Source organism: Scomber scombrus, chromosome 10 (assembly GCF_963691925.1).
Source record: "Scomber scombrus chromosome 10, fScoSco1.1, whole genome shotgun sequence".
Lineage (NCBI taxonomy): Eukaryota > Metazoa > Chordata > Actinopteri > Scombriformes > Scombridae > Scomber > Scomber scombrus.
The window spans coordinates 22700306-22771432 of NC_084979.1; the positions used below are offsets into that span (position 1 = coordinate 22700306).

The 71127-nt window shown below is 40.2% G+C and overlaps 4 protein-coding genes and 1 non-coding gene across 6 annotated transcripts; 2 read left to right on the top strand and 3 right to left on the bottom strand.

Annotated features, from left to right (window-relative positions):
• Positions 1-583: 583 nt before the first annotated feature.
• col2a1a (collagen, type II, alpha 1a) lies at positions 584-21857 on the top strand. The gene is made up of 55 exons (XM_062426591.1): positions 584-677; positions 801-803; positions 2413-2619; positions 3785-3801; positions 3937-3969; positions 4741-4773; positions 4972-5025; positions 5520-5621; positions 6254-6331; positions 6956-7000; positions 7116-7169; positions 7367-7420; positions 7832-7885; positions 8021-8074; positions 8204-8257; positions 8367-8411; positions 8683-8736; positions 8856-8900; positions 9004-9057; positions 9481-9579; positions 9709-9753; positions 9873-9971; positions 10075-10128; positions 10242-10349; positions 10452-10505; positions 10675-10773; positions 10912-10965; positions 11855-11953; positions 12153-12206; positions 12319-12372; positions 12536-12589; positions 12811-12864; positions 13787-13831; positions 14074-14172; positions 14611-14718; positions 14881-14934; positions 15076-15129; positions 15264-15317; positions 16049-16102; positions 16214-16321; positions 16487-16540; positions 17524-17577; positions 17693-17854; positions 17961-18068; positions 18356-18463; positions 18660-18713; positions 18832-18939; positions 19047-19100; positions 19193-19300; positions 19379-19432; positions 20019-20126; positions 20249-20537; positions 21048-21235; positions 21358-21600; positions 21711-21857. The coding sequence occupies exons 1-55, from the start codon at positions 584-586 to the stop codon at positions 21855-21857; spliced, it is 4476 nt and encodes a 1491-aa protein (XP_062282575.1).
• Positions 21858-23945: 2088 nt separating this feature from the next.
• aaas (achalasia, adrenocortical insufficiency, alacrimia) lies at positions 23946-29840 on the bottom strand. Its single transcript, XM_062427447.1, has 17 exons — positions 29716-29840; positions 29317-29458; positions 28233-28360; positions 27877-27932; positions 27679-27770; positions 27517-27563; positions 26954-27052; positions 26325-26468; positions 26109-26229; positions 25886-26010; positions 25483-25543; positions 25281-25371; positions 25065-25158; positions 24717-24784; positions 24509-24590; positions 24290-24374; positions 23946-24176 (listed from the first exon to the last, which is right to left on the bottom strand). The coding sequence occupies exons 2-17, from the start codon at positions 29425-29427 to the stop codon at positions 24021-24023; spliced, it is 1560 nt and encodes a 519-aa protein (XP_062283431.1). The 5' UTR covers positions 29428-29458; positions 29716-29840; the 3' UTR covers positions 23946-24020.
• A 3232-nt stretch (positions 29841-33072) lies between these two features.
• On the top strand, positions 33073-39410 carry map3k12 (mitogen-activated protein kinase kinase kinase 12). The gene is made up of 13 exons (XM_062427532.1): positions 33073-33535; positions 35164-35347; positions 35487-35678; positions 35797-35955; positions 36296-36454; positions 36627-36735; positions 36954-37063; positions 37350-37466; positions 37569-37703; positions 37819-38542; positions 38639-38706; positions 38857-39154; positions 39249-39410. The coding sequence occupies exons 1-13, from the start codon at positions 33073-33075 to the stop codon at positions 39408-39410; spliced, it is 2880 nt and encodes a 959-aa protein (XP_062283516.1).
• Positions 39411-41086: 1676 nt separating this feature from the next.
• On the bottom strand, positions 41087-48710 carry LOC133987559 (poly(rC)-binding protein 2-like). 2 transcript variants are annotated; one of them, XM_062426960.1, is made up of 13 exons: positions 48574-48710; positions 47636-47776; positions 47423-47446; positions 47297-47329; positions 47058-47174; positions 46835-46966; positions 46608-46736; positions 46409-46483; positions 46083-46124; positions 45644-45716; positions 45492-45547; positions 45184-45353; positions 41087-42318 (listed from the first exon to the last, which is right to left on the bottom strand). In XM_062426960.1, the coding sequence occupies exons 2-13, from the start codon at positions 47702-47704 to the stop codon at positions 42282-42284; spliced, it is 957 nt and encodes a 318-aa protein (XP_062282944.1). In that variant the 5' UTR covers positions 47705-47776; positions 48574-48710; the 3' UTR covers positions 41087-42281. The 2 variants fall into 2 exon arrangements, with proteins under 2 accessions (XP_062282944.1, XP_062282943.1); XM_062426959.1 differs by having other exon boundaries at positions 46065-46124.
• Positions 48711-56685: 7975 nt separating this feature from the next.
• Positions 56686-56758, bottom strand: trnar-ccu (transfer RNA arginine (anticodon CCU)). The gene has a single exon. It is a non-coding gene; the product is annotated as a tRNA-Arg (tRNA).
• Positions 56759-71127: the final 14369 nt, after the last annotated feature.

Consider the following 71127-nt stretch of genomic DNA (forward strand, 5'->3'; position numbering starts at 1 on the left):
GTCACATATAGGTCATTGTAACACTGAGCATGGCCCTGAAATATTTACATAATCCTTAGAAAGTTCCTTTGTGAGGTTTTCAGTCAGCTTTGAGTATCTTAATTCAATTGCACAGTAGTAAGTAGTCGAGGCAGAGACAGGCCTGTGCTTTACTGCCTGTCGTTCCATTTTTAATGTGAATGTGAAGGTGCATCTCTTGGCCAGGCAGGCCAAGCAGGTCAAGGGAGGAAGGAGGGCTTGAGTTAAAAAAATCCCTGGGAGAGTAGATGCTGCTGAATTGAGGGGAGGGAGATAAGGTTCGGGTTTCAGCTCGACTGGGGGTCTGGGGGAAGGACTGGTATTTTGGAATATACGAAGATCCATACAAGGCACAGTGGACATAAAACTGCGGTGCTTGCCCTAACGCCGTGGGTGCAGAGTGCCAGCTGGGGCCCCGCGTTGGATTCCACTTAGAATTTGGAGGGTTTGACTGCATGGTACCATTAGTCTCTGGGAACACACACTTATACACCACTGACTGAAAGCCGGGTCTACTCCATCCCTTCAATTCTCACCCAAGCTCCTGCATGTCTAATATTTAGACATGTTCAGCTTTGTGGATTCAAGGACTGTTCTGCTACTTGTAGCATCCCAAGTTGTTTTACTATCTCTGGTCAGATGTCAGGAAGAGGACGACCGTAAGTTGCACAGTTTTCTTGTTTTTTTCTTTTCTTTTTACATGCAAAAAATGTTGGATTGTTACTCTGATGATGAACTTTTGTTTTTGCTATCCCAATTTTCTCTACCTGATGTTTTAGAAGAAGGTTGCAGAATAAACCAGATGGAGAATTTTGAAGAGCACAACTCTGTTAGGCTGGGATGCAGATTTTTTACATATACAATGCAGTAGTTGTTAATTGATTCAGATGATGTGTGTGCATACTGTCAAACAGGCATTCAGTGTTCTTTCCGAGTAAGTCAGTGCATTTTTTGTAGGATTGGTGAGGCTGTCAAGGCACATCTGTGTGGGATGGAGGACCAGGTGAACAAGTGTCCATTTGTTCTCACCTGGGTCCCACCGTTCCTGCTGTTTGCTCTCATTACTGAGCCACATTTCAGCAGCAATTCTTCTTAATAGACCCTCTTCATGCCTTAAATCCCTTTAGATACACTGAAACATGTGTCTGTTGGGTTAAGATTGTAAGACACTTCAAGATTATCCAGAAAATTAGACCAGAGCAATTTATAGGCAAGTTAAAAATGAGTTTAATTGTTGTTTTTTTCAAAGCCATGGGGAATTGACTTCACACACAGGGTTTAGCTGCAGCAGAATCTTTGTTTTCATGATGTGAAGTGACAGGGTCAGACAGTGCTTGACCTCAGACTAGCAGGCTCAAAGGGTAGCAGGAAAGGAGTGGCAGTTATGAACTCAGGAGGGCACAGGACAGGGTGCACAGCAGGGAGTCAACAGATGAGGGACATATAGTTGTATTTATAGCAAGATGGACTTTTGCTTTTTTTCCTGCCTTTTAAAATTCCCTCTCTTCTTCCTTTAATTGGCTGTTGACAATGTGATCCAAAAGTTAAACAAAAAAAGGAAAGAGTGGGGGAAAGGTTTCAGTTTAATACAGCCAATCCTCATTTTTGTGTGTGCTAAGTATCACTTTCACAAATATGCTTAAAAAACAAACAGCAGCAGTTAGTAGGTCCAGCCAAACAAATCTCTCTTTCTTAATTCCCCAATGTGTTTGCACTGGTGCTTGACACAGCTATGGGATCCAGATGGAGAAATTTAGAAGGACCCCCTGTTTACTTAAGGCAGCAGCTTGTCAATTGGGCACAGTATCCCTGTAAGAGAGGTTCATTCATACGAGTAGCAGAGCAGGCCCACAGTGTTTTCCTGTCTGCTTCATGAGTTATATTTAAAACCTGTGACTTACACTTGTATACTCCACAGCTACTGATTTGTACTAAAGTCTCAGTGTATTTTTGGGTCAAACCAGCACCTGTTCATGAGCATCAAAGGAACAGGCCCTCTTTTCCCATATTCATTAAAATGATATGTTTTATTAATGTGTTTTTTAAAAACACTTTTTTGTATATTTTTCACTATGTTATAAATTGTTAAAAGCTTTCATTTGACACATGATAACTTTTATCTTTCTCCTTCTTCTACATACCTCCCCTTCACTCACCCCTCCTCCTTTCTCTCACCCCCATTTTACTCCTCCTACTTCTTGCCTTGCCCTTTGACCCCCTTACATCTCCATATTCCCACTTCTCTTTCTTAAACCATGTTTCAATAACATCTGCTATACTCACCTACAAACCAAAACCTTTTCTTATCTAACTTTCCCTTTAAACCAACCTGCCTGTCATTGCTTTCATTCCTCTTCTGTCCACCTGCCACGCACCCCCCGCTGGCCACCACAGAGGAGGCAGGTGGCTGCATCCAGGACGGCCAGCAATATAATGATAAGGATGTGTGGAAGCCAGAGCCGTGTCGTATCTGTGTGTGTGACAGCGGAGCGGTTCTGTGTGATGAGATAATCTGCGAGGAGATCAAAGAGTGTGCCAACCCTATCATCCCATCTGGAGAGTGCTGTCCCATCTGCCCTGCTGATGCCAGTGCCCCCATTGGTTGTAATTTATTTATTCACATACCCATAAATAAATTACTCTTTTAGCTTGCATTTATCTCAACACTTCTGAATGGGGAACTACCACAGGATGCAAATATTCTTCATGATCAGGGCTGCAGGAGTCACTGATTAGACTGTAGTGTCTGGGTGTGATAATCATAGTTTTGACTGCTCTTTAAACATTTTAGTTTTGTGATTATCCACTCAATGAGCACCTGATGTTCCCTATTCCAAAGTGGCCCTCTACATGCATGGTTTGGATGGCAACCAGATAAGCTACATTATCAGGATCATCTCACTCCCAATGGAAGTATTTTTTCATGTGGGATTGGATGAATCCTTAAATGTGTTGTCTGGTTTTCATCTTAACCAGTTTGAGAAGCTTCTGCTCATTTTAACTCATGACTGAGATGAAGCCTACATTCATACTGAGCTTCAACATATTGATTTATTTTACATATTTGGAGGTTTTGTACAAGGTGTCTTCAGGTGAATTAACACTGGAAAGACCAACCATTTATGTGTAAGGCCTTTGAGTGCCAGAGATTCAAGGCCATTTGAAATCACACTTAACCTGCCAAATCTACGCTAAGCTGCTGAAAAGAGAATATGTACACATGTGTTTTTCTATTTAAAAAAGTAATTTGACTAAATCATAAACACAACAAAAATATTTTGCTGAAACTGCAGTTTCTGCACAGTAAGGCCATCAGAAACACAATAAGTTAAACATGACTTGGATCTAAATTCACTCCCACAAGTTTAATATAACACTGTAAGATATACAGCTTACTGGTACTGGATGCCATGCTTAATTCAATAAGCTGAGCGTGGCCCATCAGCTTTTACCAAAGCTGTTACACATTGCTTACTTAATACTTAACTGCTTTCACAATTTGCCTTAATGATTGTATCTAAAGGTTTAATTCTCATCTCCCAGTCCATGCTTGCTTCTGCTTCATCTCTCTCATCATTAATATAACCTGGATGGGTTCTTTACCTTTGGGTTTGGTGAATGGTATTTGATCACTTTAGCATCATCAGATGCAGGTCTCCTTTCTAAGAATCACACTAGAATATATATAATCAATCAAGTGTCTAAAATGTGAACCACTTTTAATGTTGTTCTTTCTTTCCCTTCATCCATCCATCTGCAACATCAGAGACGATTGGTGCTAAGGTGAGGCAAGGGGTTGTGGGAAAATATTGATATCCATGCACACAACAAATAACAATTTGAAAACACTACACGAGTAACTTTCCTCCAGGCAGTGTTTCAGGCAGCTGATGTTACTTTTTTTCTTTTATCAATCAGGGCCAGAAAGGCGAACCAGGAGATATTGCAGATGTAAGTATTAATCCGCTGCCATAGCTAATGAGTGTAATGCTTGAAATACACTGCTATTCATTCATTGCATTGTCCAAGAATTCATTATTGGCCTAGATGTTAACTTTTCTTAGATAACTACAAGCTACCCAATCCACCCTTATAGACTCTATTCATTTTATTTGGATTTCAGTTATTCTTCTTCTTCCCTTAAACATCTAAAACTGGTGCTTATATTAATTACCAATGCAATTAACATGCAGTATTCCTTTTATTAAAATTGTTGATAGTCAGATATTTGCAAAATGGCTTAAAGTTAACCACACCCCCTGATAAGGCAGCCATTGTATCTTTAATTACTGGCTATTCCATTTCCCGTTAAGTTTTAAACATTTGCCTTAAAGAAACGTGGAATCATTAGAGATTATCCAACAATGCCTCATTGGACTTTCTATTAAATGAAAAACCCTGCATTCCTCGGACATAATGAACCCAATCAAATCCTCTTAGCTCCTCTCAGCAACTTTCCTGCAAGTGCACGTCAGGTGAACAAAGTAAGCCAAAGCAAGAGGGTTAAGAAGAGGTGATGTTTTTAGCAAAACTTGTCCTGTCAAATGAAATCCTCATCAGATTGTGTTTTTTGCTTTGACATCCGCTTCCTACAAAGTTGGAATGTTTTTCTCCACATTTAGCTGTTCAGAAACTGGCACGGCCAGACACAGCATGGCATGAAAGATTGGTCTTGTATTAATGAGTCATTAACAATGAACTTTATTTTTCACCTTTGTGCAGGTTGTAGGACCAAGAGGACCATCAGGCCCTATGGTAACTATCACACTTTTTTATTCATTTATCCAGATTACTAAAAATAAAACAAATAAAGTTCACTATTTACATTCTGCACTTATTCAAGCATGTTATGATGATGTTGTTAATTGGAGCACAATCACATGATTCTTGCTCTGAATGGGTGTTTTAGCCATACTGTGAATGTTGCTGAGACAAATGTCTTTGTTTTTGCAGGGCCCCTCAGGTGAGCAGGGACCACGTGGAGAAGCTGGCGCTAAGGGTGATAAGGTAAGAGACAATACACTGCATCCATAAATAAAACCCACCCAGCACATCATCCAGAAGAAATTGTCTCGCATTAATGTGTTTGGTTCCAATGAGCCACTAAATGTGGGGTCAGGCAACAGCAGTTCTGATCATTATTTTAATTGAAATGGGGAGAGCGTGTGTACTTAAGCGTGGGAACATCCAAATCGTAAAAGGCATTGATGAAACATCATTGTAACAGGTAATAACAAGAGAAGACAGTTCAATGTACCTGTGTGGGTTATAAGAATAATATGATGGGGAAAGACACGAGTAGAAACACATTTTATAACTTCCAGTGTAGAATTAATGCTGAAGTCTTGTTAGTTAACACAGACCAGTGCACATCAGATGGTGTTTTTTATCCTGCCAGGGTCTTAGCATCTCCTTCTTCTAACAGTTAGCATTTCTGACCTGAAACCTTCTTCAATCCTTCTGGCGACTTAGAGAAAATGTCCTTTCCTTTTTTTCCCTAGGGAAATTCTGGACCTAGAGGAAGAGATGGTGAGCCTGGAACCCCTGGAAACCCCGGACCCGCTGGCCCAGCTGGACCACCTGGACCACCAGGGCTTGGAGGGGTGAGTCTAAAGGGAATTTCTGTAACACATGGCATAAGCAACAGTTTACAAAATCTACCTTTCCTCCCTCAGATTTTAGTCCCAACACTGTAATGTTACCTTCATATTGCACAACACAGTGATTAAACATGTTTGGATAAACAAGAAGACTGTGGTATCATATATATATATACAACTGGTATACTGGTATATTATTGGCATAAATCACAATTATTATCAGTGTTTTTCCATCACTAAATCCTTAGTTTGCTCTATTTGCCAAGTAAAGTATTAATGGAACTGATGAATGCATGTTTGTGCTCTGAAACTGACTCAGCACATACATGGAAACAGCTCAAAACTAGACAACAAAGAGGAAAGAGGGCAATTTAAAGACATAAAAACGTGAACACGTGATAAAGCAGTTCAGCACACTGCAACTCTACTGACACTCATGTTGTTGTACATAAATGTTAAGGGTTAAAATGTTTTTTAGTTTTTTTTAGTAGGGATCAGGTGCATGTAAATGTACCATTCAAGTCTGTAATTCAGTTCACATTATTGACTTGCAGCGGTGTAAAATGCCCCACTTGGTACAGGCAGCTCAGGTTTGGTAACCTAGATAAACTGACTCTGACTCTGTTTGTTTACAGAACTTTGCTGCTCAGATGGCTGGAGGATTTGATGAGAAGTCCGGAGGCGCTCAGATGGGTGTGATGCAAGGACCAATGGTAAGTGCTGTTTACAGTGGATTAAGAAGAGTGTGTGTGTTTGTTTTTGGTGTGCAGAGAGTTCATCTGTCACAACAACAGAACCTCTTTTCTGAAATTTGGCTTGAGTTGCTGCTGTTAAAAATAAACCCCACATGTTCATGGAGATCTTTATAATGCTCCCCCCTTGTGGTTCAGTAGTTTCACTCTGATGCAGATGCAAAACATTTCAGCTAACTATAAACTATAATGGTTGTTGTTAAATCTGAGCTGAATTTTACATTCAATAAAACAAGTGTGTTTGAATGTAAACCACATTGAATTATGCACACAAAAATCATATTCGACAAATATACTGTGCATTTGAAATCCTTTTTTAGATTTTTAGGAGAGGTATTGGGGAGGGTTGGGGATTGGGGAACTCTATCTACTAAAGATAGTTTGTCCTGGAGGGTATCTACTTTAACCTATAAATATGTTTCCTGAAATCATCTGAACCCAAAAAGAAGCTTAGTTTATATTTTATATCACTTTTATAGCACTGGATATTGAGTTCTTCATGCATGCTACCTATTTTTGTACTGTGAGGTAAAAATGGATGACAAGTAAATGAATTTCTCTGTATGTGCTGTGTTTCTCCTGCAGGGTCCTATGGGTCCTCGTGGTCCCCCCGGACCTAGTGGATCTCCTGTAAGTATAATCTCTACATCACTAAATCATTGTGTGATTGGTCATTACAGTTGGTCAGCTGATGGGGTAATATACATGAAAATCTTACACTCTTCTTTGTCATTTGCACCTATAGGGACCACAGGGTTTCCAAGGTTCCCCTGGAGAGGCTGGAGAGCCTGGTCCAGCTGTAAGTATTAATATGAGAATCCCAGAAAATGTATTCCTGAGATTGTAGATTTCATTGCTGTTTCATGCACGCAGTGAAAATAAACCAAATTTGAAGCTGTAGCAAATTATTTAGTTCAGCAGATAGAAAACCACGAAAGCATGTGGAACAACTAGATAACTGTCTTTAATGATTTATCTTTCTTTGTTTTATAACAGGGACCAATGGGACCTCGTGGACCATCCGGACCTTCTGGAAAATCAGGAAGTGATGTAAGAGTCAAGGCTTGAAATCCACCAAACTGTCACTTCTGAAGCATAATCTCACCGAAACCCACATCTAATTAAAATACAAGCCTAATGCATCAAATCTACAGTGCAAAGATGTTCCATCCACAACAGCACTACAGCTTACTTTAACAGTGTATTTCTCAAAAAAGATACCATATTTAATCATTCCCTTACTTTCATTTCACCATATCATACCACTCTTAAAATGAGATGAATAAATCATACATACAATATAAGCCGCATGTACCACCAGGGGGCACTGTCTATCTCTTCACTACACTGCTGGAAAGTAAAAAATTCACAGAGTACAGGCTGCATGTATACAGTAGTTTTCCACCACAGTGAAGTGCAGTGCAGTAACAAATAATCCTTCCACTTTCTGCTTGATCCCAGGGTGAGGCTGGCAAACCTGGAAAGGCTGGTGAGCGTGGACCTGCTGGGCCTCAGGTGAGCAAATACTTGATCACTTCATATTCTCAATTGCTGTTAACTACAGGATGATACCACATTTTAAAGTCAAGAAAGGTAGATAGTGATTAATGAAATTGTCCTCATTAAAAATCTTTTGTGTTTTTATTTCAGGGAGCTCGTGGATTCCCTGGAACTCCTGGACTTCCTGGAATCAAAGGACACAGAGTAAGTGCTCAACAAAAGAAACAGGATAACAACTGCTCAATATGATACAAAAGACACAGTTCACAGTTGAAGTACACTGACTGACTGATGAGTGTGAGTCCTGATGAGTCCGGTTACCTTTTTCTGTAGGGTCATCCTGGTCTGGATGGAGCCAAGGGAGAGACTGGTGCTGCAGGAGCCAAGGCAAGAGACAACCATACAAATAAAAATAAATCCATATTTTCATAATTCAGTTATTGTTTCGATTGTTTCCCTCGTTCCACTTCTAATTCTAATTTGCTGCTCTTATCAGGGTGAGGGTGGTTCTTCCGGAGAGAATGGTGCCCCTGGACCCATGGTGAGTCTTCAGTGGTTTATCTGGTCTGCCTACTCAGATTATTCTGGGTTTAAATAATGATGATGATAATAATAATAATGATAACTAAAGACATGAACTGAATAATAGCTACAGTGCTGTTCGATTTCAATTCCACACGATTCTATTTTAGTTGAATTAGTTACAGTATGTGATGTAAAAATTAAGATAAGATAAATAACAGCTTTGCAAATTCAACCTATATATCTTATAATGATCAAGAAAAACTGATTAAGTTTATTTTCTTTTACAGGGTCCACGTGGTCTGCCTGGTGAGAGGGGACGTCCTGGAGCTGCTGGATCTGCAGTGAGTAACAGTTTTTATATTTGCTTCAGTCCAATATAATAACAACACATATCATAATAATTGAATGGTCTCTTCTTTGTGACTGGTGTACCTTACTATCCTGTCTTTTCACTCTTTAGGGTGCCCGTGGAAATGATGGTCTGCCTGGTCCTGCTGGTCCACCTGTATGTATCATAGTTTCAATTTTGCATCCAAATCATCCATTTGATTTTTCTGATTTTTCATCAGATATGAGCCCTAACATTAAAACTTTTTCTCTGTCTACAGGGGCCTGTTGGTCCTGCTGGAGCCCCCGGTTTCCCAGGATCCCCAGGATCCAAGGTTTGTAATAGACAACATCATCAAGAGCCAGTTCTTTTCTGTAGCAGACATTTTGATTGAAAATACAGCAGTAAGAGCCTGGTGAAGGTAACCTGAAATGTTTGTGGTAAAACAGCATCTTCAGTTTCTGCCTTACCACTTAGTAAATTCTTCCTCTAGTGTTTTCAGAAAGTTCATTCAGTTGGGCTACATGGAATAAAATCATGTCACATTCAAGTTACTAAATAAAGATGTATACTGTAATTTAGATAAAATCCTTTACAACTCCGACAGATTTTCCTATCATACATATAAAAACATGCAAAACACACTTACCTTCAGCTGTATTATATGGAGGTACAAATGTTGAATTTACCAGTTGATTAAATGTAGGATAAATCAGTTGTTCCACCTGTTACTGATATATTTATTGTGTCCTATCAGGGAGAAGCTGGTCCTACTGGAGCCCGTGGAGCAGAAGGTCAACAGGGACCCCGCGGAGAGGGTGGTACCCCAGGATCTCCCGGACCCGCCGGAGCATCGGTTTGTCATCACTCATCCTGATCATCCAGAAATTGATTTACTCACACAACACCATCCTTACGCTGTGCTTAATATTTAGCTGTTGTTGACACACTGTGATGCGTTTTTTTTAATTCACTGTCTTTGTAGGGTAACCCCGGAACTGATGGTATCCCTGGAGCTAAAGGATCTGCTGTAAGTCTGCTCTCCTTATTCATGATTTTAGAGTCCTCCATTACCTTCTCTTGTTTTATTATTCAGAATACTGCTGTTTTACTTTTACTCATATTTTACCATTTCCTTTTTTTTTGAAGGGTGGTTCTGGTATTGCTGGAGCTCCTGGATTCCCCGGCCCTCGTGGGCCCCCAGGACCACAGGGAGCAACAGGACCTCTTGGGCCCAAGGGACAGTCTGTAAGTCAGCTGGGATGAATTTCAAACTTTGTGAAACTGTGATACTTGTTCACGTTGTGATTATTTATTGTTGTGGTCATCTTCTTTTTCTTGCCATGTTTAGGGAGACCCTGGTCTTCCTGGATTCAAAGGTGAAGCTGGACCCAAAGGAGAGCTTGTGAGTTGAACAGTTAATTTCATTGACTATTGACCAATATAGGACAACCCATTGAAAGATCTTTTAGAATTAGACTAGATAAATGATTTACTAACATATCTTAATTATTCCAGGGCCCTGGTGGTCCTCAAGGTGCCCCTGGCCCTTCTGGTGAGGAAGGAAAGAGAGGAGCTAGAGGAGAGCCTGGAGCTGCTGGACCACTTGGACCTCCAGGAGAGAGAGTGAGTAATCACAATATACAATTACATTTTTTAAAGTGACATTATGGATAAGTTGTGGCTACTTCATGCACAATCTAATCAAATTTGTGTGATTCTTTTCAGGGAGCTCCCGGTAACCGTGGTTTCCCAGGTCAGGATGGTCTTGCTGGTGCTAAGGTGGGTCCTGCATAAACTGAAATATATTTAACAGTCATAACTGATTTCAGCTCAATGACACAAAAAGATGCTGTTATGATCATGAAAGTAGCTGCCATGTTTCTACCAGATTGTATGTCTGTGGTTACTCACATTTAAAGTTGGCCTCCATTCGTCTTATCTTGTTTAGGGTGCCCCTGGCGACCGTGGTGTTCCTGGTGCTTCTGGGCCTAAAGGTGGTACTGGAGACCCTGGACGCACAGGAGAGTCTGGCCTCCCTGGAGCCAGAGTGAGTCATTTTCCCTCATTACCACCCCAGAATCAGTCTGACGGTGTTACTCATTTACACTTATTAGTCTAAAAGCAGAGAACATGATTTTCCCACTTCTTCAATAATGCTGACAATCTCTAAATTTGCCTTTCTTAGGGTCTTACTGGCCGTCCCGGAGATGCTGGTGCTCAAGGCAAAGTTGGACCCTCTGTGAGTACAATGTTAATCCTTATGTCTTTCTTCATATCATTCTTATGAAGACTTTCAGTTCTAAAAAGGTTTTATAAAAAAATGTATATAATAATAATCTAGGGTCTTAGACCTGTTCAAGATAAAGTGTAAGGTCCCAAGTTTGTAATCACACACAGGCCTTGGTTGTATGTCATGTAGCCATCTCTCTCTCTCTCTCTCTCTCTCTCTCTCTCTCTCTCTCTCTCTCTCTCTCTCTCTCTCTCTCTCTCTCTCTCTCTCTCTCTCTCTCTCTCTCTCTCCACACATGTCCTGTCTGCTTCTCTACTTAATATTATCAATTAATGACAATAATTCCCAAATTCCAAAGTACTCTGTTAGGACTGCAACGATTTACAGTAGGCTCTTTTACAGATGCCGCAATTTTACTGTCAAAAATATCTGTCATTAGGCCACCTTTCATCACAATATCACAATTTGATACATTTTCATTGTAAAAAAATGTACATAAAAGTGCTTCAGAAAGTGATTTGCATATTTACTAGCTTGACTGGAGACTAAATGTGAAAAGAAAGAGCAGCTGTGGCTTATCATCAACAGTTTTAAGCAAACATATATATGCTATATATGCTATATATATTATATGCTTAAAGAAAAATTGGAAATATTATGTGAGCTCAATAAACACAACACTTGATTTAACATGTTCTCAAACAAAGGCCTTGTATTGACAAAGACTTAAGTACATATTTTGTACTTTTATTCACAGTTTTCTTGTAGAATTATCCATTATTTCATTGTAGCTCTTCTACCAGCTATGCACAACTTTAAACTCTCTCTATATATAATATATATGATATTTATTGCCTGCGCATTTCAGTGCTGATAATTAATTTTGTGCCTTCAACAGGGTGCTGCTGGTGAGGATGGTCGCCCCGGCCCACCTGGTCCTCAGGGAGCCCGTGGACAGCCTGGAGTGATGGGATTCCCTGGACCAAAGGGAGCCAATGTAAGTTTGTCAGGATGGAGTAGATTAGGAAGACTAGGGGTGTCTTCTCTATTAAACACAACATGAAAACCTGATAATCTGAAGGACAAATCAGTAACACAGTATTTAAGTAGCCAAATATCACTACTGTCATAACACTTGCAGCACACAAAAGTAAAGAAACTTCAACAGATGATTGAATGTAATTTCTCCTCAACAGGGTGAATCTGGAAAGCCAGGAGAGAAGGGTCTTTTGGGTCGCACTGGTCTGAGAGTGAGTACATTTCCTCCATAAATACTGTTCCTTCCTTTAAATCTCACAAATGGATACTTCATCTTCTGTCATTAGATTCAATTTCATAATGTAAGTATTCCTCTCTGAACAGGGTCTGCCTGGAAAAGATGGTGAGACTGGTTCTGCTGGACCTTCTGGCCCTGCTGTGAGTATTTCAGTCATGGTTTTAGAGCCTTTGATTCATACAATCTATTTTTTAAATGTTTATTTAAAGTAACTATCATCATTATATTAAATAAGATATGTCTTACATTTAGTTGTCACTTGACTCAACCCTTGATTGATCACCTGTTTTTGGGTCTCATCAGGGACCCGCTGGAGAGAGAGGAGAGCAAGGACAGCCCGGACCTTCTGGCTTCCAGGTGAGTTTATTTGCTCATGAAATGTCAGATTCAGCAGTCTGGCAAACAAAACAATAATATCTAATGTGAGAGAAACATATTTATAGATTTGGACATAACAGAGTACATGAAGGAACATCACCACAGAGTAATTTATTTAGGACAACAGAAGACTTTCAAGTAATGACCTAGTCTTCATTTATAGATTTATTATAACTAATCTGTTTGTTGTTGTTGAACAGGGTCTGCCTGGACCATCTGGTTCCCCAGGAGAGGCTGGAAAACCTGGAGATCAGGTAAACTTTTACATATTTTCACACAAATTGAGTGCTTAGGATTTAGATTAAGTTTAGAGCATGTACAGAGCCACCTACTGTACATGTCAAATGATGGTATTTCTGAGTAGCCTAACTTTTCTGGTAAAATGATGATATGGTACACATGGCTGAGATCTAAAGGGACCATGAAATTAGATACACAGTAAATGGAGTGATAGACAAGATAAAATAACCTCTGGTTCAAAATGTTAAAGATAGCTGTATTTCACTTTAAACTACTGCTTATTCAATCAAGCATCAGTCTAACTTAACTCTCAAGCTGTCATTGCCGCTGTAAGCACCAGGAAGCTAAATGATTATCCCAATACAGTGCTCATCAATCATTTTTCACATTATATTTTCAGTTAAAATGAGTAATTAACCCTGCAAACACACATTGGCAAATGTTGTAGTAGTTCAATGCTACATATTAGATAAAGTTTTTTTTATTAATTTGTCTGAAATAACTGCTGAATAAAGTACTCTATATACTCTTTATATCTATATATAAGATATATTTTAAAAGAACATCTCTTCTGTATTTCCTTTCTGCCCAGCATTTTCAACTCAGTCCATAACTAAAGTCCTCTGCTGTCACAGAGAGGAAAGCAAACTAACAGCTGAGGGTGCAATTGATTCTGTGTAGATAATAATGACCTCCCTCCAGCACAATGCTGTAAAAGTCTCATTCCTTACTGCGGAGTAGTTTTCGACACCATACAAATTACTTTTATTACAATGCAACATTCTGGATAGAGGCTATGTTTTGTTGTAAAATGAATTGTCTTGGATGTTTAAACTAAGAATAACAATGGAAACTCAGCAGAAGTTTTAAGAAATTTGTTTTAATGTGTAATTATTCCAAAAAAACTAATACACCTTGATTTCTCTCTCTGTGCAGGGTGTTCCTGGAGAGGGCGGAGTTCCTGGTGCTGTTGGACCAAGAGTGAGTTTCCATGTTCAGGATTCTCATCTTCATTCACAATTATTTCAAAGCAAATAGTACTGTACATACAGCCAATTATGACAGTTATGTATTGCCATCATACACATTTCATACATACTATTTTCATACACCATTAATTTATCATCCAAACAAGCACTTCTCATCCTCACATTACACAACCGAGCACTTACTTCCATTTCCTGTTTCTTCTACTGATCCAGCATCTTTTTGTCTCCTAACAGGGTGAGCGTGGTTTCCCTGGTGAGAGGGGTGGTGCTGGAGCTCAGGGTCTTCAGGGACCCCGTGGACTTCCTGGAACACCTGGAACTGATGGACCCAAGGTCAGTGGATGACTCTGAAACAGATTATTATTTAACTGCCTTTCTTACAGGCCAGTGAGTAACCCTCATACCCGGCTATGTAACAGTACCTCCTCCACAAGTGTTAAATTATTCACGGTGTTCCATGTACAGCTCTAAAAAAACTCAAATCTAGTCAAGCAGATTTAAGGTTGTGATTCCAGAGGAGCGTATCATCTCACATCAAGGGTTTTCTAAGCTACTTCGTCTCTATTATGAAACTAACCTCTCAGGAGTTTTAGTTTGGCTCACGAATAACAATTAAAATCATCAAGGTGGACTATAATTCAAACTATAATTCAAATTACTATATTATATATTGTAAAAAGAGGACCAGCATGTCAGGTTCAATATGCTCGTTGGAAACTAGAAGACATGACAAATTCAGACTGACAAATGATTTCCTAATCCTAATTTTAGGGAGCTATTGGACCATCTGGTGGTGCTGGATCCCAGGGACCCCCTGGCCTGCAGGGTATGCCCGGAGAGAGAGGAACTGGTGGCATCCCAGGAGCCAAGGGAGACAGAGTGAGTAACAGATTCTTGTTACAAGTAGTTACAATGGACTTACAATTGACTGTATTTTTATTAGTGAAAGTGAATCATGCAGTGTCTAGTGTAGTACATTAAAACAGAGCAAATAGTAATTTCATCTGCGATTAACATTCACCTTTCCTCTTTAACCAACAGGGTGACGGCGGCACAAAGGGGCCTGAGGGAGCTCCTGGAAAGGACGGCTCTAGAGTGAGTTCAAAATACATTTTTGGTTTCTCAGTTTTGAAGAAAGCCATTACACAGTGATGCCTTTTTGGCTGCCATCAAACAAAAAGCATTTGAATGCCCCCAAATGTTCTTCTTATTCATCTACACTCTCTTCTTTCTCAGGGTTTGACTGGCCCCATCGGTCCTCCAGGCCCATCTGGACCCAATGGAGCCAAGGTAAGAATAACAGTGTTAGCACTGTATAATTAAGAAGATTAAAAAAAAAGTTTGAAAGAACTGGAGCCTAGTTCAATTACAATAAACTGTTGGTCATTTTGGTTACACTGGCTGACTGTTTCTCTTCTATCCAGGGTGAGACTGGACCCTCTGGACCTTCTGGCGCTCCTGGTACTCGTGGTGCTCCTGTAAGTAGAGTATCTCTTTTTGTGTCATATGCTCAGTACACACCAAACAGCTGGTTTGTGTTGGGGACTGAGCTGGGGCTTGAAAAAATAATATTGTAGCCCGCAGATTGAGAGCATTACAGTAACAAATTAGGGGGGAACAAACAGCCACAAGAAAGACAAAGAGCTGAGTTTACACAGCGTAGAGACTCAAAAGGTAAAGGTAAAGTTGACGGTTTTATAAGATATGGGCAACTTTTTTACATGACAGACCTGACTATGTCGATGATATATGATCAGATAAGAATTAGTTATTTTGCTGTCATTCCACCATCAGCCAAATGCTGGTAAAATATGTTAGTTACCAGCCAAAACAAAACCTCCAATGGTAATCTATTGAGTGGCTGGTAAAATTTGAAGATTCACTTGCCATTTGGCCAGTAGACAAAAAAGTTAATTTTGCAGCCTGACTCAAAGAGTAATATAGATGTGAATATGGAGGGACAACAGGATGATAATTATCATTTCCCCCATTTTCCACTTGGCAATTACTTATCTACAGTATATTTGATGACATGTTTCTGTTTATCAAGAAAGTTGTTGTTGCTGGGAGGGAGGGTTTTTGTAAATGGTTAAAAGTGCCCCAAACAAAAACAAACATAGTGTTAGAGATGTATTTTAAATCAAGAAATAACTGATGATACAAACAGCATCTGTATCTCAACCTAACCATCTCTTCTGTGTTTTTGCAGGGTGACCGTGGTGAGGGTGGTCCTCCTGGGCCTGCTGGCTTTGCTGGACCTCCTGTAAGTAAACTCAAACCTACATTGTTTGGATGCAATAACTGAACTAAAATATATTTTTACTCCCCTTTATTGACATGCTGCTAATGTTAATGTTGTGTTTAAAATAATCAGGGTGCAGATGGTCAGCCTGGAGCCAAGGGAGAGCTCGGTGAGGGTGGACAGAAGGGAGAAGGTGGTGCTCCTGGACCTCAGGGACCATCTGGGGCTCCTGGACCTGTGGTGGGTACTTGACCTCTGCCCCAAATAAAGCCCTGAAGCCAGATGAATATACCTTAGGTCACATCTCTGGCAGTGGAATCACCTTATAAAATGATGCACAAGACTTTAAAAATGACTCTAGTGTAATATGATGATGATTAATGATTTGCTGTTCCTCTTTTTCAGGGACCCACTGGTGTAACTGGAACTAAAGGAGCACGTGGTGCTCAGGGAGCTCCTGTAAGTAACTCCTAACACATAAACAACCATTTCACAACACTTCACTTATCTTAATCTCAATAAAATATTATAAATACTATAAATAGTATAAAAAATTGCTTGCATGTAACCTACAGAGTGCACGCACACATGCATGTTTGCACACAGTATACATAATATCAGCGGTAATTGATATGGATACAAAATATGTGGTAGATCAATTTATTAGAAATCAAGTGGGTAGACAGACTAATTTATATGAAAAAACATTGACATTTTGATCAAATTAGAAATGTTGCTAGAGCTATTTCACTAACTTCAATAGAAATGAGTATTCTTATTTACTGTTGAATAGCAGACATTGTAATCAAACAAGAGATAAATGTATATATGTATGACCTGATTCAAGTCAAGCAAAGTTTATTTGTATGACTCAATTTCACACACAGTACTCTAAAATATCACAATGGGCTTTACAAACCCACATCAGCAAGCACTTCAAGACTGTCCCCCATTCCTCAGCTGACTGGGGCAACAGCCTGGTAAAATCAAATAAATACATACATACAAATACAAAGGAGAACTGTACAATCCCATCCACCCTACATAGGCAGCATATATTTGGACAATACCTTTAAGGTTCAAAGTGCTTCTTGACATTTTTTACAAAGACTTGATTCTGTACATTCAGAAAAAACATGTAGCAATGGTTGCCAATTTGTGGCTCTAGACTCAGATCCCCAATAACCATAATATCACCCCAGAATAAAATGTTGCCCTTTTATTGTGATATGTGTGTCAAACACAAAGAGGTGACAGTCACACAACATATATGCCCAAAATATATGAGTAGGTTGTTTTTTTTGTTGTTGTTTTTTTTTACAAATGACTATTAAGCTGATGTAAATCTGTTGGGCCTTCATAACTGAAAAAAATTAAATCTGCCTTCACCTATAACAGGTTGGGTATGTGTATGTTTGCTGATGTCTCTCTCTCATTGACAGGGTGCCACAGGTTTCCCTGGTGCTGCTGGCAGAGTTGGATCTCCTGGCCCCAATGTGAGTATTACATCAACAACAAATTTGAAGAAGGGAAAGTAGTAGAGTCTGAATCTGAAATCATTCGTGTTTGTGTTTTTCTTACCTACCAAAATTCTCTGTCTCTCCATCACAGGGTAACCCTGGCTCTTCTGGCCCTGCCGGTCCTGCTGGTAAAGATGGACCAAAGGGTGTACGTGGTGACGCTGGACTCCCAGGAAGACAGGGAGATGCTGGCCTTCGTGGACCTTCTGGTGCACCAGGAGAGAAGGGAGAGCCTGGAGAGGATGGACCACCTGTGAGTCTCTCTTGTGGTTTGATTTTACTTCTTACTGATATGAGGAGGTCTTTCACTTCAGGTACAGAAAAGAACATTTCACGACCCAGTCTTTTCTTTCCTGTAGGGTACTGATGGGCCTTCAGGTCCACAGGGTCTGGCTGGATCTCGTGGTATTGTTGGTCTGCCTGGTCAGCGTGGAGAGAGAGGCTTCCCTGGTCTCCCTGGACCTTCTGTAAGTGCCTTCTTGCCTGTTTTCTGTTCATCTGTGTCCATGTGAAAACTTGACAAGAGCCAGATTGTTATAATTTCCAAAATCTAGCAGTCATGTCAGATAGTCTATGTGTGCCTTATAAATGTACTCTGTTAGTTAACCTTGAATATTCTCTAATATCTTAAAGAGAAGGAAGTGATTATATTACCAATGTGACACGAAGTATAAATCCACTCAAAGTCAAATTATTCTCAAGGAGCTACTGACATTTATTAAGTTGATCACACAACTATTTCCTTTGTGTTTAGGGAGAGCCTGGCAAACAGGGATCTTCTGGAAGTAGTGGCGACCGCGGACCTCCTGGACCTGTGGGACCCCCTGGACTTACTGGACCTTCTGGAGAGACTGGAAGAGAGGTCAGAACTAAACAATAACAACAACAAAAATGACTCATTAGCAACACTTTTCTGGTTGTAGATACAATGACAATACTTACAATGGCAGAAAATGTAACGATTGCCATATTTACAATGCAATTGGGAAGTAATACTATCAAATGTGCTGTTGAATTGTTGCATGTTACATCATTAAAAATATGTTTCTGTATCTCAGGGTACCGCTGGAGCAGATGGACCTCCTGGTAGGGATGGATCTACTGGAGTCAAGGTGAGAGAAACCAGTTCGACCAATCACAGTTTGACAAAACTTTACTAGATCAGCTGGTTTGTTCTGGTGCTGGTGTCCTACTTGTTATCCTGAGTGATTACTTTGTGTCCTCCTGTAGGGAGAGCGTGGTAACACTGGTCCTGCTGGCGCCCCTGGATCTCCCGGTGCCCCTGGTTCTCCTGGACCCGTCGGACCTCTCGGCAAGCAGGGAGACAGAGGAGAGTCTGTAAGTTTCACAACATATTGTCAGGACCATAGAATAAGTTTTTAACATTGATTCTTTTTTTTTATGTTAATACGAGGAAAAACCCACACCTTTCTTTCTTTCTTTAGGGTGCTCAAGGACCTGCAGGACCTCCTGGATCTGGTGGCGCAAGAGGAATGGCTGTGGGTTTCATCTCTAACTGCAACCTCATAATTAAGTTTGTTTTAATAGAATTTGATTTAGATTTTTAATATATGTCAAACCTTTACTCCAGGGACCTCAAGGACCACGTGGAGACAAGGGAGAGGCTGGTGAGGTTGGAGAGAGGGGACAGAAGGGTCACCGTGGATTCACTGGTCTGCAGGGTCTTCCTGGACCTCCTGTAAGTAACATAATCATCATGTAAGTATCATCTCATCTGTCTGTTCGCCCACTAATCTGTTATTGTCTGTCCAAACAGGGCTCCTCTGGAGATGCTGGAGCTTCTGGACCCGCAGGACCAAACGGTGCTAAGGTGAGAAAACTGAATAAAAGCAAAGAGCGTAGAAAAAGAAAAAAGAAAAACTCAGATTACATTTCCATCCTACCACTTTAATACCCAAGATATGTGATGGTAATGAAGGGCACAGGTTAGTCTTTTTGTAATTCTCCAATCACCTGATGAGGACGGGGACATGAAAGGCCACTTGCTTTAATTACCCACCGCTGTGATAAGATGGGCAGCTGAGGCGTTTTGTAATTATTCTCTGTGAGGAAAAGAGGCAGACATACGGGGGAGAATGATGATTTGTGAAACCACTCCTGCTGAGTTTGGAAATGGACTTCAGTATCAATTTTAGATTATCACCCTGTGCGTGATAAGGAAAATTAAGAAAAATGTCATCGTACAAGTAATCTTTATGCATAATAAGACAAAAGGGTCTGGAGCTGACCGTGGTAATAGGGGGAAACTGCTTGTGCACTTCATGGTGGATCTTAAAAATAACTGATGTAGTTTTACACTTTGAACAAATTCAGTAAATTAAATAATGTTTCATATTTAAACAACCACGTTAGCATCTGTTGGCTTTTACTTTAACACTGCTGTACTGCTTCTTTAGGGACCACCTGGACCAAGTGGACCTGCTGGCAAAGATGGATCTAATGGACAACCTGGCCCACTTGGACCCCCTGGACCTCGTGGACGCTCTGGAGAGTCTGGTCCTGCTGTATGTAACATGCTTAGAAAAAGAAAATCTACACCAACAGCAAGCCTATGTTATATTTCCCTACTGTTTTGCTACACCTGATTGTCCGGCCTGATCCATTTCCTGTTTTTGCCTTCCTTCAGGGTCCTCCTGGTAACGCCGGACCCCCTGGTCCTCCTGGCCCTCCTGGTCCCGGCATCGATATGTCTGCATTTGCCGGTCTGGGTCAGACTGAGAAGTCCGGTGATCCTCTCAGGTACATGAGGGCTGATGAGGCCTCCAGCTCCCTTAGGCAGCACGACGTTGAGGTTGATTCTACACTCAAGTCCCTCAACAACCAGATTGAGAACCTGCGCAGCCCTGATGGCTCCCAGAAGAACCCTGCTCGCACCTGCAGAGACCTGAAACTGTGCCACCCTGAGTGGAAGAGTGGTAAGTAGTAGGGGAGTTGAAGAAGGATAAAGAAAGGATAAACAAAGGAAGTCTGTTTATGTCTTAACTTTTGACCTGTAAGGCTTTTTGTGTCAAAATGCTCCTAATTCTTCGGTTTAAAACTTAAAATCTAAGTTACTTCCTAAATAAAGAATATTTTCAACCAAATTATCAATCAGCAAAGTGCTAACAGAAAACTTTACTATGTTTAGTCTTCATGTCGAATCATATCAGCACTGAGAAAGTCTTTGAAGAGATTGTGCTTCAGTGACATCTCCCTGAATTTTTGTGGCACCTAAAATCTCAGACTACCTGTGGACCTGTGTTTTGGTAAAGTATGACAGATGGAGTTCCACAGGGATCAGTTATTGTCTTCCTTTAGGTCACTTGACAGGGCATCAGCATTTGGTACCACCCTGTTGTGCTGATTGAATAGATTCACTGATGTAGTGTACTTCATTTAGTTATTTGGCTTCACTCTTTGTTAACCCACTTCTCTCATCTTTCCAGGTGACTACTGGGTTGACCCCAACATTGGCAGCACAGCTGATGCCATCAAGGTCTTCTGTAACATGGAGACTGGAGAGACCTGCGTCTACCCAAGCATCGCCAGCGTACCAAAGAAGAACTGGTGGACCAGCAAGAGCAAGGACCGCAAACATGTCTGGTTCGGAGAGACCATGAATGGAGGATTCCATGTAAGTACATTATACATTACAACACTTTGTTGTAATTTCTTTCAATAAACTGAAGTAAACCTAAATGATCTTCAACATGAGAGCTGCTGATTAACTCCACAACTTGTTGTCTGGTCATACAGTTCGACTACGCTCAGGACGGCCCCGCTGCCAGCGCTGCCAGTGTCCAGCTGACCTTCTTGAGGCTTTTGTCCAATGAAGCATCCCAGAACCTCACTTACCACTGCAAGAACAGCATTGCCTACATGGATCAGGCCACAGGCAACCTGAAGAAGGCTTTGCTGCTGCAGGGCTCCAATGATGTAGAGATCCGCGCAGAGGGCAACAGCCGCTTCACATACAGCGTGTTGGAGGATGGCTGCAAGGTGAGAGCTGCAGAATAGAGCCAGAAAATAATCGTTCTCTTAAGATTTATATATGCAGTTGTCATGTTATAAGACTGTTGTTGACACAATTCTCCATTCTTAACCAACAGAAACACACAGGCCGGTGGGGCAAGACTGTCTTTGAGTACAAAACACAGAAAACCTCCCGTCTGCCAGTTGTGGACATTGCTCCTATGGATATCGGAGGAGCGGATCAGGAGTTCGGAGTGGATGTAGGCGCAGTCTGCTTCTTGTAAAGTGGAATATCACAATGGCCCCCCAAAATAACAGGAAAGAAATAAACTCAACCATGAAACACTACACACACTTCCACAATAAAGACGACTGGAAATTATAAAGAAAATTGATACTTTTTCTCTCACAACGAAGTGCTCTCCAAGTTGTACTCCCTGGATGTTAGCACTGAAGGGCACCGGCAATATCTGTACATCACACCAGCATTCTCTGTCAACCCGCTTCCTGAGATCCAGTCATGTTTCCCATGGCCCACTGTTGACGGGAATGAGTCCGAGCCAGGAGGAAGAGGGACCAAGCGAACAAGTTATGGAGAACAGAAACATGACTTGATGTCACTTATTTATTGTCTAACCTGAATGGGCAGAGTTGAGGTAGGACTGGACGGGTTTACTTTGTAAAGTATTACAAGCCCCTTTCCACTACAGAACAGCCGCACAACCTCTGTCCCAGTCCTACTCCACCTCCCTCCCTGTTTCCCTCCTGACACACTAATACGGCATTTTGAATCAGTGTAGACCAAAAAAATATTCTCAGTAAGTAAAATCAAGTGCAGGTGCTCCATGCCTGTCCATCGTGAGCAGGAGCAAAACCTTTACTGTGTATTATAAATCCTTGGTTCTATTGTTGTAAAAGTCTGTGTTTATAAGCAACCAGATGGTTTTATATATATTTCCACATTATGTGTGTACATGTGTCTATATGCACACCAACACTTTTTGGAACATGAGGTTACATTTGGGATGTGTGTTTCGATGTCCTGTACCCCTTGACTGCCCATCAGAAGAAGGCGATTTGCCCAAAATTTGTTTTGAAGAATTTGAGGGAAATTTGTTTTGCTCTTTATTGTAGTCATCCAGATTGTTTAAAGCTACCTCACGCTGAAAAACAAAGTGAAAATGTAGAGTTTAAATCTGAGCTGACCAAAAAATTTGCTTTCAGGTGGATCTGAATGGCCATCTTTGCTTTGGGTTGCTCTCTCTTCAGAAGGTGCTATGAGTTCTTTAATTTCACCATACGCCCCCCACCCTTAATTCCCACTAGCCTCACACAACACACTCACACTCCACCCTGGAGGAGGGGTGCAGTCGGGTAAGACAGGGGAGACAGGGGCTACTTGGAGGCCTCCTCTTAGAGTCCAAACCCCAAAGCTGAATGCGGGACTCAAGAGGACGGTCACTCTAAAACAACCAGGGTGGGTTGTCTCTGTGTGTGTGAGGGCGTGTACATTTTTTTAATTAATTTTATTATGATCATGATCATTTTTGTTTTTATTTTGTTACACTTCTAATTGATGTAAATTGGAAATAAAAGGAAAACCGAATTAAGAATGAAGTTGATTTTTAATTGAGTTTTGAATAAAAACAGAAATGGCGTGGGGATGTATTTCTTCTTTCAACAGAACCATTCATGTGTGCTTCAATGTTTTTTTTTGGTACACTTGTATTTCTTGAGGTCAGTTACTTCGACTGTGAGTGCGTACTGTGTGTATGAGTGAGTGTGAAAGCTTAAGACTGTGATGCATGCGTGTATTTTCACTCAAAAGAGTCTGATAACAAAAGAACAAAAGTACTGTATTGGTTCTCCGGTTTCAGGGTGGGGCTGCGCATCCTCAGCTCTTGTTTGTCTGAATTAATGGGCATAAATAAAGAACATTTTGTTGACTGGAATTCAGTATTTTATAGAGTAATGAAGCATTTAAACAGCTACATCACTACTTGTCTGTACTGTGGCACACTTCCTTTCCGGTCTGTCCTGAGTAATAAAAGCTTGACTTAAGTCTTCACAGTGACATAGTCTTATTTAAAATATAGTTTATCATCAGCTATCCAAACATACTGCTTAATATCTCACACACAGGTAGATAAAAATATCCTTTCACCCTGTCGGTCACAGTTATTCTGCTTGTGATAACACCTAAAACCTACAAAAAAATTCTTGTTTAAGACCGGAATAAATAAACTAGATCACATTTAACTTTAACTAAAAGAAGTAAGTTTAGCTCTGAAGCACCATCTCCACCTTTCAACATTACCTCACAATGTCGTCTATTTCGTACAAATGCTCAACAAATCAGAACAAACAGCAAGAACTTTCTACACATTTATTAACAATCCATAATAACAAAAAGTATTTGTGAGCGTGTGATGATGGGTGAGGGCCGGTCAAGAAATCAACTCTGTAAAGAGCGACTGATTGGCGTAGTCAGCAGGTCTTTCTTGAGGGCGCTGCAGTGATGGACTGCCATCGAGGCCAAAATGGGGGATGCCGGCACTCAGGAAGTAGAAAGGCACATGGGTAATTCTTCCATTAGACCAACACTGAGAAAGGAGAGAGACATCACTTATTATGATATGTGAGTTATCAGCACATTATCTATAAAAACAAATGAACAGAATATTTAAAAAAAACAGGAATGTATTTTCAGACTGACCACAGTGAGCAGAGCTCCGTGCTGGAAGTTTGGGTGGAACTGCATCAGTCTTGGCTCTGCGCCAGGCTCCCCTTGAACAAAACCACTAAAGAGAAAAAGATAAGAAAAGAAAAGATAATAAGTGCAGTACTATCCAGTACTATCCTGGGAATGCAGTAATTTTGCACCGAACTAAAGCACATAAATATGAAATACAACCACACATATAAAAGTACAAACCATGGCAAAAGCTCAAAGATGGGTTTGGTTCTTGTCTTGAACACGGCTATCATTGGAGGTCTGGCTGCTGCTTGTGGATCACCTAAAAAATCAGAATATAAAATATAAATATTGGACAAGATGAGATATTAAAACTTATCCTAAAAAATAAAATCAATATAATACTGATATAGTTAATGAGAGTCAATAGAAGAAAAATGAGGAAGACCTTTAAGAAGCACTGCAAGCCTCTCTCCTCTCGGGTCCCAGGCTAAAGACTGGATCTCTCCACCAACACTGGGAAACAAATTAGACAGGTCTGAGTGACACTAAAACATCCAGAGTCACATATTTTATATTTAACATTTAACATTTAAAAAAAGGAAGGATGTAAACATTTTGAAAGCACTGAGCTTAGTATAAGTAGCAGCAAAATGGAATACTGCTGATTTAAGCACAGTGCCTCAAACTGTCTTTCTGTTCCTCTGTGGGCCTTTTTAGAAGCTTTATTTATCACCGTATTTGTTGTAGTAAGACAAAATGATGGCCAATTAGCTATTCAGTCCTGAGCTCTTACATGATGTCTCCATCTGGTGTGTTAAAGGTTGTCTCTGATAGGTCGGCCACCACTGCTGCCGCCTGCGGCCCTTTTGATGTGCATGTGGTTACACCTGCCGAATAACAATGACATCAGAGAGGATGATTATTTCTCAACATGGCACTCATTTTTTACTTTTTATAGTCATCTAAAATACCTGATTGTGTTTGATACTGTAATAAATAGAGAGTTAACCTGGTGTTTCAGTGAAGGTCAGACTGTAGATAACGGGCTCCCCCTGCACAGTGAAGAGAAGTCGACTCCCATCTGGACTCCAACAGCCAGACTAACCAAAACGAATGAACAAATTCATAATTACTTCATAAATCTATGATGTAAAACATTTTTTTACTTCCTCAATGGAGGGTGACTTTGATATGTGGTGGTAAGTTTTCACCTGGCAGCGCCCTTTCAAACATGGCCAACGTTCACAGGTCCACATCCTGGTCTCCCAAACCCTGAAGAAAAAAAATAAAATGTACTTATTCACATGTAAACGCTCCACTTCCTGTCCACTTATTATCTCATAATACCTGCTAAACTCCAGACTATGCCACTAATCCCTTACATGTTCATAAATATTCATGAAAGGTGAGTGGGCCTCTATTATAATACAGCAAGTGGCTGTGACTCAGGTCCACACACTTATCATGAAAGAAAATTTCACACATATTCAACAGCAGCTTTACATATCTCTCACTTAAAATGTGCAATTGCAGCACTATAATTTAGATTACACTGATTGGAAACTCTTGTGAAGCTCTAATCTCTCAATAGCCATGCAAAGTACTGTTTCTAACCTGAACAGGGCAGATGGTGTAGAAGCCAGGAGATGGCTGCCGTCAGGGGACCAGGACAGGAAGGTGACCCCTCCACCTCCAACACGCTGAAGCTCCACGCAGCTTTCTGCAGCTACATCCCACACCTGCAAGATACATCGACGGCAAAAGGAGGAAAATATTTTAACAACAACCACAGAAATGTAGTCATTTCAGAATTTCAGATGAAGCAGCAGCCTCATACAATCATTGCTGTGTCCACAGGCGAGGCCGACACCAGGAGAGATCCATTTGGCGACCAGGCGATGGAAGCGACTGGAGAGTGACCGGGAAGGGACAGAACTTGTGCACAACCAGATGAAGGCCTGCATGGGTCGAGAAGAAGAAGAAGAATAAACATATATAATGAAGAAAACACAAGAAGCAACAGTGCAGTGCAACAGTATCAAAGTATACACACCTGGTTGACAGTGAGCAGGGGTCCACATGCCAGATCAACAGGCAGTTCTGACAAGCAACGGCCAGAGCAGACGCACACAGCGGCTTCCACTGCACTGCTACGACACTCTTCTGCAGACGGTGCTTCAGCGTGGGAGTTGTGGCGCTAAAACAAGAGTACAAGAGGAGACAGAGTGACTGAGAAGCCAAGGAATAAAACTCTCTATGAGGCTAACGTCAGAATTTGTGTGTTTGTAGCTCATCTTGAACAGGTTCACTGTGAGATTAAAGTACTTCAACAGACTGACACTGATATTTTGTTATCATGAATAGTGAAAGGTCGGTTCTCTCAAGGCTTCTTCATACAGTCTCAGAATCAAAACAGCTTAATACATTTTGTATACAGTATCCTCCAGTATACTCTCTCTCTCTTTGCAACATAATCGTGTACTGTAGTGCTTTAACATATGTCCCATTATCTTAACTTTTTTAATGGACGGTGTCTGATCTTGTGTAAAATTTGTGCTCACAGGTTAAAGTCTCATTAATGGTAGGATCATTTGCAAAGAAAGCAAAAAGCACTTTAGGATGAGCAGCATTGACTTTATCCCATAAACTGACAGCAGCTTCTTCTGAGTTTGGTCTCGGTACCTTTTGGGGTTGTAGATCTTGATGGAGTCGTCTAGTAGTGCCACAGCAAATTTATCTGTATGAGGATGCCAGGCAAATGCTCGCACCACACAGTCAGACCTGGTGAAACAGAGAAAGATCACTGATGATCAATTAATTGTTCCCTACAATTTTGTCAATTTGTATTAGAAATACAGTTTCAAGCCACTGCTTTAAAACATTAAATATATATACAAAGATCCCCCAGTTTCACTAACAGTGATTGTTGTCCTTGTAGATTACTATTCCCATCACTTTCCATAAAATTGGAAAACATAGAGCCAAAAGTGAACTTTAATACAGGACATTAAAAACAAATAGATTTTCATAATAGTTGATACTTCAACCATCAAATCTATGAAATGTGTGCTTGAAATAATATTTGCTGATTAATTTTTCCGTTAATTGACAAAACAAGATTTGCAGCTCTCTCTAAATAAGATCAGCCTGTTGTTGATATTGTTGGTTGACTGAGAGCAAACTACAATAATTAATTTAATGAATTATAAAATAAATAAACCACATAATATCAGTTTGCCACTCACCAGTTCAGCACTTGTGAAAATTCAGCAATCATGTCCTCACAACTCAACTGTGAAACAAAAGACAAACAGGTGTTACACATTTTAACAAACCACAGCAAACAAACAGCATATAATAAAGCGTATTGTCATCATCATGACATTTAACCAGCGGACAAAACTTACTGTGAGATGAGGAAACAGGGAGCCATGAAAGGATGAAAACCTTCTGAGTAACGCCAGGGTACAACCAGAACTCACTGACAGCCATTTAGGAACTGCAAGAGACACACAGAGGAGAGTTACTGCATATGAACATTACTGGATATATTAATTATATTTATATTAAATTATGTTAAAACACAACAGAAGATACTCACATACCTTCTGTATGTGAGTTGGTAATTTCGTTGAGGAGTCCTTTGAAACCACCATCACGCCTGGAACAGAGAGAAAGATTTGTTTGAAGTACTTTCAAAACAGTGTCGCCACATTGTTTGCCCACTAGAGAACATTGACAAGTTCATTTTTCAGCTGTAAAATGTCCCACTCATTAGAGATGTTGGTCACAGTTTATTAAATATTCTTTCAATGGATTCTTATCAGAAATATCAATATCAGCCATAAAATCCTGTGTTATTTGTTTAAAAGTGATATTGCATGTGTCGCTGTATGCTGAACTTCCCACACCAAGTCTCTGTGTGTGTGCGTATGTGCGTGTGTGTGTATGTGTGCGTTACCATGCTGCTGCACTCCTCATCCACAGTGTTTCAGAGTGGTCCAGGAAAGCTGCCTTGCTGCTGCTTTCTGTGCGACTGTGGAGCTTCAGGGACTCTCGGGGAAAATACAGACTCAGAGGACTCGAGTCCTGCAGAAAACACATTAACAGACACAATTAACAAGTGGTAGAGAGTAACTAAGTACATTTACTAATTTTTGACCATTTTGAGGTACTTTTACTCTACTTGAGTATTTTCATTTGATGCTAGATTATACTTCGACTCAACTACGTTTCAGAGGGAAATATGGCACTTTCTACTCCACTACATTTATTTGACAGCTTTTGTTACTTCTCAGATGAAGATTTGACACAATGGACAACATAAGTTTTTTAAATAAAACACATTGTTAAAGGCTTTGGACGTCTTACAAAAAGCAGTGTGCAGTCGGGGTCACATTTCAGATGTCTTTGAGTTGTTAACAGCTCCACCAAATAGTGATTTTTCCCTCTTAACTTCTCACATGGTGGTGCCATTTCAATAAATGTTCAAATGATCCAATATTTCAGCAAAAATCAAAGATTAGAGAAAAAGACCAAAAACTGAATACAGATTTGTATATCAAAACTGTTTTTCCCCCTTCTTCTTTCCTCTCCCATTAATCATCTCATGACCCCTCAGATTAATTTGGTGACCCTTTGGAGGGGCCCGACCCTTAGGTTGTAAACCACTGGACTAAACTATCTAACTGTATATAAAGTAATTGAAACAACAGTATCATGCTGCCCTGACACTTATACTTCTGTATTAATAATCTAATAATGTCATATATAATAATATATAAGTCAGAGAGAACAAACCACTACTTTTACTGCAATACTTTAACTACATTTTGCTGCTTATAATACGTATGTACTTTTACTTAATGTATGTACTTGTGGGAAAAAACCCATTACAGATAGAGTGTTGTCTTAATACATCTGCTACTAATGCAGTATTTGTACATTGATGTATTGGTACTTTTACTTTATTTCTTAATCTGAGCACTTCTTCCACCTCTGGATTTAACTACGACTCACTAACATACCTATCCTATGATTCTGACCTGTTTCAGTCGGTCCTCGGTGTTGAATCCTGACAGCAGCTGGTTGTTGGACTCACACAGGGTGGTCTGTCCGGAGGGCAGCGGAGGGGGAAACAGAGCCAGAGAGCACATCTTTAACCCGGTGAAGCTCTGCTACACGACCCTGAAAACACACCATCAATTAGAACCAGTGAGACACTAACACTGACGGCTAGGGATACATTTTATCCTAGGATGGCGAAGTCATGGCCTGCCCTAATGTGGCTGTTTGGCTCGTGACTTCGCCATCCTAGTGTAAAAAAAAGGCTAACAGAGGCTAACGGAAGCTAGCTGGCTCTAACTATTTGACTACTTTAATGTCGGCTCGGTTTTGCCAACAGCTGCTCTTTACTGTCGTTTTATACATGTCGTGGTAGTTACCTTGTAGTGTGTCCTGATGTAGTGTTGTCAATTATCCGGTGCTACGTGTCCACACAGCAGAGATAAAGTTGCATGCTAAGCTGTTTTGACACTTATGGTTTCCTTTTTAAAGTGAGTCCCGCCGTGTGAGCTACGGCGAGCCACAGGGACAAACTGTGCGGACTGCTTAGCACAACCTGCACAGAGCTGATGGACTGCCCTCTTCAGGTCACAGTGCGACACTGCAATCAGACTGAAACTAATAGGAATTTCAATTAACAAATCAATAAATCAAATTTTATTTATGTAGCACCTTTCATACAGGCTAGTGTAGTTCAAAGTGCTTTACAGTAGATTGACAAGCTGATAATAAGACAAGAACAAGTGACAACATAAAGAAAAGGAATATGAAGAACAAATTGAAAGACAAACATTGAAACCAATGCATGCAAAGAGAAAATAAGGATGATAAAAATGTTTAGATAACTTTAATAGAATAAGTAAGTACATAAATAAATAAATATACAAGTAAAATAAGAGAGAATAAGAGAAAATGCTTATTAAAAAGACAAAAGAAAAGTTTATCTGTAATAGAAAAGTTCAGATACCTGAAATGAAACATATATCAGAAATTGAATTATTTATTTTCATATTTTCATATTACAATATTGTGTTATTAACCACATTATAAGACTAAACAAGCATCTGAGTTGAGATAAGATAGTAGTAGTAGTAGTTTTTATCAATGCCATTTGTTTTATATGAATGATGTAAAGTGTGTATGTATATAAGTAAATATGTTTGTTTATATCTTATAATGATGTTGTCTCTCTCTTCTCATCAGGGAGGCGGAGAAGAGCGAGTACATGCTGTTCTCCTGCATCTTTGATTGATTGAATTTCTTTACTGCACTTTAATTTCCTTTTTTGCATTTGTCTTCTGTACATTCACGTAGAGTCTCCATTTAGTTGTTACAGTGGCTAATTTATCACGTCTTGTCCTTGGTGTATCATTTAATATTATCTGTTAATGTCTTAGTTACATTTATTTGTCTTAATCTGCTTTTTATTAGTTTTTTGTCTGCCTTTTCATTTATCAATATTTATTTATTTATTATTATTGTGTTATTGTATCTATCTATCTATCTATCTATCTATCTATCTATCTATCTATCTATCTATCTATCTATCTATCTATCTATCTATCTATCTATCTATCTATCTATACACGTTATTACTTCACTGCAGTTACCCTATAGCTGTAGTTCTGATCTACATTATTTTACACTATTTTTATTTCATTTTTTGAAATTTTTGTTTTTGTCTTATATCTATTTTTGATTTAAATGTTGTTTTTTTAATCGTCTATAGTTTACAGTTATTTAGGTGCAGTTGCATCATGCTTCTCTTCACCGTATGTAAAGCACTTTGAATTGCCTGTGTGTTTGATAAGTGCCACATATATAAAGCTTAGCCTTGCCATGGTCAGCTGTGCAGCAGCATTCCTGGAGCCAGTGAGGATGCAGGATGTCTTGCTCAAGGACACATCAGCAGCAGCAGCAGCGGCAGGGTGGATACTGACAGACGTGGGTTTTGATTTTGGACCGCTCAGGCTGAAATACAGCTCAAACATAGAAATCACCGGATAAGAAAGAGGCCCATAATGACACATTGTGGGAATGGACATGATGGAAAACTCATAGCCTAGTTTCGCCTGTGTGTGTCTGTGCTGTGCAGGGGGCGGAGTAGCGCCCCCTTTCGGCACACCTCGCATTTCCGTGACGTCAATTCAGCACTGGGAAGGAGACAGCTCCCTCCCCCCAAAACCCAGCGCGCCTCACGTTGTATGGGTCCCCGGTTATTGATAACACAATTTGCCCGCTGGGATCCATCCCAGTAACGTGAAACTTGTAGATTTAGGGACTGGAGGCACAAGAGACAGCACGGACCGAAGAGAAAGAACGATTTGCACTTCATCACCGACAAATAGAAAGCCGAGCCCACCCCTTCACTTGACAACGCGACATCAACCAGGCAGAAAGGTATGGGAATGTCACACTATCCGGTTAAATGCCGATTGAATAAGAAATCTGGTATCACAGGACGTTTACAGGATGATGCTCGGTGCCGTAGCGTTCACGCCGCTCACACTGCACCAACGGACTGATGCTGCCAAGAGACGATTCATCGTCGATGAATGCTAGAAAATCATATTTGTGCAGCGAGAAAGCCCACATTCCCAATTATATGTGTTGATGCCAACATTGAGTAAATGTACAGACGCTGCGGCAGTTTCACTTGGCATGGACCATAGTAGGCAACGGGCTTGCAATTCATGCACGTCGGCTATGATGCTGCTGAGTGTCATCATCACATCCTCGGTTATTTAAAGATTGATCTTCCTGCGTGTGTGTGTGTGAGTGTGTATGTGCGTGTGTGTGTTTGTGTGCGTGTGTGTGCACTGTTCCTTCGCACAGGCCCGGTGGTTGTTTATTGCCCGTTTTTTCACGCTCCCATTTCGCTCAGTCGCCGTGGCTCTTCTCATGCAGTGGTGCAGTACAAGACATGGAGCTGGTGTAGGATATGTGAATTGGGTACATGTGGTCCCTCTCTCCCTCTCTCTCTCCCTCTCTCTCTCTCTGTTTCACACACACATGCACGCACACACGCACGCACTTACGTACGTACGTACACATTCACACCAGAATGGTTATGCAATTCGTCATATTCCTCAGATGCACACACAATGCTCTTCACTTGATGCATGACGAGCCGCATATGAGAGCTGCTGTGTAGCTTTGCTCTGATCATATCAGGCGCTGATGCTCCTCAGAGGGACAGTTAAAGAACAGGTGACAGTCAGGGTTTAGGACTGACAAGCTCCTTTGGTAGATTCATTCATAAAGCCCATTTCCACTCTGGTTGATGGCTCCACTGGGCAGGCTGGTCTCCCCATTCACAGAGAGGAGGTTTCACTGCACTATTCAGACAGGATTTGGTTTTGGAGATGAGTGGTTATGCTGGAGAACTGGCAGATTGCCCAACTCACAGCACCGTTCTTCTGTTTTGGTGTTTTGCATTACTTGAATTAAAGAAAAGTTTGTCCAAACTCTGGTAATTTCTTTAAAATTCACAAGACATACTAGATGTCAAGGTTGTTGTTATTTCAGCACTGGACAGCTCCATCAGTAAAATGGAGCTGTCTAGTGCTGAAATTAATCTTGACTTGTTTTTATCTTGTTTAAGCTGATGAAGTATCTTTTTTAATGAGTTATAGATCATTCTAATGTATTTGTTATCATAAATCTTCCCCTTTAGGTTTATTTCTCATCTTTCCATCCTCCATCCACCCTAACCTGCTGTGTTGGGGAAACCCCTGATGAGTGGGACCTGTATCCATGAGCCCCGTGCCCCTTCCCCCTCCCTGTCAGGCTTCAGTACCCCCATCTCAGAGCCCCCCTATCGAAGACTCGATGGAGACACCCCTGCCTGCACCCCCGAAACGGACCTGACCCCCACACAGTGTGTCCTCCGAAACGTGCTGTCCATTGACACCGGTGGACAGGTGGCGCCAGGCGGCAGCAGCCCCACACCCAGTGATGGACCCTCAGCCCACTTTGACAACAGCGTGCTAAAACTACATGAACATGAGGCCTGCCAATGTGGCGGCGGGGCCGAGGCGGGGCACAGTCCAGAGGCTGGCGCTGTTCGGAGCCAGTCGGAGAACATTCGGCTACAATCAGGAAGTGGAGGTTTTTTGGAGGGACTGTTTGGCTGCCTAAAACCAGTCTGGACGATGATTGGAAAAGCCTACTCCACTGAACACAAACATAGCCATGAAGGTATGTGAAGATATTTCAATGACATAGAACAAAAAACTCTGAGTAGTTTGTGAGTTAAACATGAGAAATATGAGATATAGAAACCACAGAGCTGCACTGAAGCTTAAACCTCATAAGCCTTGAACAAATACAATAATGTATAAATACTACATTACAAGTAAAATCCTACATTTAAAGTACAGAAGTATTATCAGCAAAAAGTACAAAAAGCAGATGATGATAAGCAGAAAATCAAACCTGTGATTTATCATTACAGTATATCTGACATTATTATATTATGCATCAGTGCATAACCAGCATTTTACTCTGCACCTGCTCAAGGTGGAGTTACTTTAACTACTTTGTATACAGTCAGGTAGTTTAGTCCAGAGGTTCCTAACCTAGGCATCAGGCCCCCTTCAAAGGGTCACAAGATAAATCTGAGTGGCCATGAGATGATTAATGTTGTAAGGAAAAAGGAATAACAAAAATCTACTACATTGATTTGTATTCTTTTTTTGGGGCTTTCTTTGTGAAATATTGGATAATGTGACCTCTTTGGGTCCCAATTATTTAAATAAAACCATTTGAGAAGTTAAGAGAGGATGTGTCACTTTGGTGGATTTATTAATAGACATCTGAAACATGACCACAGGCCCCAACTAACCTCATCTTTGTAAGAGGTCACAAGCCAAGAAGGTAGGGAATCCTTGGTTTAATATTCAACGATATATTGTATTTTGTACATTTAATATGTTTTCTTTTATGTAAAATCTTAATCTTAATAGTAACTGTGGTTTTCAGATATATGCAGTTAGGTAAAAATTGCAATTTATCCCTCTAAAATATTGTGGAGGGGAATTAAGTGGCAGAAAATGTATAATTAACTCAAATAAACCTACAGTACTTGATTAACTTAGGTACTTCCCCCACTGGAACCTTATTTAATTTCTCTCTGACTGCCACCATGTTCTACCAGCAGTGTGACTTTGTTTATGAGTCCGTCAGGCCTGCTTATTCAGTCTTCAGCTACAGTGAGTTTTCACAGCTGGCCAGGGGAAGCGTCACGAGCATCTGCCTCCACTGCAGCAGCTCTCCAGAGAGCTCGACACTTCAGCGGACCTCATGAAGAATTGATCTGCCTGTCTCCTTTATTCTGCCCAGCTCATCTCTCTTTAGTGACCACGCTCTCTCAGTCATTTGAGTCGTGTTAGTATGACAGATGACACACTGATTAGACGATGAGCAGATTTTTGTGTTTCCCCTCAATTTTTCACTTATCTCTGTGCAGCCTGATAGAAATGTATTGGTCCAGTGGATAAGTTGTCAATATACCATTTGTTTGAACATGGAAGGCACTCTGTATGATGGAATTGTGTCCTGCCAGCTCATTCTAATGTGTAGCATTGACCTAACATTTGCTTAGTAAATCCCCTGACTCCTCCTTTTTCAAACTGGCAAGAGTGCACATTGACATTTGGAAACTTTGCAATGTGGGATGGACATAACATAAGTAATTCCTCTAAGGATGCTCTTGTTTACTTATGCTTGCTGCATAGAAGAAAAGTTTTTGTTTCAATGCCCGTGTACATTTTGAGTAACGTGTATTCATGGAGTTTTGTTTTTTCGTCTTGTTGGTCTGCGTTTAGAGTCCTGGGAGGTTCCCTTTGAGGAGATCTCGGACCTGCAGTGGGTGGGCAGCGGGGCACAGGGGGCCGTTTTCCTCGGCAAGTTCCACGGAGAAGACGTGGCTGTAAAGAAAGTTCGGGACATCAAAGAGACTGAGATCAAACACCTCCGCAAACTCAAGCACCCCAACATCATCACTTTCAAGTGAGGAGGCCATTGATAGTATATCTCACAGGGCCACGTATCAATATACCACTTATTTTATGCATAAATCTGGCTTTGATATAGCACTTTCCTTTTCTGTTCACAACTGCTGTTATCTGACCGCCTTGCTTCCTTCTAGGGGTGTGTGCACGCAGGCTCCTTGTTACTGTATCTTGATGGAATACTGTGCTCAAGGCCAGCTGTATGAGGTGTTGAGGGCGGGCCGTAAAATCACCCCCTCCCTCCTGGTTGACTGGTCCATGGGCATTGCGGGCGGCATGAACTACCTACACCTCCACAAAATCATCCACCGAGACCTCAAATCCCCCAAGTAAGTCAACGGGCTCAACACAGGTTGCCCGAATGTAGAAAGATTTATGAAGATGTTAACATGTAAAATCGACATTTTACGGATCGAGAAAATTAGGGTTTTAATCTCACTTTTGCAGCATGCTGATCACACATGATGACCTGGTAAAGATCTCTGACTTTGGCACCTCGAAGGAGCTCAGTGACAAGAGCACCAAAATGTCATTTGCTGGCACCGTAGCCTGGATGGCCCCTGAAGTCATACGCAATGAGCCAGTGTCAGAAAAGGTGGACATCTGGTAAGTCCGATAAATATTCCAATTTTCTTCTAGCAGATATATAGACATCAACACAGTTTTTTTTCTTGACTAAGTGCAGCAGTTCAGTAATTATCTTTAATGTACTGCACAACAGTAGAAGTGCAGATAATGGCTCAGTATTGTGAGTTAATGGTTGTGATTTCAATATTTCAAAGACAAAATTCCTCTGAGGGATTTAAGTATATACATAGTGAAGTGCTATGATGACAGATCTATGTGATGTTGTATGTATGTAATTTGTTCTCAAGTCTCTTGCATTAAAACAGTCTTGATCCAAATTAGACTATCTGAATAAAATGAAGCTTAACATACCTTTAAGGTCGTTTGGAGTTGTGCTGTGGGAGATGCTAACGGGAGAGATCCCTTATAAAGATGTGGACTCATCTGCCATCATCTGGGGTGTGGGGAACAACAGTCTTCAGCTGCCCATACCTGAGAGCTGCCCTGATGGATTCAAGATCCTCCTCAGACAGTGCTGGTGAGCAATTCATGGAGACGGACAGTTGGAATGAAGACAGAAAAAGACACGAGTGGCAGAAAATGAGCAGTATGAGTGGCATGCATGGGCAGGTGTTTGTCTGTTTGTCTTAAGGACTTTATTGATTTCAGTGTAAATGTACACAGTTGTCTTTCCCATCTTGGATTTGCAGGAACTGTAAGCCCAGGAATAGGCCGTCTTTCCGCCAGATCCTTCTTCATCTGGATATAGCGTCAGCTGACGTGCTGTCCACTCCGCAGGAGACGTACTTCAAGTCTCAGGTGTGATTGCTCCTTTGATTCCCTGTGTGAATAACAAATGGGAGAAGAATATCTGTAGATGCAACAAAAGACACACAATACATTTAAATAAACAGACATGGATGTAAACAAATGCACCCACACATGCTTGAACAGTAATCAAACAACTGATTAGAGAGCTAGTTATAATTTCAGCTCCGGGTGGACGCAGCTGGTTAACAGAAATGTGCTCTCATCAGGCTGAATGGCGAGAAGAGGTGAAACAGCACTTTGAGAAGATTAAATCGGAGGGCACTTGTATCCACCGACTCGACGAGGAACTGATCAACCGACGTAGAGAGGAGCTCAGGTTTGTTTTTTACTCTTAGATCTTACATGCATAGTTTCATGGTATCTCTTCTCTTGCAGCAGGTTTTCACACTGCACCAGATTAGTTGCAACTTCTACATGATGGTACTTTTGTTACGTCAGTGTACACGTATGAGACTACTTTCGCCCTGTCCCATTTCTCGATGTCGCTCCTTTGTCCGCCTCTTGTGCATGAAAATAAGTGCCTTGAGTGCACGTCTATTGTAGAGCATTTGGATTCTCTCATGCGGATGCACAATGACATCTGCAGCCTCTTTTCTTTTCAGGCATGCTTTGGACATCCGTGAACACTATGAGAGGAAACTGGAGAGGGCTAACAACCTTTACATGGAGCTCAGCGCTGTCATGCTGCAGCTGGAACTCAAAGAGAAAGAGTTGCAGAGGTATGAATAAATCCATGGACACATTTTGGATTTTGAGGTATATATTTGTATAATATTAACATTCCTCGTGCATTTTGGTGTCATTTGGTATTTTTCCCCCAGGAGAGAGCAGTCTTTAGATAAGAAGTATCCCGGCTTGTTTAAGCACCACAGCTCCAGACAGAGCAGCTCTTCTAACTCCATGGACAAACTCATCAAGAAGAGAAATGTCCCACAGAAACTGCCTTCGGGAAAAAGGTGCGATACCTCATTTCAGTGTTTTGTCTTGTTTAGTTTTTTTCATAAAAATTTGTTGCTCTTTATATCAAGCTTGTGGATTATAGCTGTTGACGAATCCCTCCCCCTCTTTCAGGCCAGACATCCTGAAGTCTGAGGTAATCATTCCCAAAATGGATTCCTCCGTAATGCAAGTCACTATCCCAGCCTGCCCCAACAGGAGCTCCACCTCTCCTAGTCGGTCTCGGAGGGTAAAGACCCGCCATCGCAAGCCTGGTAAGGGCAGCAGTGGGGACCTGGCTGGACTTAAGGCAAATCAGTCGTCACCCAATAGGGACACAACGGCCCAGGCTAACAGTTCAACCACTAACACCTCCAAGCAGCTGCTGGAGCCGTCTGCAGCCCTGCGGGGCCTCAGCCATGAGCAGCAGCAGAGGCAGCTGTCCTCCTCCAGCCCTGACCTCATCTGCACCACGCTGGAGGCCGAAGGCCAGGGAAAAGGGGAGCCTTCTGTGGGCGGGCTAGAGAGAGGGGGGAGCCTCAGTGCCTCTGCAGGTTTAGGGGGATCAGAAGGAGGGGCAGCCGGTCTGGATGATCTCACAGAAACTCCTCCCCGCAGTGACACTCCCAGTGAGGATGCTGCATCATTCCCATTCTCCAGCAGCCCAGACTCACCGTGCGGAAGGGGGGCAGCAGCAGGGCGGGGGTCTCTGGGATCCCCACGTCTGCCCCATGATGGGGAAGACAAAGAGGAGGGAGCCGGTGCTGTGAGGATACCCCGGGGGGCATCAGGGGGAATCGGGAGTCAGCACCTCACACCTTCAGCCATTCTGTACAGGGCAGCTATCACACGCAAACAGGTAGAGTGCCGGATGGATGTGTTCATGTTCCTCAGTAATTTCCTGTGAGTACTTTGATCATTTTCGCTTGTGCATTTTCCCTGTCTTTGACTACAGAGGCGTGGAGTGTCATCAGAAGAGGAGGAGGGTGAAGTTGACAGTGAGGTTGAGTTACCACGGAGACGGTGAGTTGCTGTCCTTCGTCACTGGAAAATTCCCTCAAGCCATTTTCCCTCGCTGACAAGTTGCTGATTTATTTACAGAACTAAATAATTTTGAATTAGCGTCATTCTTTTGCAATTCATCTAAAAACCTGTTGTTTTCTATCTCTTCAGACGTCCGACCAGCATCACCAAGTGCCAGTCGGTGTCGACCTTCAGCTCAGAGAACCTGTCCGTGTCAGACGGTGAGGAGGGCCACACTACTGACCACTCCCACAGCGGCACCCCTGATGTGGTCAGCACCAACACAGACGACAGGTTGGACGACCGCAGCGATGACCTCCTCTCTCAGGGGTCCGAGATCCCGGCGGACAACACGGATCCTGTGCAGGCTTCCGATGGCCTGTCAGAGAGAGACGGAGTCATGGGCCAGGCCAAAGCTCAGCTGGACAACGGGCAGAATCCTAATGAGGTAAAGCAGCTTCACGCATGACTGCATGTGTCAGTTTGTCATTTTTCTTACTCCGAAAACACTCATGTCTTCCCACTCACTCCCTTTTTTTCAGAGTCGGGCGCTGTGCGATGACTCTGACTGCGACAGTGCTGAGTTGGATCAGTCAGGTAGCGGAGAGCCCAGTCGTCCTCCCAGCGCTGGAGCGTGGCTGCCGCCGTCTCAACCGCTACCCTATCAGGGGTCTCCACAGACACCTCACACAGGACCTCCGTAGATCACAGGGCACTCCAGCTACCCTACAGTGAAAAACCATCACAGGCGTACACCAATCTGTCAGTGCAGTACATTACTGTTGTCATGAGGGATCACACCAACTACACCACTCAGACTATGACAAGTTGACTTATGGTGTCTCATAAGTTTGTTGGCTGGCAAACATACATCAGATGACATAGGACATTTGTCATAACCTGACATCAGATTTTTTGGCAGCTTGTGACATCAGATAAATGTCATGTAAGTTCAGTAGGGTTTACTAGGCAAAATAGTTACGAAGGTAACCGTAGCCACCGCTCCAGTTCAGCAAAAACCCTATCACAGAAACACACGCACAAGACACCACACTCTTAGTCCTTTAAACACTCTAACCCTCACTCTGGGAGCATCCTGATACTCAACACACTAATGCATTACTAATGAATAATAATGTAAATATCCATTACATACCACATGAGAAATATCTAACTTTATTTTATTTGTAAGATAAAAATGTAAGACTAAACGGTATGCAGCCCTGTGAACAAATGCATGACTACATGTTTATAATTTATGGTTCGAATGTGTCCGTTTTATATTTTGTGAAAGTTTACACTTTTTTAATCCTGAAAGTATTACTTCAGTTATTTTGTTTATGTTAATAAATGTCAGCACTGAAAAAAAAGGGGAAAAAAGTCAAAATGGAATGAAAATCTCACCAAGACATCAATCATGATGCGTAATTAGGGTTCTCGGTAGGTGATATATATTATTTTTTTTAACCCTCCTACTACTGAGTTTCAAATACACGCAAGACACGCGTGAGGTTTTTATTAAGGTTATCGAATTTGTGATGGAATGGGAGACCTTTGAGTTCAAAAAGCACTTCTACTATTGTACAGTAGATTTTGCTCTATCAGTTTCTGAAAAATGTCATCTTTTCTTGTTAGGATGCACAGCAATGACCTCTTCTGACACGCACTAGTACTTCTAGCCAAGTTAATGTCTTATGCTTCAACTCTCTCAGCAACAACACTGGTGCAGGTGCTTCAGTAACTAACACAACACAGGCGAAGGTGCTTTTGTAAAGAACCACAAGGACTCCTATAGTTCACGATGTTGGTAGGCTTCATAAAAACCTCCACTGTTCCTTTTACCCTTTAAGATTACTGCGGAAGTAGCCCGATAAGGAATAGAGCACTTCTCTGTGGTGGTTACTAGTAGAAAAAGAAAAGAAAAAAAAGTAAGTATCCTTTGGGTTTGAATAGAAATGTTTTGTTTTTATACAGCATTGCACATTGTACCTGTAACATAGGAATTATATCGAAAAGCAAAATATTATGAGCAACAATAAATAATGTATTGGTTAAAAAAAAAAAAAGACAGTGTGACGTTTGTTTAAGAAGACGGGTTGTGTCATAGCTACAGTTTGTGCTGTTGCTACATCACATAAAAACAGCTAAAAGCCTAATAAATGACTATTTTCGATGACTTTAAGCATGCCCAAACTGTTCTAGTGTCATTTACTGACAGTTTTGCCCTTTCACACCTGTATGCCATTAAAATAAGATTCCCCCACCGGAGACAGGACAATGTTTTTGGATTATTAATAAATCTTGAGCTTGATAACGGGTCAATAAAATGTGTCTTGTCAGCTGACTAAATATCACAACATATGAACGACCAAGGCACACGTTAGCATTTCACATCTTTTTTTAATTTCTGCATTTCATTTCTTCAACAATTTAATTGCACCCAGATCTACAATAGTTTGAAAACGTGCACAAAAAACGTGTTTCTTCATCCTGCAAAGAATAAAAAATAAAATCTGACCCAGGCAAAAAAGGATAGCAGGAAACTAGTGTTAATTCTATAATTCTCCTTCTAGTTAATCATAATTTAATACCTCAGCATAATATACTTATAAAGACCAATATGTCTTGTAGTTTTGCCCCTTGCAGCATTCCCCAGCCCTGCAGTTAAAAAAAATATTTTCTCTATTTAAAACAAACATTTCAATGTTATCATTATTATCATCAACGTCATTACTATGGTCTTAGTAATTTCAGAGAAAAGAAAATATTTTCCTCTCATTCAGGCCCACTCCTGGTGACCAAGGCCCACCCACCCTTATCAGAATCCAATAAACAACAATACTCAAAAGTCCTGATCGAGAAATAAAAACGGATGGAAACACAGGAATGACACAAAACAATTACTCAGCAAATTAGAGGTGAGACATAATGTAGCTTAAAATTCTCCTTTGAACCCCCGCTTAACAAGGGATAAGTTACCTTCTGACTAAAGAGGTTTTCTCCAGCACACTCAACTGGAGATCATTTACACCCATTTAAAACCCGTCAAACCCACAATGCCTCATTCAGGAAGTACAGCTTCAAATAGAAGATGGCAAATATCAATGAATTCTACTCTTAACAAGGAGCTGCGTATTAAATAAAAATAAATAGATATTTTAAAAAGGAAGGGAAAGAACAGTCCATCTATAATGTTATTGAGCGTCTTTTTTTCTTCATTTTTACATTTTCTAAGAAAAATCTGACATAAGAAAAACATTATTTATGCCTTTTCAGATTTTTCTAAAACGTTTTACCTATATCAAGAAGATCATACAGATATACAGCAAAACAAAGGAAAAAATACAACAGAAGGAAGTCTTTAAAAACTATATGCAAAGGGAATTTAAAAACATAATAAATAAATAAAATACCATTATCATGATGATGGTATAATTACAACTGAGGTGTCTAACCAAAGCAGAGGAGAAACAGTGAGTTTATAGTACTTGGTTTTTGCATTAAGTTCAATAAGGGACCTCTTGGTAAAAAGTAGGGGGAGGGGTTCCATTAGGTGCTGATGAAGATCCTCCATGTCAGTTGGCTGCGAGTCCAGTAGCTTCAGAAGAGAGTCTGAGGGAAGAACGAAAATTTCAACATTAATATTCTTTTCTTCAAAACTCATACAGCAAACTTAAAGAGTTAGACAATATTATATTACTTCATGTATACCTGGTTTTGAAATGACACAATGACTTTGAGGTTTATCAGTAAGGAAACTTTTATCTGAGGTTGCCTCCGACATTCAGACTACATTCATGGTCATCAGAGTTTATCCCTTACATACTGTTCTGACTCGTAATAAGTCTCTACACCAATTCACATTCATAAATTCCATTAGTCATTAATAAATGTTTAAGTAATCATCCGGTTTGATTAATTGTATGGAAAAAAAGGCATTCAGAATCACTATTTTATGATCCAGGAAAACATTTGATAGAATATGATGAATATAACGTCATGTTTGAATGCTGATTTTTGAATAGTTTAAATAAATACAGGTCACACTTGTATATTTGCACATATAAAAATGTATATCAGCTGCTCAAAAAAAGGAAAGATTGCATTTTATTTCCGTTTTTCTATATTGTGGGTCACATTATGAAAAGTCTGACTAAAAGAAATGTGTGTACAGTGTTTTAACAGTTCTCAAATGTAAAAAAAAAAAAAAAAAAAGTATGTAAGGGATAAGCAGGCGAGGAGCTGTGTTTCCTGATACTCAGTTTCATAAAAGCAGACCAAAGTTGCAGTTCTGTGTTGCATAGTTTGAGTCTTTTTTTTAAAAGGTTAAAAAGTCCAAATGTCTGATTCCAGCTACTCAAATGTGAATATTTTCTGGTTTCTTGAGTGTTCTATGACAGCACAGGGTTGTGGACTGTTGGTCAGGACAAGATGAGACATTAGAGAACATCATCTTGGGTTTTGAGAAACAGTGATAGACATTTTTCACCATTTTCTTCAACGTTTATGGACCAAACAACTAATCAGTTAATCAAGAAAATAACTGGGGATGGAATAAAAAATTAAAAAATATGATCCCGTCAGTACATACATGTTATTTTGAACATGGTGGTACTTGCACACTTATGTGAAAAGGGTAGCAGTAGGGTTTCCATCATAGGACACCTCGACCACCTCAAGTTTTGTCGTTCTATAAAGTATTGCCATCCCTCTCCTACAGTGTGGAGAGGGATGGCTGACTTTTCTTCTTTTTTCTTATTTTTGGACTGACTGACTGTACGACCTGACTTAATATGGGCTACTGGATACCTTAATTTCCTTCTGGATTAATAAAGTATCTATCTATCTATGTCAGTCACAAGGCCCTACGAAACACCCAGTAGTTGCTGTGGGTTCCACCTGAAACACTAAAAGCAGTGAAATACTAAAACAGAGTTAGAAAAGACTCTCCTCTGTCCGAGCCAGAGGGGCAAAATGTGAGAACTGAACAGTTCGCTGCAACCAACCAACAAAGTCAATCCATCAAAACAGAGGTAAAGTTACGGTGTGTTGCGTTTAGGTATATCTGGCTCTACTGGAGGTGTTAGCACTGGCTGATGACACAATCTGGTTAGGAGACCGCAACACATCAAACAGTTTAGATTGAGGGTGTGCTTGTTTGGTCAAATCTGACGTGTAACCTGACTTACAGCTAATTAGCTTCTGATATGCATCACACTTTGTCCTGTTGTTTCCTTGATAAAGTGAAGCAACACTTTTGAACGTTTCCCACAGTCTATCTATCACTGATGTTGTAATGTCAGCCATGCAGGCTCGTATTAACAAACTGAAACACTGTTGTTGCATGACAGACGAGTCCTGACAGGTAGTCAAATCCTTGCAGATATGTAGCCTTTGTTTGCAATAATAATGAGATTAAATACTGTTTTAGATATAACATCACGATATGGCGTAAGTGTTGACTTCTCCTTGTTTTAAAGGCTGCATTACATTCACGTAATGTAATTTTCTGGACCAACTGTACTGTTCTAGCTCTACTATCATTTGCCTTTATTCACCCATTATGTCCACATTACTGATGATTATTTATCAAAAATCTCATAATGTAAATATTTTGTAAAGAGCACCAATAGTCATCCCTACAATATGGTCACAATATTGATAGGAGGTATTTGATCAAAAATATTGTGATGTTTGATTTTGTCCATATCGCCCACCACTATTATCACGTTTAGGAACCGATAAGCAGAACCGAAATACTGACTGATTCTTGGCATTTTGAATTCTGTTCTCATTTGGATTCGGTTTCAGTTCCCAACCTTACTGTATTGTTAACTGTCCACCATGACAAATTCATAGACAAACCACGATTTCTCTCTACTGGTTTCTCTCTATAACAAAGCTATAGGATTGTTTCATTATTGCTTAAAATATATATATATATTTTTTTATATATAAACTGTGAAAAATGTGTTACCGAATCGGGAAAACCAGAGACAGCAGCTCCTCTAATTTCACAACTCTGTTTGGATACATTCCGCTGACCCCACTAAAGAGTGTTGGCCAAGTTTTTTTTTTTTTTTTTATAGTCTTTTTCCAGCTTTTCCAGCAACACTTCAGATTCTTCTTTTATCTTGCAGTAAGTGAACTGTAAAAGCTGCCTGGAGGAATACTAGCCTCATATGAATAAAGATTTGGTGAATATAAAGAGGAGGAAAAGGATTTTCAGTCTTTCCTCTTATAATTATTTATAAGCATGAGGACGCACAACAAGGTCTGCTTTTTAAGTCTTTGGCACAACTACTGATCAGTCAAATAGATAAGATACAAAAAACACCAGAAAACATCCCAACAGCACTCTTAAAGATTTGACCACTTCACATACATGAACAGTCAGACCTAAAATTCTGCTGTGTTCCTGTCTGCACTGTGGTGGATGTGTTTCATAAAAGATGTGTTAACATAAAAGCCTCTTACCGGGCATTGATCAGGTACTCAGCCAGGCTGATACTGGCATGAGAGCCAGTGATGGTGACCTGTCTGTCAGTCGAGCCCTCCACAGGGTTGGCAATTTTGATCTGAGCCCCTGACATCTGACGGATCTCATTGATCTTTGCGCCCTGACGGCCAATGATGCAGCCAATGAGCTGAGGGGAAAGGAAATATGAGAGTATGCATCAAAATAATCAAAATATGCAAGCAGCAAGAAAAAATGAACTTTTAAAATGGACAGTATATTTTGGCCAAAAACAGTAAACAAGCAAAAGGAGATAAATGCGACTTACATCGTTTGGAATGGTCAGCTCATGAGAGCCAGTTTGTGCAGAGGCATCCATCCCAGCTGTAGAAATACAATGAAACCCCATGAGACTGTTGATTGGGTGGATTATTACAGATCTACAGCAATCACATTCCCTCTTTCAATCTGTCCACCTACCCTGGAAGCCCTGGTTGCTATGTGCAATGGGGAAGGGGCTCTGCTGCATGGCCAGCTGGTGAAGTTTGGTGAGCTGTTGATAGAGCGGACAAAAGGACAACAAGAGCAAACATACAGAAATTACGGGAGAGGAAAAATCTAAAAACAGACACTTCAAAGCTGAAATTTTGTTATTAACCCCCTTTAGTAAAGATTGTGGTGATAATGAGAGGAAAATATGAAATGGAACATAAGACCCATGATTTATCGTAAAACGGAAACAAACATTGATGTTAATATTTAGTAAAGATGAATCTGTGGAATTGTTAAATGGATGTCTGAGTGAGACAGTGGAGGTTGGAAAAGTAGGAGTCAGAGGGATGAAATAAGAAGGTGGTATGGTTTCCCAGGACCGAACTTGCAAATATATTGGATCACTTACAGAAGGCCCTTCACTTACATCAGGCTGTGGAATGGCGTGCTGCCCTTGGACAGCGTATGCCTGCAAGGAGAGAAGAGCACTTAGGAGGGTGTGACAGTGTCACACACAGTGTACTTCAATATCCATCAGTCCTCCGTCCTTGGTGTGCTACAATAGCAAAGCCAGACGAGCTTCAGACAGCACACCAGCAGCTGGACTGATGTATAATTGATGTATGAATGATGTATAATTTTATTTTAGTTTTTTGAACAGAGACGAGAAGATCTTCCCCCGAAAACATCAGATATTTCAGGCCAAGTAGTATCAGTGTCAAACTCAAGAGAACCAAACAAACAAATGCTTACCTGACCACCTGCAAAGATGACAGGAGAGCCTGAGGGTTTGGGTCTGTACGGGATGGTCACTCCCTTCGGTGGAGACTAAAAACATGGAAATATACTTTATTGACTCTTCAATTAAGTCAACATTCAAAGTAATCCATCAAGTGTATCTAAAACAACTCTCAAACAGTAAAAGCAGCATTACATTAATCAGAGTTTTTACCTCAAGCATGACGACACAGATCTGCTTGACACACTCAATAATGGACTGTGGGGTCCCTGCAACGGTAATGGCACGCTCTGTTGAGTTGGGCAACATGTCCCCTGCTACTTGTACCTGAGCTCCGGCTGACTGTAGAGACACACACACACCAGCAAGCATTACAACACGTCAGGAATCAGATACGTGCCTAAATGTTACCAAAAAAAGACAGAAATATGATGACCAACCTCTCTGATTTCCTTGATCTTGCAGCCACCCTTGCCAATGAGTGAACCACACTGGCTGGCAGGCACGACAAGGCGCATGGTGACTGGCGGTTTGCTGGTGGCCGTACTGTTAGTCATTGAGGTGCTGATGTCCTGAAGAGGGACAAAACAAGAACACTTAGGACCACTATGAAACTAAATCTTGTTGTTTATTTCATTTTCAAACACAGTAAGTGACTCTAACCTCCTCCAGTTTCTCAATGATCATGGAGAAGGCTTTGAAAATGGAGGTGGTCGGTCCCGCGAGGGTTATGATCCTCTCTGGACAGTTCCCCTCTGAGATGTTGATGCGAGCGCCACTCTGCACGAGACACACAAACAAAACAGGAAATATTGAATCAGTCACAATCTTATGATGAGTTAACATCACAACAATTCTGAGCATGTTTCATCTTGTTGTACCCACAAAAAAAGCCATCTTACCTCCTCTCTCATCTTCTTAACTGACTCTCCTTTCTGAAACGAAAACACAAATACACATATATTTACAAAACACACCAAAGGGGTAAGATGTAGATAGCATATTTCTGGCAGTAAAACACAACTAACCTTGCCAATGATGCTTCCAACCTCCTACAGAAGAGAAGAAAAAAGCATGTTAGAGCAATAAATGCATTCTTCATGGTCACCAGCACAGAAAAGCTAAAATAGGTTGCTTTGGCTTTTTTTAATAACTACAGCACACATCAACTGAGGAGTGACTACAGATAAAACCAGCGTGAACTCAGATATTACACGTGTTATTAAGCAGTCACCACTCACCTTCCCATGCATGAGTAGCCTGATGGTTAAGGTGACATTAAGTCCTCCTTCAACCATACTTGAGTCCATTGCTGCAGTTGAATCCAGAGAGACCGAACACTTGGCCAACAAAAAGTGAGTCTTTGGTCACTGGCTGAATGTCTGCAAACACACAGAGAAAACGTGACCATCAGACAAAAATGTAGTGAGTGGGAACCAAGAAGAAGAAAACACTGTTTACTAGAAAAAGCTGCTGTCAGTGCAGATCAATGAAGTGATGCATGCAGTTGCCCTCTTGTAGACTTGAGCTTGGGACTGTACGTTAATGACATTTGCAAGCCACTTCGAGAGAAAGAGACGTTTCATTCCTGTAATTCACATTAAACTGGCCCGACTCCACTCATTCACGTTAGCACAATTGACCCACTGTCTCCAAGTGGCAGCGTCTATTTCCTGGCGTTGGACAGCTGTGGCGACACAGCGTGTGGCTTCATTTTTCCACAAATGCATGAATATAAACTTTCATGACCCCCACTTTACATTATAGTGACTTTATGTCGAGTGAGCATTGATAGTGATAACAGGAAGAATCACGGTAGCATCGCAAAACATGTTTTAGTGAGAGCATCACAGCTAGTCACGCAAAGCAACACGGCTAATTGAAATTAGCTACCGTAATATTTCTATCGCAACTTCTTAATCCATTACAGCATGTTTGACTTGAAAACTGAGATATTTAACCAGCACCATCTGTAGTAAACGTGCAACCAACAGCAGCACAGCGAGTGTAAAACAGATCGGTAATTTTCCATTCAGCCTGTTAGCTTTTAGTAGCATCGTCCGATCCAGGAAATAGTCAGATCCAGCGGCCTACAGAGTTACCCCCTGTCCTTCAGTGTGAGAGCAAAGTAAAGGGAGAAAAAAAACACAGCACAACATCATATCTCAGCAAATCTTACCCGAACCGGCCCTTGAAGTGTGTTCAGGGGGTGGGTAGGGTGGCAAGGGTGGAGGGGAGAGGTTCGGGAGGGAGTTTTAAAAGGATCCGGGGAAGAGGGAAGAGACGCCGCTGTTTGATCGGACTCCACTCTTCTGCTTTAGCACAAAAGACAAAATGAGTTCAACTTTGACCTCTCACCTGCCCCGCCCCTCAGCCGGGGTCAGCACCGCCCACGTGGCGCTCTGCCCCTCCCCCCTTAAATGTCCACTGTTTTAAATTAAAACAGCAATCTGATAAATTCTGCCCATTTTTAATGTCCAATTAGTTTCATATGGAGAGGTTCATAAATGTTGCCCCTCTAAATGTATTCACTGGACATTTAAAGACCCTCTCCAGACATATATTAAAGCATACAAAAAATACTTTGCTTGGAACAATAATGTGTGTCTGACGTGATTTTTCCATTTTAAAAAGTATAATTAACACATTGAAATTCTTAAAATGGCACCTAATAATTCTCCCTTATTAAAAAAAATCATTATACGTATAAACTAGTTGTGATGTCACCCTTACCCTAACCCTTGCTAACAGGCTCACCCCTTAAAATCAGATTTACAGTGAGAGAGAAACTTTCCACTTTCAACAGATTAATGTTGAAACAACCTTTCAAGAGACAAAGAAGAAGAGAAAACATATTTTTCAGTGGACGGGGGTTTTAATAGGTTTGAGTTGCTAATGTTCAGTGGTTGAAGATCTCTGTTTTTTCACCGTCTTTCATATCTTTCTTAAAATAACATTGAGGTGCTCACATGAACACTGAAAGAGGTTTTCCTCACTGTAATCATTCCTCCTGTTCATACTGACTATTAAAAAAGCTCCTCCATCATCATTTCGTGCAAAAATACATTTAGATTTTATCTGACCCTTATACGAGGCTTCAGCAGTCTGAATTAGTCATATCAAGTGGATATCTTTTTGGTATTATTACCTTGGACAGTGTTTCCCTGTTGAGCATAGTAACACAAATAGGGACTTTGGCACAAAAAGGACCGTAATGTTGAAAGATATATACTTTATTTGACTAACTTGGATGGTTGAAGCTTAATATTAGCTTCAGATAAACTTTTAAATACATTTTTGCACATAATGAGCACAGTGGATTTTGGGCCCTGATCACTTACACTGTTAAACGTATTATGAAGGGACCGTTTAATATCCAGTATGAGGAATTATTATGGCAATAAAGCCTATTTCAATGTTCATTTGAGCACATGACTGTTGCTTTAAGACAGACTTGAAAATAGTGAATCCAACCTGTAAGAGATTTGAGTTTTTTTTACTATAATACTGTAGCACATTATGAAAAGATTCATTTCTCACATGTGACTTTGTATTTTGATTTTTTGTATTCACAAGTAAAAGTAAAATACACACAAAAAGCTATTTCAATCAATATTACTATTTTTTGTAACTACTCACTCTGTGATGTCATGTAACGAAGTATGTACATAATGTAACATCAGTAACGTATTTGTAATGTAGTGTAACAGTTGTTATTAGCTTTCTAGCTTTCCGATGCTAACGTTAGCTAACTGCTAGTAGTTGAAAATTAACAAGCTGAATATAGTAGCCAAGCTAACTACACATTGATCATTTCTGTTGGATTTTATGAGCACTGCTGGCAAACGGCTGACATTTGGGTTTTTGTGCAATTGTAAAATTATTGACCAAGACGTGTTGCTAGTGTAATGTAGCCTGGAGTCTGGTTCATCAACTGTCTCTGAGGTAGCTAATGCTAAGTTAATTCCTTATAAAATTATCACGTTATATTATAATTGTTGTTGCGTTCTTCATAACTGATAGTTGGATTTTGATTTTGTTAAGGGCAGCAGCAGTGGCATCATGTCTGCTGAGGCAGCAGCCGGTGTGAGGCGGTCAGATAAGAAACAGAGGTTTCTATCTATTTGAAGTAAAAAATATCAACATAGTGTGAAACGCCAGTTTTTCTAGTGTGTCAAAATCATGATTTAATTTTCAGTGTATGTGTTGTTCATCTTTTACAGAGGCTGCTTCAAGAGTTGACCCTGGAATGAGGCTTTTTGACCTGCAGCCAGGGCTGGTTTATGATGCTCTGATGATGTAGCACGCCATCATGATGCTCAACTGCCATGCCATACCTACCTCTGAGACATCTGCAGCAACATGCACCCCAAATTTACAGGCACATGCATCATTTAGAGATCAAAGGCAATTCAGTCCTGTTCAGTAGACTTCAAACATGTTTAATTAATCATTAATAATAATTTATGTTCAGAAGTCATTGTTTTGCCTATTGTTCATTAATTAGTAAACAAATATTCTTCAAAAAATGATGTGTGGATCTGCTTCATTCACTAATAACCTAATTGTGAAACACTGCAAGTTTTCTGCTTTGTGGTAAACAGTACATCAACATTACACTCTCTAAGCAGTAGGGGACTAAGCCAGCGGAGCCCTAACTAATACTTTATCTACAGTGTTACAAAACTTTACTTAAAGTATCTAAAGTAAAAGTACCTGACTTCTTTTAGTATGTTATATGCATTATATAGTATATTATTTAACAAATACAAGCAAGAGTATTTTAATGATGTAGTTTATTGCTGTGAAGCCAATTTTAGATACTTTGGGTAGATTAATAGTAATAGTTAGGAATGTTATATAAGTGAATCAAATGGGATTAAAAAAACATATCAAGTCACTTATATAATATTTTTGTACATTATATCATCAATAAACAACCGGAATTTATCTTAATATTATTTTATGTAAAATCTTAATATAAAAAGTAACTATAAATGGCAAATAAATGTAGTGGAGTAGAGGAACCAAATATCATAAAATGGAAACACTTAAGTACAAGTGTCTCAAATGTATACCTCAGTACACTACTTGAGTAACTGTACTTAGTCATATTCCACCACTGAACTTCAGTAATGATAAAACTACACTTTATTGGCACACTGGTGACTGATGTTGTCACCACCTAGTCAGTGTATAATATCTTTACTTTCCATATTTTAAATTAGGTTAAAAGAAGACAATTCCTATGATTCCTGCAACTGATGATAAATTGCTGCAATTATCTGTAAAATCCAATAGATGGCAGAATAACACCAAAAGTACTCTGTGTCACTAATCTGAATTTTCAGTCCTCTTTTAAATCCTGCATCATTTCAGGCAACATTGAAATACTGTTAATGTTGGACTGAGGTGTCTTGACCTTAGGATATTGAGAAAACTGTATGTAAAAATGTATTGAACAAGTAGTGTTAACCTCTATCAGCCTGTCAAAAAAAAATAAAATAAAACAGCACTTCATCAAGTTTGTCAACTAAATCTAATATTACAGCTAACAAACTCTCAGTCTCAGGAATATTTTGCTGAATGAGTCAGCTCTCAAAATATCCACATCAAAAACTGGCTAACAATTGTGAGAGCTGTGTTTTTGTTACAGAACAGAGCAGCTGTGTGAACAGGGATTTATAAATGTCTCCATTGTCTGAATTCTTCTGATTTATCACTCAGTGCAGACGCAGGCCACACATTTCAGGGTTTCTGCAAATTTCTGATGATGGCGAGTGGATAGCTGGTCAGTAATAGGATCATATGGTCACGCAAAAAACTGCTCAGCTTGGCTATAAATGGTACATTTTTTCACTAATGTCTTTAATATTCTGGGGACACATCCACTGGAGTATTTTAAATATCAACTAAATACCTGTCTTGGCATTTGTACCTCTAGGCTTTCACTCCTGATGATATTTAAAAACCTGACATAGTGATTTAAAAGTAGAACTGCTGATTCAGTATCAACTGGGCCAAAAGGAAGACTTTAGGAATTCACCTCTTGACCTGAAAATAATTAACTTCAGCTTCTCTATTTGTTTGTTTTTTAATATATATAAAGAATATGATTGATGACTTTCGGCTTCATGATGGATTGCCTTGTTTTCTGCAAGGCTGTTGTTTTGTTGTTTTGTCGCATGATTGATGGGATAAATGAGGAGCTTAATAGTCTGCTAGTGTATTTTGAATTAGGAGAGTAGAATCAAGGATTGTACAGTAAAACCCACAGATTCATGGTGTTATTATAGCAGAGTACAAATAAAATGGAACAGTGTAGCCCTATAACCATGTGTTCATGGTCTGGTTGACAGCAGATTCTGCCTGAACTCACTCAGCACATGTTCATTAATCTGGTGCACATCAGAGTCAGTGGCCAATTAGTCAATGGCCAGAATAGCTCGCTATTGTCTGTAACCAATCTTCTATTCCCTCGAATCGTTAATCTTTTATTAATCCAATTCTCTATTGCAACTGATGTCCTACACAGTGTGGTTTACACACTGCTGTTTACACGTGTGACTCATGAATCATGTCTGGCTCAGGATTTTAAAAATTGCTCTGCTTTACGATAGATTGCCTCCACACTGGAAGGAATTGAGCTCATATTCTAAAAGCTGTTTTTCCTCAGCACTGTTTTTTTTTTCTTCTCCCAAACATGAGTCCAGGCAGTAGATGTTGGAGCTTGCTTTTCAAAGCCATCTGCAGTCCCGCTTGAATGGTGCCAGGCTTACAAGGCTGGTGGTGATTTTAAAATAGAACCATGGCTGACCAGATTTAGCCCAACCAGAAACCATCACACTGGGAACAGGTGAAACATTTGATTTAAGTATATCTTGTGTATACAGCCCGACATAAAGAGTGTAGAAAGATAAATTAAGGGGAAAAAAACACATGAAGTGAAAGACAAAGAATAGGTGTTTTTTCATAATGGAGGATGTTTAATTAGAGTAAAAATGCATGTTTCTTTGATCTAAAGAGTAATCACTGAGAGCTGGATTATACAGAGGAGAGGCTCTTCAGCTTTTCCAATCAGCACATGGTCTCTCTGGCCTTTTATGTGTGTCTCCCCCTGTCAAGCATTTGCTTACATAATCATCTGCTTTAATCTCTATGTCTTTCTCACCATTTGTGCTTTTTTTTTTTCACGTCCCCACTTTTCCCTGTTGTAGCCCCGTTAAATTCAATGCAACCTCCCCGTGTTCCCTGTTTTCTTCTTCACTGCTTTTATCTGACATGCCCACTGGCACCCTCACTCTCTCTCCCATGTCCCTCTTTCCTTCATCGGTGAGTGGTCATTGATTACTGTACATGGATTGTATGATAAAATGCCACACGCCTACCTAACATCCTCTTGTCAGCTGCCCCTGACATCCCACTGCCTCCATGCATTGCAGACTGTCTTTGCCCGTCAGTTTAGTGTAACACTGACAATGTTAAATTGTCTCTCTGGGATCTGGATTCACATCTGGAAACTCTTTTCTGTTCATGCTGAATTACAATGTGTTACGATGGTGAACTTTAACACAGTGAGAGCACATATTTGCAGACATTTTATATGATGGAAAACACTAATTTGTACACAGATAAAAAGGGAGAATAAATCCAATTGATTCTCTTCAGCTTCAGCTTCTTTCTGTGCATATTAAAGTAAATGATCTGGATTACAGTGGGAAGACTGATAACACACTCAAAGCCAGAGAGAGATGTTTCCAATTAGTCACCTAATTAACAAATGCATGTTGTTTTAAGCATTAAAGGAGGTGAAAAGAGATGAACAATAGAAGCACTGAGGATGAACCTGCAACTTCTCCCTCCAATACAGTGTCTTTTAAACTTCATATCATGATTGAACAGATTCATTTTGTATAAGAGGATATTTGTCTTCACATGTATGATTTGCGAAATCTGAAACAAACTAGGTACTCTGTGTGTGTGTGTGTGTGTGTGTGTGTGTGTGTGTGTGTGTGTGTGTGTGTGTGTGTGTGTGTGTGTGTGTGTGTGTGTGTGTGTGTGTGTGTGTGTGTGTTTATGTTCGTGGCAGAAGAAAGGTTGGAATTCATGTTTGATAAAGCCACGGGCAAGTTGTACAGATCTGTTATATCACTAAAATGGCGACACAGAGATGCACAGTGGGACTGAATTCTCTCTGCAGGGGTGTGAACAGAACCAAAAGCTTGTGCTTGTATGGTGACTCCAACGTCACTACCTTTCCACCGCCATAGTTAGATGGCCCTGCAGGGTCACAGCGAGGGGTGACACGTGCCTGTGTCAACTGTCCAGTCAGGAAGCAGGAAGGATGTGGAGCGGATGTGGCTCCCTACTCTTATTTTAAGAAGATCTTCCGCAAATAGGTTGCTCCCGCAGAGACAAATAATTGGCGTGATATCTTAGGGGCACAAACATGAGGAGCAGTCTGCATTTTAATGCCAATCCTCCACAGGAAGAACCCAGTTATGCATGCCAGTGGGCACGCTCTCTGGACTGTGTGTTTGAGGGAAACACATGCGATTGGAACGGAGCTCAGGAGTAGGAATGGGGTTTAATGATATTTCACTAATATAGTCATTAATACCAATTGCGATGTCGCATTGTGACAAAGAATCATTTCTGAGTGAATTGTTTGTTGTGCTGTCTGGCTCTAATAAAATGGGCATAATATGTCCTGTTGCTATGGTTGTTAAAGATTAATTTCTTTACAATATTTTTACTTTCTTATTTTTTTATAAAACAGGCCACAAAATTGACTGATTACCAGTTAATAAAAGACTGGCAACTTAAACTCTGATCTTACCCTCAGGACAACATTGGTTCATCTCCACCAAATGTTGTGTTTGAGCCATGGCTCTACAGATGGCAATGTCAGGCGGTCAGTTGATCCATGACTTTGGCCCAGACTAAAATATTTCAACAACTGTTGGATGGATTTTCATTCAATTTTGTGCAGACATTCATGATCCCCAGAGGATGAATCCTTGCTGTGGGAACTCCCTGACTTTTCCTCTAGTGCCCCCATGAGGTTAATACTTTTTTGGTTTATGGCAAAATGTCTCGCCAATTATTGGATGGATTGCCATGAAATTTGACACAGATATCCATGCAGTACTGTGCGTTAGGTGCCTTTGCCTTTGTATGCTGCAACTTTATATTTAATGCTCTATTCTAGTATTTTATTTCTCTCTCTTTCTATTTTTCTGTACTTTGTTTTTATTTTATTTTTTGCATGCATGCAATTTTTTCAAATTGCATGTTTTTATGTTTTTTTATTTCCAATTCTTACTGTTAAATGTTTGTTCTATGTAAAGGACATTGAGTTGCCATTGTGTATGAAATCCGATATTTGGGTCAATGACGTATAAGGATTTGGAACAACTCAATTGTAGAATAATAAAAAACAAGCATATCTAATGCAGTAGTTCAAACATTCAGAATGTTGTGTACCTGAAGATCCATATTATACATTTGAAATTTTTTTTTTCAAGAATAATTGGCACTGGCCTTTAAAAAAGTCATGTGGTGCGACCATGATTCATCTTGAAATAAATTAATATACTTAACACGCTTCACATATTTTTTTTTACAAGTTTTCAGTAATATAAAGTGTTTGGAAACAAAGTATTTGCATTTTTTAAACATTTTTTGTAAATGATGATCTTTTATTTATATAAGATATTTCAAGATGAATCATGGTCGCACCACATGACTTTTTTTTCAGGCCAGTGCCAATTAATCTTGAAAAACCCCCACTAAAATCACTTTCAAATTGTAATATGAATTTTCAGGTACACAACATTCTGAATGTTTGAACGACTGCATTAGATATGCTTGTTTTTATTATTTAAAATTGAGTTGTTGAAAATCCTTATACGTCATTGACCCATTTACATAAAGCTGCCTTGCCTTGCCTTGCCTTGCCTTTGTAGGTAAATATATTCACATGTGTGTTTGTGCATATTGTCCATGGACACAGTTTGTGTTATACTGAGGACTAAAAGTCAGGATACATCAGTCTTCCAACTTTATGGTTGGTTTTGTGGTTTTGATTGACTTCTCTTGACAACCACTTTAGGTATTGAAATTAAATTTGACACACACATCTTAGTCTTCCAAGTCTATGTAAACTGAAATGTCTCTTTAGGGAACTGACATGTATTTAAGGCCAACCAACTGTCAGTAAAACACTAGAAGGCAGTTGTGATCTATCAATCTCTGGGTCACAGGCCCAGCATACTACTCTGCTTTCAACCACCCCAGATGGGACTTGAACCCACAATCCCTGGCTTAGGAGGCCAGTGCCTTATCCATTAGGCCACTGGGGCATCTATGGTGCAAAATGTAGAGAGACAATCTGGACAATTTAGAGAGGGACATAAACAGGAGAAAACATGGCACAGCAAAGCACTGAAAGCATGAGGAATACAAAAGCAGTGATGTAGTGTATGAACAATGCTCATGCTCAGCAGTCTTTGTCTGCAGCACAGACTGTTTTCCTGACATCCACAGTCCGTTGCTGAAACCTGTATATTCATGACAGACAAAAAAAAACCTGTAAATATTATTTAACAGCAAAAAGAAAGAAGATACATATCTATACGCATATGTTGGGATATGCCAAAAGAGACTTCGATGCACACAACAGGGTGGACAGTCGATGTACTTCTGTTACATTGGGCGTCTTTGTAGGTGAACATATTCACACGTGTAGTCATGCGTATGGTCCACGGGTACAATCCGTGTGGACTCTTGCTGCCAAGGGCAGATTATGACATTTTCGTCATGCTGACCTTGGCAGGAAGACTGACATGGAGCACATAGTTAAAGCTTTATTGCAAGAGCCAATGTTTTTTGGAGCTTGATTCATATGGGGACCAAAATTGAGGATATCTCAGTCTTCCAACTTTATGGTTGTTATTGTGGTTTTGAGTGACGTGTCTCGCCAAGTATTGGATGTATTGACGTGAAATTTGATACACACATCTATTATCCCCTGCCATCATCTGGTTAAAATTGTAAAATTTTACAATACTAATAGCTGCGAAATTAAAGACATTTCCATCAACCTTAGCTATAAATGTTGTTAAGTGCTAATTAGTAAATGCTAACCGTTCTAACATGCTAAACTTAGATGAAGAACATGGCAAACATCATGTTAGTATTGTCACTGAGCGCATGTTGGCGCACTGACATTAGCATTTAGCCCAAAGTACTCCTGTGCTGAAGTACAGCCTCACAAAGCTGCTAGCATGCCTGTAAACACATTGTCTGCTTTTAATGTCATGCTTTCTATCGCGACCTTTATTCTGTTACCTAACCCAGCACAGTATACCTTATACATTTTATCTAAAAACAACTGCATAGTCAACATGGCAATCCCAAGCAGCTGTTAGCAACACATATATGTAGAGTGAAAGAAACACACACACACACACACACACACACACACACACACACACACACACACACACACACACACACACACGCACACACACACACACACACACACACACACACACACACACACATACGCACACACACACACACACACACACACACACATACATCTGGCACTAATGCTTTCTGAGTAATCTGAGAAACAGTTTGTTAGTGCTGGAACAAGTACTGAGTTTGGGAATTGTTACATAAAACAGATTGTCAATGACAGAGCGGACTGATTTGATCAAGCTCACAACAGAGCTTGGCAGTTGATGGTGGAACAGCTTTCTCCCTCCTCCAAAACACTCACTATATATCTATCATACACTACTCACTGGCCTGAGTACACACAGCGAGGCAAGAGACAAAGCAGAAACTATCCCACTGTTTTCAATCATTCTGCCAGCAATGTGTCACGATTTTGTTCGGGTTACAAATGTTGAAAAGAACCAGTTACAAATCTTGTTTTATTACATATTTAATTTCAAAGCAGAATAAAGCTGCTCTCTTTGCTTTCATTTGAATTTTCTGCATGTGGACTAAATGAACCACACAAAGTAAAGTAGGCTACACTAACAATGATGGATGGGTTGTGAAAGCAATTCCCAGTTTCTCCATCTGGAAAATGTAATGCAAAAGAGGAAAATTACATTTTATGGCAATAGTTGGCTAAAAAGCTTTATCTTTGAAATTTAAGCAACATGCTGTGTTGCGACAGACTGTAAAAATCACAGTAATTGGTTTATTTTACATTTACCTGACTAAATTCAACTTGACTTTTAAAGGCTGTTGTTACTAATTAGAAATTATCTGCTTGTCTCATAAGCATTTCAATGAAGGCGTTATTGAAGAAGAAAATAATGTCCCACATTTAAGCTGTTAAATAGAATTAAATTCTTTTTCTTTTCAGTATTTTCAAAAGCAGCAAAACATTTCTGGCTTTTCATTGCTGTTTTTTTTACAGCAGCATATGTTAATTATAATAATTAATTATATTAATAATATTAATTCAAAAGAAATGTGTATTTTGACTGTGTAACCCACTTGGTGTGTGTGTCCATGGGTACAGTCTGTGTGGACCCTTGCTCATTTCAAGTTGTAATTGGGCCTTGGTTGTGGGTGCAATTTGTTTGCAATGATTCCTCTAAGAAATGGAAAGTATAGTGCTCTGAATCAAAGAACATATACAAGGTTATTGTTCTTATTGAGAGGAAATAAGACGGGGAAAAAACATTAGAACACTTAATTTAAACATAAAGGTATTTGGTTGTTGGTGTGACTTATTAAAGATTATGTAATGTCAGTGTGTACCTCATTGAGCACCAGTGTCGTCTTAGAATCAAGACAATTCCTGCGAAACTTGGCGACACACATGCCAACTGGCAACAGCACAAAGCTTTATTTTTTCCATTCGAGTCAATAAAAACCACAAAATTAGCTCCTGCAACTTATAATAAGACACCTGTTACCTCAGCATTGTCATGTTATCAGCTAATCACTCTCATCTACACAAAGTCATTGCATGACACGTGAAACTGACCCACGTCCAGTCAGGCTTGAACAAATGTACTTCCTCTAATAACACCTCAATCATCCGGACCAAAAGGCCGCTAATGCAACAACAAGTGAAATCTCAGGTGAAGTTACAGTCCACCACAGCTGAACTGTGGAGGTGAACTAATTATCTCTCTTTGTTGAGAGACAATATGTGAGGAGATTACTGTGGAGGAGGACAAACCGAACAAAAAAAAAGATTTTTCAGCTTACAACACAACCACTGGCTGCTTCGGTGCCCCTTTGGATATCCAGCCTTGGATCAGATGCAGAGTTATTAGTCATGGTCTTATCCAATCAGCCATCCTTAATGCTACTGGGCAATACTCTGGAGAGCACAGATTGTCTTTCATTGTCAGTTTGATTTCAAACTGGAGATTAGTCATATTCATGCAGTTGGTGGTGGCACTGACCTCTGGTCTGGTCTGGTCTCTCTCTCTCTCTCTCTCTCTCTCTCTCTCTCTCTCACTTGCTGTCTCTCTCTCTCTCTCTCTCTCTCTCTCTCTCTCAGTGTGTGTGTGTGTGTGTGTGTGTGTGTGTGTGTGCTTGTGTGCTTATAATATTTGCATTTGTGTGTCAAAACATCTGTGTGGCCAGTATTCTGTTTGGCAAATATTCATGAAGAACTACAGCTTCATAGATTAAAGGGAAAATCCACTTTAAAATCGCTTTCATGTATTGGATTCATACCATTAAGACCGTAGTGGTGATGTCATCTACTGACAAAAGGGGGGGGGGGGGGGGGGGGGGGGGGGGTTAGGACACTGAGTCATTTCAGGGCATCCTGTTAAATACTAACAAAAAATAATAATAAATTGTTATGTTTTTTTTATGAGTTTGTACATTATTGGTTATTTCCTGTTGTATTTTGTAATCACTTTTGTCTCTCGTTTCACATCTTCACTTTCTGTCCTCCTGTGTTTCCAACTTTGTGTTTGATTACCTGCCCTACCCTGATAATTGTCACCTGTGTTGAATTATCCCACTTTCCCTTGTGTATTTACTCCGTGTGCTTCCCTTTGTCTCTGTATTTGTCTTTTTATAAATATAGATTTAATATACTGTAAAGATATTGTTTAATATATAATATATATATATATAATATAAAGCTTCCAACTATATATATAATATATATATATAATATAAAGCTTCCAACTATATATATTATAGTGTGTTTGTTAACAATTAATTAGGTGTTTTATACTGCTTATAAAAACTAAGAAAGGGGGTTAAAGTAAATCATTACCAATGAAACACATTTTATGTAATATTTATTATTACTTAGATGTTTTTAATTTTTTGTCGGACTTATGACGTCCATGCCCCCCAGAGAAAAAGTTTGTTGTTGGGCCCCTATTGACCCCAGCTATACATATTACTACCCTAAACTTGAAGTGACTGTTTGGGCTGTTTGTTGATTGACAAAAAGAATGATAATTGATTAATTGTTTAAATATTTTTTTATACAAAAAATCCCAAAAGTCACTGGTACTCAAGGTTAAATATTTTCTAGTTTTCCTTGATAGTACACTCAACATCTTTGGGTTTTTGATTGTTAAAAGTAAATATGAATATGTAAACTGACATTTTATACAAAGAAAAATTCTCTTTTCTTGTTAATAAAAATAATTGTTTGTTGAAATCACCACCATGCAACACATGATCACAATATAAACTAAAACAGTTAAAATCTTACAAGCAGATTGTGACACAGAGCCTCTCTTTAAAGGACAAATTAACAATTTTTCAAATGCACTTCAATGATGGAGGACAACTTCTGTGTAAAAATGTATTTAAAAGTGTACTTGGAGCTAATATGAAGCTTCAGCCAAATTATGAAGTCAAGTCGATATCTTTTTAAGTTAAAGTCTTTTTAGTGCCACATTAGCTCTTTTTGTCACGATTTTTCTACTGCAGATGATCAAAAAACACTGTTGAGACAAACACTGAGATTTTTGTTACTGAAAAGAAGACAGTTAAAGCTTGATATTAGTATCAGACGAACTTTTAAGTACATTTTTTCTCCAAACAAGGACTGTGGATTTTGCCCCCCATCACTTACATAAGTGTGTTAAGAAGGGGTTTTCTGATGGCGAGTATGAACAGGACGAATTGTTAAAGCAAGGGCTCCTGACTGCTGTTTTAAGAGACTTAAAAATTGTGAACCTATCCTTTAAAGGCCACAGCGCCACAAGATGGAGGACCTGTCATAGTTGACATCGTGCTTCAGTGGTGCAAATTTTTAAATTCGATTAATCAGATTATGTAGATGTAGAGTAAACCTGGAGCTTTTGGGGCATGTTGCCTGCTTTGTAATCCAGCCACGAGGAGAAAAATGATGCGATTCACAAATTCACAAAACTCAAACAAAGTGTTCGAGTCCACATAGTGAGTAATAGCCTACACGGTGTCAATAAACCAACTTGACAAAGTGTCACCGGATACATCATCAGTTGATGCTCTGGTATAATCGCACAGATGTCTGACTCCGCTGTCTGCTGAATACAATTTCTCTTTAATGTCCCTTTAAATAAATTTGTTTCTCTGTGCTTGAATCATCAAAGAGCATCACTCCTCAGAAACACGAGGAAGAATGAAATAAAACGCGGACGCACACAGGCGCAGGCTGCTCAGTCATGTTGCCTCTCTTGTGCGCATAATGATTCATCAACCACCGTTTGCTCATGAGACCGTGATTTCGGCACCGATGAGTTCATTTTCGGAAGCTGAGTGTTTTGTCGTGGGCCCTCGGATGCCCCCACCCCCACCTCTCTCATCCCGCGTCTCGACGGACCAAACGCTGCTGCAGCAGCATCACCGGCAGCCTCCAAACTGCGTTTTCCCTGCCGTGATGGATCCCTCTCTAAACCGGTGAGCTGCAACCAGAAGACAGCTGTACTGGACCAGCAAGCAATGACTGCAGAGACAATGTGCCATAGCTACATCTAAGGGATAAAAAAAAGGCAATTATATTTCTAGCAATGTTATAGGACCGTCTTGTTTACCTTCCCGACATATAAACAGCCGGGTGACAGTGATACGGCCGACATGTAAGAGCTGGATAACTATTCGCATGTGACCGACACCCATCTGCAGCTGATTTCAATAAAATGAAAAAGGTAAGCCTGTTAATACGTTCAGGGTTTTTACGTCGGGCGTTGCGGGTTTCAGCCAAAAAACAACTGGGGGCTCGATTGGAGCTCATCAGGCTGCATTGTTGCATCGTCAATCCCCCCTTCTTGAGTTGAAATTGACGATTTGTCTGCTTTGAATTGGTCGCTTTTCACCTGTCAGCTCGTCAGTGTGGTGGTAGCTGCTCAGATGCCCATTTGTGACTTGTGAATGTCATGCCAGCTTAATGATCAGTTTGACTGTGGTTCACCTCAGGATGCCTGGACTACAGCTGGCTCCAGACTGCCAAGTCAGTTTAGAGAAGCAGCGGCAAGTATATTCAAAGCTGAAGCTGGAATTATTTTCTCAGCTTTTGGGACTGATAATAATGTTTGTGCGTGATCTGTGTTTGACAAAGTTATGAAATCCCTGCTTTCAGGATTTCTGTAGGGATAACCAACGAGTGAATTAATAGTTTTGAAAGGAAAAACACGTCTTTTGATAACAATTATAAGCAAATCTCTGTCAGCTTTTAACTCAGTCCAGATTTTTTGAATTAATCAAGAGTAAATAACCATTGGTTGCTTTTCTCCAGCTTTTTGATGAATATAAAATCTAAAACCACAGCAGCATACTCCTCCTATTCTGTCTTTGAAGTTTCATCTCCCTCACTGCTAGAAACATTAGAAAACATGGCTGTTATTTAGCATATAAAGTGTTAGTTATATGTGAAAGTCATGGCGCAACATCAATATAAACCGGCACACTTCTCCTTTGATCCTCTGATGCTGAAGATCCTCTGATGCTGAGGATGAAGCTGCGTTCAGGTTGCCGGTAGAGGGGCAGTAGGGGGGTGTGATTGATAGTAGGCCAGTGTTTCAGTTGTTGTTGTCAAACAGGAGTCCTTACAATTAGAAGCCCATTTTGTTAGTCAAAGGGGTTGATTAATAATTCATCCACAGCTCAATGGGACCACAAATCTGTGGATGGCACACTGAAGGATCAGTGCAGCAGCGTACATGCAGCCTCCGCAGGCAGAGACACATTGAGTATTCGGGCAGCCTGACAACTAAAGCTTTGCACTTCACAATATAGTGTGTATGGCAAATGCCCGTTTTTTTCCTATTTTCTGAACCTATACATGTTTTTTTGAAAATCTGTAAAGGGTTGTTTGCTGTTATAACAAACAGCAGGTGAATAAAAGCAGAGTGGTGCAAACAGAGGACAGGAACAGTCCGGTATAAAGCAGCTCTGTTGGTGGTAGACTGGAGGCTCTCACTAAGGTGTCAATGTCATATTTGCTGCCAGGGAGCCAACAGCCACGATGATACCAGAGAGTCTGAAGGAAACCCAGCTGGCTCCAATCCAGGATGGGTGTTTTTTTTAACCGGCTTAGTCAGGGCTACTGCAGGGAGTGATTAGACAAGATACCGCACAGGATCACACATCGGTATGACGTTAAAGGACACAGAGCATTAAAAGTCTTTTCACACCAGGGATCTGCGGAATAACTGCAACAACCGAAGCTATCATATTGAATACATTGAGTTGACATTTAGATTACTGTCATGCAAATTGTCTGCACGAGTATTTGTTCTTGTCCTGAAAAGGTTGAAAGCTCCTTCCAGTTTCATTAATTTCCAGTTGTGGAGTATATGAAAGTGCTTCCATATTATGTTACTTTATATATTGTACTTTTTTACTACACTACACTTATTTGACAGCTCTGACTACTCTGATGATTTTACACACAACATAACATATGATCAACTTTAAAAAAAAAAAAAAAAGGCACATTGTTGCAGATTAACACATAATAAAGTCAAAATTAGCTTCAGTCTAACTACAGTATCTACAACATTAAAATGCACCAAAATATTAATGCTTGAGTATCCAAAAATATGTATGTAAACATGCAGTGTGGGACTTTTACATATAAATGAACGTCTGCTACATTGAAGCCCTTGCCAAATTAATTCACACAATCCTGATTAAACCTATCACCTCCACGTAAGTCTCTCTGTATTTCACAGTATGCTGGAGTTTCTAAATCTGGTTTCTTACTTGACTTTGCTGTGCTAGTGCATTGATAATGATGCGTTTTACGTTACCAGCAGTAATTGGTTTGCGATAAAAAGCGGCAGGAGTCTACAACAATGTCACTGACAGTGTGTTTGTAATTACTCTCATTGCCAGAAAGGGGAGGCAAAAGTTCCACTCTTGTATGTCATACATACAAAAAGAGAGAACAAAAACAAGACAGACAGGAAAAAATGGAAAAGGGAATAGAAGAAAAGTACTGGTGATGTACAATTTGTTCTGACTTACTTAACTTAATACTTAAAGGGAACCCCGATTATTAAGACTTGTAGGCCTTATTAGTTGTAATCAACTTTAGTAATGTGATATAAAAACACTCTTGGTGTCTTAATTTTTGTATAAAATTGGGAAAAAATTGTTTTACTCGTAGGCCGCCATTGTTGTTTACATCGCAATGCAGTCTGGGTAGTGACGTCAAATGGTTGCAGCGGTCTTAGGTCCCAAGTTCACAATATAGCGAGATAAACATGTCTTTTGCTCAACATTTTCAATTTGAACCTGAGCTGAGCGTAACGTTAATGTGGAGGATTTTGCCATTTTAAATCAAAATGAAGATGATCAGAGAGGAGAGGAGAGGAGAGGAGAGGAGAGGAGAGGAGAGGAGAGGAGAGGACAGGAGATAAACTGCTCACCTATGTCAACCGAGAGGGAGAGTGTGTGTTATAAGGAGCTCTGGTTTCTGTCAGCAGCTGTTCAAGGTGAGTGTTTGGATCAAACTATCGTGTGACAAAACTGCATCGTTCTTACCTGGAGAACAGTGGAGAACAGTGGAGAGGAGGAGAACACTTTAAACTTAGGGATTGCAGAGTCAAAGGTAAAACTGGTGGACTGTCAGGTCCCTCCATGTTTATCAGGGTTGTGTCCGGTGGCTCGCCTTCAGAGGCTGTAATGTTACATCCTAACAGGATAGCATCCAGCATCTCTGGTCTTTGATGTTTCTTAGAGCGGATTTCACTTGTTATCCTTGGATTTTCCCTTTAATATTATTGATTTTCAATAGTAACAAGCCTGAAAGTCCTTTCAGCCATAGGTGACTTTAGTGTTTTTTTTTCCAGCATGCAGCGATTTATTTTGGTATTCAGATTACAAAAATGTATCATCCTCTTCTTCTCACAACTTGGGTTACATTTTCAGAGGGATTCACATGCACTTTAAAGATTATTGGACTATTGGTTTGTGCACTCCCATTTTGAAGCCTTGAGTTTTTTTTTGCATTTTGACCATTGCCATCTTGGACTTTTGGAGCCAGAAGTGACCATATTTGGATGAAAGGTGGACTTGACCCTAACGCTAGCTGTTAACTTGGTTAGCACAGTGCATTTACAGTCTATGGTTAATTGTGATAATCCTAATGCTAAATTTCGCTAGTGAAAAACAGGTTTAAATCCAATTAAAACAAAATGTACTTCCCAGAAAATGTACTTTCCTTAGAGGATCTTTTAGTACAAGCACATGCTGAACAACACTTTTTTAGTTGAGCAAAATGTTACAATTAACTTTCATGAACTGATAACACACTGAACTAGCAACGACTATGGCTATGCCTACACTCTGTGAAACTGGGGTAACACCATGGTTTCGTTACCTAACCAGCGTCGTCACTGTGGTAGTGACTTGTCTGTGACTGCACCCAGCTGTCAGTCAAAGTGGCCTCATCGTCAATTATTCATAACCTTAAGCCTTAATAAAATTTAAATGGGTGAGTTATATAAATATTCCCACCCCCCACTCCTCCCCATACAGCTGTCATGAATGGGGAGACCAAATTCGCGGGACCAGGCTGGAAACAAGTCTATTTCTGCTGTAAAGTTGGGCATTTTAACATGAGGGTCTATTAGGTTTGACTCATTTCTGGAGCTAGCCTCATGTGGCCATTCGAACTGCAGTTTTTGGCACTTGACTTCATTTTTTCAGCCCTGGAGTTTGCCGCTCAGGGATGCATTGCTACTTTCAACACAGCAAGTAATGGAAATACTTTGAGATGTGCTTTCCATCTTATGTTTTAGAGATGGCAACAGAAAAGAGCACAAGTGTTAAAAAAAAAAAAAAAAAAAAATCTTAATGTTTCTGACCTGTGTTACAGCTTCTGCATTATAAAACTTCCTCAAGTATGACTGCCCATGCTGGGGCACATTAGCTGTATTATGAAAAGAGAAAGAGCAGAAATGTCACAAGGTATTGGTCTAATTGGCATTTCAGTGAACATGGACAACAGTCTCCAAAGCCCAGTCTCTTCACTTCTCTCTTCTCGTCTGTTCTTCTCCGCTGTTATATTAACTGGTGTTCCTCTCTACTATATCAGCAGTATGTGGTGGGTGTAAGGTCAGTTGACACACACAACAAGGTAATTACAATATAGCGGATTCACCGGCCTTTCTTGTCACTCATCCTGCTGCGCTATATATTGAATGATGCAGCGCTATAAGCGAGTCAGTATGGATTGCAGAGTCTCCTATGTTGTTATATCTGTTGCAGTTTAAAGCTCATAGTCATGCTATCTGTCATAGTCTGTTATCACTACGGATTGTGGTTTTTGCAGTTTGAAAGGAAGAAAATAGAAAATATTGTGTTGGATATGAAGTAGTTCAAATACAGTAGATACAGTATATCATCTCAAGCTGTTGTTTGTCCACATTTACCATAGCAACAAGCCGTCAGTGTAACTTCAGTTCAGGCAGAAAAACAGCACTCTGGAGTCAGCCATGTGTACACTTCCTCCTTGCCATCGGTGAAGTGTCTTATTGCTCCATCTGTTCAAGCTATTGTTTCATCCTCTCCCCCCTCTCAAATTTGTGGATAAAGAGGACTCAAATGGAGAGTGTAATGGTATGATTTCTAAGGAGAGCGACTCGTCACATTCTCATATAAATATCTGCGGCAGACAGAGATTTTTATGACCTTGGTAACGCCACTCTCAGTTCATCTCGTGCAGGAGCTGATGAAGTGCTCCGAGGTGATTGAAGTCTGCCTCCACTGATGCTGCTCTGTGCTGCTGAGTCAATGACCTTTCCTGCCATCAGGTTACCTCTCCTCTCCTCTCTTCTCCTCTCCTTTCCATTCCTTTCGTCCATTCTTCTCTCCTCAACTCCTCCCTTTTGTCCCCTCTCCTTTCCTCACCTCTTCTCTTCTGTCCTTTCCCTTTTCCTTTCTTTTGTCCTCTCCTTTAATCCCCCTTTTCTCCTGTCCTCACTTATCTTGCCTCCTTTCCTTTCATCCCTTCTTTTCTCATTTTGTCTCATCCCTTCTTCTCTCCTCTCCTCCTCTCCTCCTCCCTTTCATTCCTTTTTTTCTCTCTTTCTTCTCTTTTTGGCCCTTTTTCTCTCCTCGTCTCACTTCTGCTCTCATCTCCTTTCCTCTCGTCCCTTCATTTCTTCTCTTTTGTCTTCTCCTTCTTTTCTCCTCTCCTCTCATCCCTTCTCCTTCCCATTTTGTCCCTTTTTTCTCCTCTCCTCGTACATTTTATCCCTTCTTTTCTTCTCTTCTTCTCTTCCTCCCGCCTCCTTTGTTCCTTTTCCTCTCCTCTCCTCACTTCTCCTTTCCTCTCATCCCTTCCTCTCTTCTCTTTTTTGTCCTTCTTCTCTCTTTTCGTTTTGTCCCATCCTTTTCTTTCGTCCATTCTTATCTCCTCTCCTTACCCACAACAATTAGTCAATTAATCAAGAGTTGACAGATAATTAATCTTCAGCTATTTTGATATTTTATTGATCGTTTTGAGTAAATTTTTAGGGAAACATCAAACTTCTCTGATTTCATCTTCTCAGATGTATTTACTTTAAATATAAAATAATAAATATCTTCTCTGGGTTGTGAACTGTTAGTCAGCACAAAACAAAACATGTGAGGACATCACCTTGGGCTCCGGTAAACAACATTTTTTACCACTTTCTGACATTTAATACACCAAACGTATGATTAGTATAAGTATGATTAATAGATAGCGATAGGTAGCAGCAGCCTCACTCATCTCCCTCTTTCTTCTGAGTTTTCCTCTCCATATTTCTCCTTTGGTTTCTTGTCCTCTCTTCTTTTCTCTTTTCTTTTCCTCTCCTCTCTTCCCCTCACTTCTCCTCTCCTCTCCTGTTTAGCAGTTTATTTGCAGCAGCAGAAAGCCACAAGGACAAATCAAATCAAACGATAAACAGTCTACTTTCGTCACACCGAAGAACTCTCCTCGCACGTTGGCCCTCGGTATTCGGCAAATGCGAGTTATAACAGCTCACATTTACTTGTATAAGAGCTCAAAATAGTAACAACTGTTTTACAGTAGGCCCCTGACAAGCGTCTTGTTATCTCCCTGCATGTGTCATTTTACAATAAGTCCCTGCCTGGGCTGCATCGCTGAATGGATCCTCTGACACAAATTTGCATGTTAAGCTGAACGTTCCTCACCAGGGACAATTAATCAGCACACTGCAATTATGAGTCTGTGTCCCTTGGTGATTAATTATGTCTTGTGTGTCCACTACAGGGAAGATCCAAGCAACAGCTGTTTGTTCATGTCAGTGTTTTTATGGCAGTCCGTATTTTTTATTCAACGTCTGAACAACTATAGTTTTTCTCGGGATATTAGGTATTAAAATTGTGTTGAAATGAAATGAAATGAGAATAAATATTTAATTAAGATTTGGTTTATTTGTTCTGCAGCTAATTGATATGGATAAGAAATAACACAGGCGTGATGGAGAAGCTGCTAAACATGTCTGAGAGGCATTTGCTGTGTGAAAGAAGAAGTGGCAGATGAGCAACACAGAACAGTGCTGAGGATGCTTCGGAAATAATGCAGGGTGATATTCAAAGCTCAGGGATATTTTGTTTTACGACTACAAAGAGAATTTCTGTAACCTTCGATTGGATTTGTGGGCAGTTCTTCATGATTGTGTCTGTGGGTGGTTGTGTGTATATAAAAAAAAACACTTTTTGGACAGGGACAGAGCTCACAGGTTTCATTGTAATATCTGCTGTCCTTAAATCACAAGTTGGCTTTAATTACGTATGTGTAAATACAAGAAAACTGGGGTTCATGACAGATTGTTTTCCTTTTGGACACCTGGCTCCCTCTGGCAGTTCCAAATCAAATGCATTGATTTGCGTACACATTCCCAAGAACAGCAGGAGGACAGAGAAATGTATCCATATTGACGGCCAAGCTAGTGGAAAAATTGAGGTAAACAAACACAATCAGGCAGACAAGATGGAAGGCAAAATTAATACTTGTTACAAATTATTTAGTTTTTGATGCATTGTGCATAAAGGAGGTCAATTCCTACATGAAACTGCCTCTAGCAAGAGTCCCCTACCATCAATGCCGAGATTAATCGATTAAGTATTTATTCATTTCTTATATTTGACTCGCTGACTACTCGTTGGTTGTCTCAGCATGCACAGACAGTAATCTTGATAGGGAGTCAGAGCGCAGATATGAGCCGTCTGAAGATTAACACCATTGGATGTCTGCCTTCTGGCTCCTGCCACCGATTACATTCACTCAAACCCAACCCTGACCCCGGGTGTGCCTGTGTCACACAGTCCGGCCCAGAGCGCCATATGGACACGACACCTTATGCCATCAGGCCTGTTGCCATCACCACGTCTCACTCACCAGACCACAAGATTGTTTTCACCTTTGGCTCCACATCATTTCATGCACAGATAACAGTATCAAGGTCCGAAGTGTCAATAGAGATAATTAACAAGACGGATGTAGAGCCCCACATTTGTATATGTACTAGTGGCTGAATCTTTACGGTAATGATTAAGCATATTTGCTGCAAAAATAGCCAACATTTTTATATGGCAAGTTGCTCTGAACTGTATTTATTGCAGCTGAAAGGGAAAAAACGCATCACCAAAGTCAAACTGCATAAAGAATTGCAACGTTTGTATTGTCATTCTTTTGTGATGAATATTCGAAGTTTAGGGTTAGGGTTAGGGTTTAAAATAGATATCTGTTGTTTGAAAAAAGGGAAAACTACATAATCGTAGCCCAAAGAAATCGTCAGGTTGATGCTAAATGAATGCTGTTGCTGATAAAAAACAATGTCAGACCAGAGTTTCTTAATTTTCTCCTGAACCCGACATATGGCATCCAAATCATAACATCTGGACTGTAAGAGTTCTTCACACCTTTGTTATTATTAGCTGTTTTCATTCACATTAATCAAAGATTGTCACTGTGTATAAGAAAAAGGTCTCCATCCTCTCAAGGAGGACACCAACTTTTAATATGTTATTATATCTCCACTGCAACAGCAGTAACCCAGCAGTCAGTATCCTACTCCCATTACATTATTTATGAAAAAACACTCACACATTAAAGTAATGTATGTGGACACACACACACACACACACACACACACACACACACACACACACACACACACACACACACACACACACACACACACACACACACACACACGTACCACTGTCATGCCACGAGTGTGCAGGCATCACCCAAGACAACAACTGACAGAAACACATCACTTCAGCT

What these genes read in the sequence shown, in the direction of transcription:
- map3k12 (XM_062427532.1), top strand. Translation starts at nt 33,073, where the DNA reads ATGAGTGGGACCTGTATCCATGAGCCCCGTGCCCCTTCCCCCTCCCTG. An exon ending in ACACAAACATAGCCATGAAG is followed by an intron (nt 33,536 to 35,163) that starts GTATGTGAAGAT and finishes GTCTGCGTTTAG; the next exon opens with AGTCCTGGGAGGTTCCCTTT. An exon ending in ATCCTCCTCAGACAGTGCTG is followed by an intron (nt 36,455 to 36,626) that starts GTGAGCAATTCA and finishes TTGGATTTGCAG; the next exon opens with GAACTGTAAGCCCAGGAATA.
- col2a1a (XM_062426591.1), top strand. Translation starts at nt 584, where the DNA reads ATGTTCAGCTTTGTGGATTCAAGGACTGTTCTGCTACTTGTAGCATCC. An exon ending in CTGGAATCAAAGGACACAGA is followed by an intron (nt 8,075 to 8,203) that starts GTAAGTGCTCAA and finishes CTTTTTCTGTAG; the next exon opens with GGTCATCCTGGTCTGGATGG. An exon ending in ATGGTGCCCCTGGACCCATG is followed by an intron (nt 8,412 to 8,682) that starts GTGAGTCTTCAG and finishes TTTCTTTTACAG; the next exon opens with GGTCCACGTGGTCTGCCTGG.
- LOC133987559 (XM_062426959.1), bottom strand. Translation starts at nt 47,704, where the DNA reads ATGGACTCAAGTATGGTTGAAGGAGGACTTAATGTCACCTTAACCATC. An exon ending in GGCTACTCATGCATGGGAAG is followed by an intron (nt 47,447 to 47,635) that starts GTGAGTGGTGAC and finishes TCTCTTCTGTAG; the next exon opens with GAGGTTGGAAGCATCATTGG. An exon ending in ATGTAAGTGAAGGGCCTTCT is followed by an intron (nt 45,717 to 46,064) that starts GTAAGTGATCCA and finishes CTCTATCAACAG; the next exon opens with CTCACCAAACTTCACCAGCT.
- aaas (XM_062427447.1), bottom strand. Translation starts at nt 29,427, where the DNA reads ATGTGCTCTCTGGCTCTGTTTCCCCCTCCGCTGCCCTCCGGACAGACC. An exon ending in CCGAGGACCGACTGAAACAG is followed by an intron (nt 28,361 to 29,316) that starts GTCAGAATCATA and finishes TGTTTTCTGCAG; the next exon opens with GACTCGAGTCCTCTGAGTCT. An exon ending in CCCTGCTCACTGTCAACCAG is followed by an intron (nt 26,230 to 26,324) that starts GTGTGTATACTT and finishes CGACCCATGCAG; the next exon opens with GCCTTCATCTGGTTGTGCAC.